The sequence below is a fragment of the Muntiacus reevesi genome, chromosome 1 (genome assembly GCF_963930625.1).
Source record: "Muntiacus reevesi chromosome 1, mMunRee1.1, whole genome shotgun sequence".
In the NCBI taxonomy this organism is placed as follows: Eukaryota; Metazoa; Chordata; class Mammalia; order Artiodactyla; family Cervidae; genus Muntiacus; species Muntiacus reevesi.
The window spans coordinates 72,088,931-72,161,019 of NC_089249.1; the positions used below are offsets into that span (position 1 = coordinate 72,088,931).

The 72,089-nt window shown below is 40.6% G+C and overlaps 1 protein-coding gene across 5 annotated transcripts; it reads left to right on the forward strand.

Moving 5' to 3' along the window:
- Positions 1-10,251: 10,251 nt before the first annotated feature.
- On the forward strand, positions 10,252-50,514 carry CD84 (CD84 molecule). Of its 5 annotated transcripts, XM_065925358.1 has the most exons (8): positions 10,252-10,345; positions 26,857-27,195; positions 42,898-43,149; positions 43,543-43,662; positions 44,480-44,512; positions 46,400-46,497; positions 47,391-47,453; positions 49,096-50,514. In XM_065925358.1, exons 1-8 carry the CDS (start codon positions 10,264-10,266, stop codon positions 49,159-49,161), a joined length of 1,053 nt encoding a protein of 350 aa, XP_065781430.1. In that variant the 5' UTR covers positions 10,252-10,263; the 3' UTR covers positions 49,162-50,514. The 5 variants fall into 5 exon arrangements, with proteins under 5 accessions (XP_065781430.1, XP_065781446.1, XP_065781438.1 ...); XM_065925374.1 differs by lacking the exon at positions 47,391-47,453; XM_065925366.1 differs by lacking the exon at positions 44,480-44,512.
- The last annotated feature ends 21,575 nt before the right edge of the window (positions 50,515-72,089 follow it).

Genomic DNA, 72,089 nt, shown 5'->3' on the forward strand with positions numbered 1-72,089 from the left:
TTCCTGTGTTGGGGAAATTTTCAACTATAATCTCTTCAAACATTTTCTCAGACCCTTTGTTTTTCTCTTCTTCTTCTGGGACCCTTATAATTAGAATGCTGGTGCACTTAATATTGTTCAAGAGGTCTCTGAGACTATCCTTAGCTCTTTTCATTCCTTTTCCTTTAAATTGTTCTTCAGCAGTTATTTCCATCATTCTGTCTTCCAGCTCACTTATCCATTCTTCTGTCTCAGATATTTTGCTATTGATTTTTTCTCAAGTATTTTTAATTTCAGTAATTGTGCTATTTTTCACCATTTGTTTATTCTTTATTTCTTCTAAGTCTTTGTTAAATGTGTTAATTGATTCTTGCATTTTCTCCATTCTATTTTCAAGGTTTTGGATCATTTTTACTATCACTACTCTGAATTATTTTTCTGGTATGTTGTCTATTTCTTCTTTGTTTGTTTAGACTTCTGTATGTGGAGAAGGCAATGGCAGCCCACTCCAGTACTCTCGCCTGGAGAGTCCCATGGGTGGAGGAGCCTGGTAGGCTGCAGTCCATGGGGTCGCGAAGAGTTAGACACAACTGAGCGACTTCACTTTCACTTTTCACTTTCACGCACTGGAGAAGGAACTGGCCACCCACTCCAGTGTTCTTGCCTGGAGAATCCCAGGGGCGGCAGAACCCGGTGGGCTGCCATCTATGGGGTCGCACAGAGTCGGACACGACTGACGCGACTTAGCGGCAGCCGCATGTACTTCTAGGTTGTTCCTTCATTTGCACAATATTTCTCTGTTTTTTTCAACTTTTTAAACTTATTGTGTTTGAGGTCTTCTTTTTCCAAGCTTCAAGGTCAAATTCCTTCTTCCTTTTGGTTTCTGCCCTCAGGGTAAGGTTTGTCCAGTAGTTTGTGTGGGCTTCGTGTAGGGTGTGACTTGCATATGGTGGAAGGAGCTGAGCTTTCCCCCACTCTGATGGGCAGGGCTCTGTGGAGTGGTAATCCTGTCTGCTAACAATTGGGTTTGTTTTGTCTTGTTTGTTGTTTGGATGAGGCGTTCTGCACAGGGTCCTGCCAGCAGTTGTGTGATAGCAGGGTCTTGTGTACAAGTGGATGCCTTTGTGGGAGTTCTCGCTAATTAATACTCCCTGGGGTTAGGAGTTCGCTGGCAGTCTAGGGTCTTGGAGTCAGTACTCCCATTCCAAAGGCTCACAGCCCGATCTCTAGCTGGGGAATGGAGCTTGCACAGGTAATTTGTTATGACTTTAAGAGGATTAAAACAAACACAGAAAAACAACAAAAGATGCACCTCATACAAATAGCAAATACAAAATCAGGCAAACAATAACAAAAAAAAAAAAAAATGGAATACACACACACACACACACACACACACCTATAAACAAAACCAAAACAGTCTCAAAAAAGAGTACAGCAGATTTCCCAGTGAGCAAAGAAAACAACAACAACAACAACAAATATCAACCAGTTAAAAACAAAACTAACTAAAGCACAAACTGGGAAACAAAACCAAAGCAAGGTGCCAATTGTGGAACAAAGCAATGAAAACAAAACAAACATGGTGAGAAAAAGAAATAAAAGAAAAGAAAGAATAGAAATGCAAAGTTAAATAAAGGTAGATAAAGAAGATTTATATATATTAAAAAGAATAACTACGATGGGAAAAGAACAATAGGAAAAGCAAACAAAAGAATAAATGTTGAAAAAAATAATAAAATTTTAAAAATTAAAATAAGGAAACCCCCACAGAACCACAAAAGATCAGTGTAGAGGCAGAAGAATATAAAAGAAATTAAAATTGTGATTTAAAAAAAATTATCACCAGCCCCGAGCACCCTGTATCATGCATCGAAACTGGACTGGGGATTCGTTTCAAATATGATAATTTACATCTCGGGACTGGTGCACTGGGATGACCCAGAGGGATGGGATGGGGGGGAGGTGGGAGAGGGGTTCAGGATGGGGAACACATGTACACCCATGGCAGATTCATGTCAATTTATGGCAAAACCAATACAATATTGTAAAGTAAAAAAAAATTTTTTTAATAAATTTTTTAAAGTTTTTAATTATTAACATTTTAAAGTTTTAATAGTACTAGTTAAATCAACAACTATGGCAACAGAGGGGGAAAAACTGTAAAAAAAAAAAAAAAAAGAAAGGAAAAGAAAAAATACAGAAGCAACTACAGAACAAGTCAAAACATAAGAGTAATAAATGTTTTTCTTGAATTTCTGCTGTCAGCATCCTTCCCCTTGCTGTGAGTCACAGTCCACTTTACCTGCCTAGGGTACCCTTCGATACTGGGTTGGTCTCTGTAGACTCTAGTCTGGTCCTCCTCCTGTGTGATGTTGCCTCCAATGTCCACAGTTGTCAGAACTAGTGCCTTTTCTTTTGTGGGGACTCTCATTGTCCTTTTATATATTCTAGGTAGACAGAGAGTCTGCTTAGTTGATCGTGTGGATTTAATCTGAAGCTTGTACAGTTGGTGGGAAGGTTTTAGGTCCTCTTTCTTAGCCACAGAGCCCCTGGGTTTCAACTGTGGTTTTTTCTCTACCTCTCCATATAAGAGATCCACAGGGGCTTGCTGCTGAGGCTGCTCTGGAAGACTTGGGTCTGCCCCAGCGAGGAACAAGTGTGGAGGTGGCACAGCTGTTTGGATTGCAGGGAACCTGGCAGCATCAGGTACTCAGGGGAGCTGGCAGCTAGGGCAGCAGGAAATATGGTGTTCTTAGGGTTTTTTCTAGCCTCTGACAACTCTGTCCCAGTGGGGTTTGAGCATGGAGGTGGCACAGTTGCTTGGATCACAGGGACCCTGACAATGTCAGCTACACAAGGGTGCTTGCATCTATTGTCACAGAAGATATGGCACTCAGGGCTTGTTCTAGCCTCTGGCAACTCTGCCCCAGTGAAAATTTGCCGGACCAGCTGGGAGATTTCAGCGAGCAACACGCGCGTTCCTTTAGGCTAAGAAATAAAGACACAGAACAGATGGGGTAGAGAGGATCGCTGCAGTCAGCGATGATTCTTTATTTCTCAGGGTTACATTTATACTAAACCAAGAAGAGAATCTTAAGAAGAGAAAATATTTTTCCATAAACATCACTTTGAGATAACAATCACCAGAACTCTCTGATAACGTCAAGGGATAAGAAGGGCATCCTGTTTATCTTAAGGGTGGTCGTGAAAGGCTTATCCACCTGCGTCATGTGTGCATTCAAGGCTAACTAGTGTTCTGTTTAACTTTGGATAGTAAATTCCAGGAAAGGGGTGGCGGGACAGAGAGCTATGTCCTTGAAGGGACCCTTGATAATCAATCAATCAAGGCAGCTCCCAGAGTCAGCTCTTTCAAGCCGCTCCCCACAAAAATTGAGTGTGAATGTGGCACAGCTGTTTGGATCATGGGGAACCAAGTGTGCTGGGACACCAACTGCCTCAGTCACAAGAGATATGGCCCTATCAGAGTCTTTCTAGCCTCTGGAAGCTGGTGATCAGCAAGCCTCTTTGGCTGGTCCTTCTCTGTTGCTTGGCACGTCAGACGCTTAAAAGGCCAATCTCTCTGGGGTCTTTCTCTATTGTTGGTCTTTCTCTGTTGTTCAGCTGTCATTGCTGGTGTGTGGGGAGAGAGAGAGCAATGGTGATGGCTGCACACCCTACGTGTGACTCAGCAGTATCACCTTGCCTCCATGGTTGCCTGGTTTTCGTCCACAGGCATTTCCCACCGTGATCCCCTCCCTCATGTCCCCTCTGGCTGTATCCCTGCTGTCAAAAGCATGGGACTACACTCCAGTCCCTATGCTTCAGCTCCCAGCTGTTGTGCTTTCTAGGGGACTCGCATCACTGTCTGGGGTATGTATGGCTGCAGTAAGGATTGTCTGCGTGATTTTCATTCCATTTAGACTGTCACGGATCAGCTGCTTCACTCTCAGGCTCAAATGTTTCTCCTCTGTCCCAAACAATTGCCTTGATGTGGAGATTAGATCCCCGCTTCAGTTCCCCCACCCACCAAGGCAAGGTCCAATCCCACTTACTCTCCTCTTTCCCCCCCTACTTCCTTCGTCCTACTGAATTTTGCATGGTTCTATGTATTCTTTTCCAGTGGTCAGCTACTCCTGCCTGCTCTCAGTTGGTGTTCTGCAAGATCTTCTGTGTCTGAAGGTGAATTCCTGATGTATCCATGGAGCGAGATGTACTCCACATCCACCTACTCCTCTGCCATCTTGAGAACTAACATCTTAACAACGTTGAATATTCCAACACATCTATAGGCATTCCTTCCCATTTATTTCTAGTTTCCAGTGCCTTTGTCAGATTTATCCTCACACTTTCATTAGATCTATCTGTAAATATTTCATGCTTTTGATCCCCTCTTTACTTCAGTTTGAAGAGTTTTTATTATTTGGCATTCACTGACCCTTTCTTCGACAGTGTCTATTCTGATATTTATTAAGTCCATCAAATTAACTTTTGTTTCACATATTGTATTTTTACATTTTAGAATTTCCACTTGGTTCTTTGAGTTTTCATTTCTCTCTAGAACCAGCACATCTTTTCAAATTTTCAACAACTTTTCCTATAAATTCTTAAAAATATTTGCAACTGTTGTTTTAGTCTTTATCTATCTCCAAAAGCTGCTCATCTATAGTTTGTTTCTATTAACTGAGCTTTCTCTTGATTATGTATCATGTTTTCTTGTTTCTTAACAATTCTCATAATTTTGATTGTATTCTAATAGTTGTATAAAAATAATATATTTTTAAATATAATGCTTTCTGTTTTGGTTTACTTTGTTTTCATGGAAATGCAATCCCTTCCCTCTGGCATTTTGAGTGAGAATTTGATTATTAATATTTTCCTTAGAATTAAATTGAGCTGGGATTTTGAGTGAGAATTTTATTATTAACATTTTCCTTAGAATTAAATTGAGCTGGGATAGAGTCATAGCTTTAGTTAGATTGAGTTTGCTTGCAATCAGCTTAATCCCCAACATCCTTCCCCGTCCCTGCCTCTTAGATAGTATCAATATTTTAAGTGGAAAGGGGTTGGGCTGTAGTTTTATTATTTTTGGTTCACTTTTATATTAAAATTCCAACTATATATGTCATACAATCTGCCTTTGTTTTTCAGATCCTTGTCAATGCCACTTTCCCAGAAAAATTCTGGAGGGCATGGGAATTGTTGCACACACACACAAAAATGTTTTAGCATTGAAGGCTTTTCCAGATTCCAGCCTATCCTGCCAACCCACAGTGTCACCTAATTTTATCTAATTTGTCCTTCTCAAAGTTTCTGTCTATAGCAGTCTCTCTCTTCTAGTGGTCTGTACCCCAGACCAGATTCCTGTCCCAGATCTCAAGTTATTTGGCATTCTGCTCAATTACAAAGGGCACATCAAGGGAAGTCTCAAAAGCTAGAATCTTTCCTTTCCCAAAGGAATCAGTCTTTTTTATTTTACTCCAGTGTTTTAGGGCATAATAAAAAGTAAAGTTTAAGCATGTTGAAATTAGTTTCAAGGCAGTAGAAATTGTCACATGGCAGAAAGAGTAATCAAATAATTGTCACTGTTCCATTATCCAGTGAATTATCCTTCCCTTTTCTTTGTTCCAGGTAATCAAGAGGAGGTACCAGAATAAAAGCAATACATAGGTATGTGACTACCTTTTGAAGAAAAAGCAGAAAAAAAAAAATGGGGTTGATAGTTGAGTTGCCATATAGTGTAGTGACTAATAAATACCATTTCTAAAATTCTTTGTCTGTATTTTAATAAGAAGATAAAAATATGCTCTTAAGATGAATATTTGTTAGAGTATTTAAGAAGCCTGAAAGAAGAAAAAGTGCACTTGAACTGAAATCAGAAAAGGCAGGTCTCTTACTGATTCTTCACTCTTGGAATCTCATCAACTATCAGATGAAACTTGATGACTGCCAGCCATTCAATATTTTCCCCACTCTAGGCTGTTTAATTGCCCAAAACCACCACATACAGATTAGTCCGAAATGTACTTATTGTTCCTGCTGGAAGTGTTTTAAAAATCAACAAAAGTTAGTATCTTCTTTTTTCAATTTATTTATTTTTAATTGAAGGATAATTACTCTACAGTATTGTGTTGGTTTCTGACAAACATCACTATGAATCAGTCATAGGTATAATATGTCCCCTCCTTCTTGAAACTCCCACCCACCTCCCTCCCGGCCCACCCCTCTAAGTTGCTACAGAGCCCTGGTTTGAGTTCCTTGAGTCATGTAGCAAATTCCCATTAGCTATCTGTTTTATATATGGTAATGTATGTTTCCCTGTTATTCTTGCCATATCTCCCATCCTCTCCTTCCTCCTCACCACCACCTCCATGTCCATAAGGCTGTTCTCTATGTCTGTGCATCCATTGCTGTCCTGCAAATAATTCCATCAGTATCATCTTTCTAGATTCCATATATATATATACATATATGTGTGTGTGTGTGTGTATATATATATATATATATATATATATATATATATATGAAGGAAATGGCAACCCACTCCAATATTCTTGCCTGGAGAAGTCCATGGACCAAGGAGTCTGGCAGGCTGTAGTCCATGGAGTCACAAAGAGTCAGACATGACTGAATGACTATCACTACACTATATATATATATATATATATATATATATATATATATATATATATACATTAGTATACAAGATTTTTTTTCTCTTTCTGACTTACTTCACTCTGTATATAGGCTTTAGGTTCACCCACCTCATTAGAACTGACTTAACTGTTTCTTATTTATGGCTGAGTAGTATTCCATTGTATATATGTACCACAGCTTCTTTATCCATTCATCTGTTGATGGACATCTGGGTTGCTTCCATGGCCTAGCTCTTGTCAATAGTGCTGCAATGAACACTGGTGTACATGTGTCTTTTTCAGTTTTGGTTTCCTCAGGACTTATGCCTAGTAGTGAGATTGTTGGGTCTTATGGTGGTTTGTTTCTAGGTTTTAAAAGAATCTCCATACTATCTTCCAAAGTGGCCATATCAATTTACATTCCTACCAAAAGTGCAAGAAGGTTTCCTTTTCTACACACCCTCTCCAGCTTTTACTGTTTGTAGATTTTTTTTTTATGATGGCCATTCTGACTGGTGTGAAGTGGTATCTCATTATAGTTTTGATTTGCATTTCTCTAATTAAGGCGCCAATTAAAGAAATTGAAGACAACAAACAGATGGAGAGATATTCCATATTCCTTGGTTGGAAGACTCAATATTGTGAAAATGACTATACCATCAAATGCAATCTACAGATTCAATGCAATCCCTAACAAATTACCAATGACATTTTCCACAGAACTAGAATAAAAAATTTCACAATTCATGTGGAAACACAAAAGACCCCGAATATCCAAAGCAGTCTTGAGAAAGAAGAATGGAGCTGGAGGAATCAACTTTCCTGACTTCAGACTATATTACAAAGCTACAATCATCAAGAAAGTACAGTACTGGCACAAAAACAGAATTATAGACCAATGGAACAAGATAGATAGTCCAAAGGTAAACCCATACACCTATGGGTACCTTATTTTTGACAAAGGGACCAAGAATATACAACAGGACAAAGACAGTCACTTCAATAAGTGGTGCTGGGAAAACTGGACAGCTTCGTGTAAAAGAGTGAAATTAGAACATTTCCTAATGTCACATACAAAGATAAACTCAAAGTGGATTATATATATCTAAATGTAAGGTCAGAAACTATAAAACTCTTAGAGGAAACCATAGGGAGAACACTCGATGACATTAATCACAGCAAGATCCTCTATGACCCACCTCCTAGAGTAATGGAAATAAAAACAAGAACAAGTGGGACCTAATTAAACTTAAAAGCTTTTGCACAGCAAAGGAGACTATAAACAATGTGGAGAGACAACGCTCAGAATGGGTGAAAATAATGGCAAATGAAACAGCTGACAAAGGGTTAATTTTCAATATATAAAAGCAACAGTTCATACAAGCCAATACCAGAAAAACAAACAACCCAATCAAAAGTGGGGAAAAGGCCTAAACAGACTTTTCTGCAAAGGCATACAGATAGCTAACAAACACCTGAAAAGATCCTCAACAAAAGCTAGTACCTTCTTAAAAGAAAAAAAAAAAAAATACATTGCTTGTTTGACAGCTTAAGGCTGAATTACAGAGAAAAGACACTGGTCCAAGCATACGAGCAGATAAGTCCTTGAGTAAAACACCAACACAGGCTTCCCTGGTGGCAGTAAAGAATCCGCCTGCAATGCAGGAGCTGTAGGAGACGCGAGTTGGATCCCTGGGTCAGGAAGATTCTTTGTAGGAGGGCATGACAACCCATTCCAGTATTCTTGCCTGGAGAATCCCATGGACAAAGGTGCCTGTCAGGCTACAGTCCATAGGGTCACAAAGAGTCAAACATGACTGAAGCTTCTTAGCATGCATGTGCAAGATACCAATACAAAAGTTCTAAAGACATACACATGAGACCAAGCAAGAGTTTTAAATGCAAGAGAAGGAACATTCCTTCAGGGAATAAAGAAGAAATAAAGAGGATACAAAGTAAGGTTTTCAGCAGCTCTTGGCAACTTCATAGTCTTTCTCCCTTCTCTGTACAACTAACACAAGATAGATGTGTGGTTGTGCAAATGTACTAATAACATATTTCAGGTAGATATGTTTGTTAAAACTGTGAAAATAATATGGTTTAATTTTATGAAAGGATATAATTTGGAAAAATTTATTTTAATCATTCTTTGGTTCCAGCTTCCCAATTCACTATATCTCAAAAAGGCACTCAACTGTTCAACACTGAATAAGTATATATGGGAAATGATGAGGATTGCTCAGAGAATGACTCCAAATGCTCAGAATCCCTGGAAATGAGCTAGCTGGTTGAGGAGTCCTTTCAGTGGGAAAGGCTACATACAATCTTACTTCTCCAGGTCTCAGGGCCTATTTTCTCAGTTTTCCCAGCACTCCACTGGGCTTCCCAGGTGGTGCTAATGGTAAAGAATCTGTCTGCCAATGCAGGAGACACAAAAGAGACTCGGGTTCAATTTCTGAGTCGGAAAGATTCCCTGGAGTAAGAAATGACAACCCACTCCAATATTCTTGCCTGGAAAATGCCATGGGCAGAGGAGCCTGATGGCCTTAGTCCATGGGGCGCAAAGTGTTGGACACAAGTGAGCAACTGGACCAGCACCACCACCCAGTGCTCCCCAAAATAGCTGGGTCCAAGTTCAAACTGCTTGGTATCTGGTCCTAAATTTTACTCCCATTACCACTCTCCATCACCCAGACAAGGCCCTTGTTATACTTCTAACAGGAACTGGGGAGGCTTCTATAAGAGAACGGTCCTGAGTCATGTCTAGTTCAATCATAATTATACAAATTATATTATATATTATATACACTAGGTATATGTATATGCATACATAGTAATATAATACACTACAATTTATAACAATTTTGTAATTATATATAACCATATTGTATCTGATAATACACATTATCAGATAATATCTGATATCTGATAATATCTATATATTATATATAGTTGTATATATAATTAAACATATATTAAACTTACATATATATAACTATATATTATTATCAGATAATACCTCCATATCTGATCATATGCATTATATTATTATTACATATATGATTATAATTATCATATAGTATGAATAATTATGCAGTTATATACACTTGTATAATAAATTATACATGATTATTATTGCATATGCTAATATTAATAATCATGCAATATTAGTTGCTCTCACTTATTAAACTCTTACAGAGTCAGCACATTCTTCCCATTGCCTGATCCCTATCACCTTTCTCCTAATAATGCTAACTTACTCTTCAGATTTGGCTCAGCTTGGTCATCAGTTCCTTCAGGAAGCCTCCCTGACAGTGTCCTAGCCTGGGTTAGATGTTCCCACTGCCCTCCTAGTTCCCCTTATTTTCTCTTTTGAAATACATATCACACTACACTGCCTGTTGATGTTGATCTCAATAACAAGAATATGAGCTCCATGAAGGGAGCGAAATCAAATTGCTTTGTTGCTCTTTATACTGCCTGTGCCAGTATAGTGTCTGGCACATAGCAGGCATTCAATAAATATTTGTTGCTAGGCACTCTATACAACAGGAAAAAAAACTAGTATGTCCTTCGTCAGTTAACTTCCTTTTCTTCAATGTGGCTATAAAAAGGCAAACTGAAGTGAAACTGATTCTCCACTGAAAGAATGCCATGCTGTGTGGAGAAGTTTATAGTGAAAAAGATGGCTCGTCACCACCTATGGATCTTGCTCTTTTGCCTACAAACCTGTGAGTTCTGACCCTTGCTGATACCCTCCTAATTTTCTATTAAATTTTGGAAATTGCCTTAAGGAGGCTATTGAAATGTCCTTTTGACCTGCTTTAATAGAAACACCCTGGGTCTCAAAAGGGATCCTCCTGACTGGGAAGAGACTTAAAATCCAAACCTAAGTGTTTTTCAACTTTAGAGTTTATATATCTGAATTTTATCTGTACTCAGCCTGTAAACATCTGAGAAAAACTCTTCTGCTCAGAAGCGTCAGCTCGTGGTAGATCTGCCCAGAAAACCAACAAAGGAATAGGTAGTCCAAAACTTTGAAAAACTTAGAAGAAATTTTTGGGGCATTAGAATGTGTTATATAAACTTTAACAAAGACATGTCTTAATTATTTCATTGCTCCAGCAGATTAGAGTGACGCATGACTATAATTATCATTATAAAAACTTCATCTCTTTAAGTTCCCTTTATTTTCAAAGCACATTAAAAGCTATTACTCTGCTTCTGTCTTCCAAAAACTCTAAAATTAATGGAGAAGAGAGTATTATCCCTGTTTTATAAATAAATTAGTTCTCAAAAAAGAAATGGAGACGTTAAACTAAAAATCCTGTTTTTGTTACTTAAGGCTTAACAGTAAAGTATAATGGTCAAATGAATATTGCTTGTTGTTAATACAAAGGAAACTATATAACATTAACATAGCTTTGGGAGTGTTTTGTCATTGCATATATTATCTCACTGATTCCGAACAATTGCCTTGTTTATGTAAAAACTGTCATTTCTAAAAATACTTATAGTGTCTCTTATCAGTTTTGGAAATGCACTAGCAAATTCCTGGCATGAGTTAGAACACAGAGAATCTAGTGGGTTAGGATTTCTGGAAAAGGTAGAATTGGTGCACTTTGGTATCTCCGATTCCCTTGACCACTTAAGGCTATGACTCCTTCAATGTGAGCTTCCTTGAGATTGTATCCACTGGGCAGGTCAAATTTTTAGAGCCTGTCCTAGTCACCCTGACAGACAAGTAGAAAATGCAAGTAGATGGGGGAAAATATTGGATAGAACCTAAGTGGAAATCTAGGGATGTCCCCAGTCTTTCAAAGAAGGGCTGACCAGGGAGGCATTTGATACAACTTAACAAAGCATTCACAATTTTTATGTACACACTCTTATGTGATACATACTAAGATCATTGAAATAAGAAAGATAAATGTTCTTAATTTCATTATGCAAAAAAAAAAAAAAAAAGTAGAATCTAAGACTTGAGTTAAAGAATTCACTTAAAATTTCACAGCCTGAAATTGGTAGAGCTGAAAATGAACATTTGTTCTGTTAATCCCAGGGCTCTAGTTCTTTCTGCTCCATACTTTTTTGACCTTTCACTCATTCAGTTTTCAAGTCCCGGATGCTCTTCAAAGGACTACTGTACACTACATGAAAAGCAGCTCTAAGATACACTTGCCTCATCTGCTACTGCTGCTGCTGCTAAGTCGCTTCAGTTGTGTCCGACTCTGTGCGACCCCATAGACGGCAGCCCATGAGGCTCCTCCGTCCCTGGGATTCTCCAGGCAAGAACACTGGAGTGGGTTGCCATTTCCTTCTCCAATGCATGAAAGTGAAAACTGAAAGTGAAGTCACTCAGTCGTGTCCGACTCTTCGCGACCCCATAGACTGCAGCCCACCAGGCTTCTCCGTCCATGGGATTTTCCAGGCAAGAGTACTGGAGTGGGGTGCCACTGCCTTCTCTGGCCTCATCTACTGAAATGGAAATCAAAGTTATTGAACAAGCTAGCAATGAATCATCCATCCATCAGCTTTAGAACTTTGGGAAAGTTATATAAAATCCACCTGTTGTCAGAAAAGAGAATATTTCCCTCTTCCTCCTCTTGAGTTCTGTGACTGGACTAATAATAAAACTGACATAACAACCAAATTCTGTAAAGCAATTATCCTTCAATTAAAAAATAAATAAATTTAAAAAAACTGACACAATAGATTGCAGGAGAAAAGAATAATTTTTTTTAATTTTTTAACTTTTTATTTTATATTGGAGTGTAGCTGATTAGGGACTTCCCTGGAGGCTGAGGGGTAAAAGAATCCACCTGACAATGCAGGCATCACCAGAGACACTGTTTCGATCCCTGAATAGGAAGATCCCCTGGAGTAAGAAATGACAACCCTTTCTTGCCTGGAAAATTCTGTGGACAGAGGAGCCTGGCAGGCTGCAGTCCATGGGGTCTCTAAGAATCAGACGTGACTGAGCATGCGTGTGTATGCGCGCGCGCGCACACACACACACACACACACACACACACACACACACAGCCAATTAACAATGTTGCGATAGTTTCAGGTGAACAGCAAAGGGACCCAGCCATATGCATACATGTGTCCATTCTCCCCCAAACTCCCTTCCCATCCAGGCTGTCACATAACATCCCTGTGCTATACAGTAGGTCTTCGCTGGTTATCCATTTTAAATACAGCAGTGTGTACATGTCCATCCCAAACTCCCTAACTATCCTGTCCCCCCATCCTTCCCTCCTGGCAACCATAACTTCATTCTCTAAGTTTGTGAAACTGAGAAACACATTTTAATTTGTGCACACAGAGGTCTCTAGAAATGGAAACTAAGAAGTGACCAAAACAAACAGCTTTTACTTTTTAGACAAATAAACAATAAGTTTGTGAAGAATCAACAGGACAAAGAAATTCAGGCTTTTGGTGCTCAGTTAGTGAAGAATGTAAACAGACTTGGGGCTTGAAGTGGTAGATTAAAATAACAAGGTTTGTTTGTATAAGCTTCTTGCCCCCAAATTCCCTGTCTTTATTGATAAGGATGTCCTTATACCTCAAGATGCTGTGAGGTTTATTTTCTGCTTTCAGGGGGACAGAGAAGAATCAGAGTTTTCCTCTTTCACTGACTTCTTCTCAATCAACTTTTATTCAAAATAATCAATATGGAGAGTCTCCTGGTGACCAAATAGTTATGATTCTGGGCTTTCACTGCCGTGGCCTGGGTTCAATCCCTGGTCTGAGAACTGAGATTCCCACAAATGGTGCAGCCAAAAAAAGAAAAAATCATATGTCACTGTGACATATTTGGGGGCAATCCATCCTGGGCTGGGTTGGGTTCAGCCAACCCAACACTGTTATTTAGACTTCAAAATGGGAGAACTGTTAGTACAATAAGATTGTTTTAAGAATCAAAATGATAACCCATGTACAACAGTTGGCACAGTATCTGAATATAGTAAGTGCTTACCAAATACTAGCTAACGTTGTCATTTCTCACAACTGCTTTTCATATGGTATTAGGAAAGGGTCAGGGCATTCTTACACAGAGATCCTGGCCAAGATTTATCTGTTTAGGGTGATCCAAGGAACATGAGCAGGTGAAAAGATGGTAGGAATTTGAACTTAGGTGTGGGCTTTTGAAGTTCCTGAAGAGAAAACCAGGGATGAAATATTCCCTTTGTCAATGGCCCATTAATGAGAGGTGGGAGTTTGTTTTTATAGCAGTAAAACCAGAAATACTTTCATGTACCATTTGGCTTTGTTGAACAGATATGTTTGCCTCTTAAAGATTATTCTACCAAAATTTCTTGAGTGCAAAAATGTACCCCAAATCCCTCTTGCTGCTATTCCTGACAAAGATAGTCCCTGATATTTAGCACTGAGCTTAGACGGCAACTCTGACTGTACTTACTTCCCTGAAATGAATTCTGAGCAATTTAAGCAGCTGAGATGCAATGGGAAAAGGGAATTAGAAATTCCGTTCTTCCCTGGAAAGCACTGAAATAAGAGGAGTCTGAGTGTGCAAGCTCATGACCATTCCATGTTGGAAAAATTTTCTTGAAGAGCCAAGACTCACAGTCTTATGTTTGTGATCTCAGCTTCTTCATCATGACCTGTGAATACTGTTACTCTAGCTGTGCTTCCAAGTATTCTACTAGCTGCCAGTCGTTTGGGGGAAAAAACAAGAGCCCACTGCTTTTGCTCCATACTCACTTTCTTCTATGTATTCTCTCTCATACTCCTTTAATTCTTCCTTTTCTCCATACATTTCTTGCTTCTCTTTCTTCAACCCCTCCCCTTGCTGCCTTCTCCTCTCTCATCAATGATAGTAATAATTAACCACTTATGGAGCAGTCACTACATATCTGTCATTACTCTAAGTAGTCTGCATATGTTATTTTGTCTAATCCTCATAACACCCTTTGACATGGGTATATTAATATTACAGAAGAAAATAGAGATCATTTAGCCATAAAGTGGAGGAAATAGGATTTGAACTCCTGTCTATAGACTTAACCACTGAGTCAGTGCTGCCTTCACCACTTTGATGCTGAAATAGAATAGTATATTATCCCTGAGACTGATGGTTATAACACTTTGGGATTTATCATGAGTGGTGATTATTCAGCAGAGACTGGGCCTATCTCTACCCACCTACAGAGGAGGATGGAGGTTGGTGGGCAGGCCTTTGCCAATAACAGAAGTCTAGGTGGGCCAGCAAGGTAGAATATCCAAAGAAATGACCATATCAAGACAAGGTTCAAGTACCATTCACATGAGCATGGTTATAGAATGATTGGAATTTGCTTTTTCAAAACAAAGATCCAGTATCAACAAGATCTCAGTGTTCTGTTGAATGTAGAGCACAGTCATGAGGCATTCCAGCAGCTGACACAAAAAATAGGGGGGGGGGAAGAATGAAAAAATAAATAAATCCAGGAAAGGTGAGTGGACCCCTCTAGATATCTGTTTATGGATAAATAGGCCCCAGCCATCATCCTAGGATGTTGGAGACAAGATTTCATGCCTGAAGAGGAGTCCTGGCAAGTATCAATTTGCCATTAGTCCAAAGTCCTATTAGAGAGGGGCCTTCAGCTTCCCTCATAGCTCAGTTGGTAAAGAATCCACCTGCAATGCAGGAGACCTCAGTTCGATTCCTGGGTCAGGAAGATCCACTGGAGAAGAGATAGGCTACCCATCCCACTCCAGTATTCTTGGGCTTCCCTTGTGGCTCAGCTTGTAAAGAATCCATCTGCAATGCAGAAGACCTGGGTTTGATCCTTGGGTTGAGAAGATCCCCTGGAGAAGGGAAAGGCTACCCACTCCAGTATTCTGGCCTGGAGAATTCCATGGAGTATATAGTCCATGGAGTTGCAAAGAGTTGGACACAACTGAGCGACTTTCACTTTCAAGATAAAGACAGAGCCTCTCAGAAAGAGATTTGAGCGAACTACTGCCATAGATCTTCCAGAATGGCTTAAAAACAAAAGCCCAGTTACAGAAATGGAAGAATATATCATATCTGGGGAAAACTAGGTATCAGGACATTAACTTTAAAATCCAGTCTCCAGGAGACACTTGAGGCTGCATCCTTGTAACAGCATGAAACTCCAGTAGAGGGGATAGTGACCCCCCCTCATCAATCCAATATGCCAGAACAGCCCTGGAGATCAGTGTGACCCCAGAGCAGCCAGAGTGCTTCCACAACAGGGGCTCAAAGGTCAATGCTAGGTCACTTGGGCTACTCAAGTAATTCCCAAATCAGACTGTTGTTCTCTTTAACTTAAGAGAAGGATGAATCTGTAGGTTTGGGGGTAACTAGATTCAACCATGTGGAAGCGAGAGAAGAAAGAGTTCTGAGCAGACAACTGGGTGATTGATGCTAGTGGATGTACATACCCACTACATGTTTCCTTCATTATACTCAATTTTTTATTACATGCTTAGAGTGCTCTTTTATTGTTCAGTCACTGAGTTGTGTCTGACTCTGCGATCCCATGGACTGCTGCTCACCAGGCTTCCTGTCCTTCACTGTCTCCCAGAATTTGCTCAGAGTCATATCCATAAAGTGCTGAGTAATGATAAAATGATGAGTGACAGGATCTCATCTTTGAGAATCTATGTGTGTGTGTGTGTGTGTGTGTGTGTGTGTGTGTGTGTGTTTCTTTTGCAGAAGAGGATTCATGTCAACCCAAATCTTGATAAAGATTATATAAAGTAAAGGAAAAAAAATCCAGCAGAAAATAGTATGCTATTGTATGGGGGTGGTAGGTTCCTTGTTTTAAAACCATCATAACCAAGGAATTTCCATTCTCATGGAGAATGACACAAAACTTCTGTCTGCTAACCCTTTGCTTCCTCCTTGTCCTTCTTTCCCTTCACTCAGAGTAACCAGTTACAACCATCTCTCTTCTGGGTGCTGCTACCTCTGGTAACTCTTCCAGACCTGCAGTACTCAGGGAAGCAGTGGATGGGAGGAGACAAGGGAAATTTAGCTATGGCTGAAGAAATATCAAGAAATGCTGATTTATGACACCACCCTTATGGCAGAAATTGAAAAGGAACTAAAAAGCCTCTTGATGAAAGTGAAAGAGGACAGTGAAAAAGTTGACTTAAAGCTTAACATTCAGAAAACTAAGATCATGGCATCTGGTCCCATCACCTCATGGGAAATAGATGGGGAGACAGTGGAAACAGTGTCAGATTTTATTTTGGGGAGCTCCAAAATCACTGCAGATGGTGACTACAGCCATGAAATTAAAAGATGCTTACTCTTTGAAAGGAAAGTTATGACCAACCTAGATAGCATATTAAAAAGCAGAGACATTTTTTGCCAACAAAGGTCCATCTAGTCAAGACTATGGTTTTTCCAGTGGTCATGTATGGATGTGAGGATTGGACTATAAAGAAAGCTGAGTGCTGAAGAATTAATGCTTTTGAACTGTAGTGTTGGAGAAGACTCTTGAGAGTCCCTTGGGCTGCAAGGAGATCCAACCAGTCCATCCTGAAGGAGATCAGTCCTGGGTGTTCATTGGAAGGACTGATGTTGAAGCTGAAACTCCAGTACTTTGACCACCTCATGCAAAGAGTTGACTCACTGGAAAAGACGCTGATGCTGGGAGGGATTGGGGGCAGGAGGAGAAGGGGACGACAGAGGATGAGATGGCTGGATGGCATCACCAACTCAATGGGCATGAGTTTGAGTAAACTCCAGGAGTTGGTGATGGACAGGGAGGCCTGGCGTGCTGCAATTCGTGGGGTCGCAAAGAGTCGAACACGACTGAGCGACTGAACTGAATTGAACTGAACTGAAAGAAGTGAGGGTGTTCGAGTAGCTATTAAGCTACAATGCACACTTCCTTATTTCCATTCCCATGCAAACCTTCATGCTGGCCTTTTGTAACATCTCCATAATCCTCCAGGTCTCCTTTTTTCCATAAGAGTTGTCTGGGAGTATTATTTTAATCTCTGTAACAATGTTTTCTTATTTTATGTAACAAGCACTTATGGTGCCTAGTATATGCCAAGTACTTTTCTAATAGGTTTACAAATATTTACTCATTCAATATAACACTTCGATGAAGTGCTCCTGTTAGTCTATTTAGAAGCTGATAAAACCGAGGCACAGAGAGGTTAACAGAGAGATTAACTTTCCCAAGGTATCATGGTTAGAACCTGGCAGGAGCAGGATTCAAGCTCAGGCAGTCTAGGTTTTCATGATCAAATCATGGTGCCTGACACAGGGGCAGAAAGAGAGTGCCCCTCAGGGCAACTCCCCCTGTGGGGTTTCTAGTTTCTTCTCTATTGCTGTATATACCTGAGAGCAGTGTCATGTCAACTAATTTTCATACTTCCTCAAAAGTAGTAGAGAAATTTTATTTCGTTTACCAATAGAATCCTGTGATTTAGCAGGTAATTGGCTTAGTCAAGGTCATTTAGCTAATTGGCAATAGAACCTTGGCTCAAACTTGTTTCTTGACCTTTTACTCACTATGCTATGAATCCCTAGCCTGTGGACATATGCAAATTTTTGTTAACAATATGAGAATATTGGAGTGCAAAGAATTTACTGTTAGCCAACTGCTCTTTCTTATTAATCAGTTTACCCTCTGAACCTTCCCTACCAAGATTCAGAGACCTATAGAGTTATTTCTTGCCCTCACTGTTTCTCTTACTCAAAGTTTTCTATCTTGCTTTTTATTGCTAGAAAAAGGGAAAGTGGGTCAGTTACCAAAAATGTATTTATTCTTTTAACAAATATTTAATAATCATCCACTAATTGGAAGGACTTATGCTGAAGCTGAAACTCCAGTACTTTGGCCACCTCATGCAAAGAGTTGACTCATTGGAAAAGACCCTGATGCTGGGAGGGATTGGAGGCAGGAGGAGAAGGGGACGACAGAGGATGAGATGGTTGGATGGCATCACCAACTCGATGGGCATGAGTTTGAGTAAACTCCGGGAGTTTGTGATGGACAAGGAGGCCTGGCGTGCTGCGATTCATGGGGTCGCAAAGAGTTGGACAAGACTGAGTGACTGAACTGAATGGAATTGAATTGTAAGGGAAATGCTAGTGACCAAAACAGAAAAAGACTACATGGCAATTATATTCTCATGGGGGTTCAAGGTGGGGAAGACAATAAGTAAATATGCACATGCAATGCTTTAGTAGTCATAACTGCTGTGAAGAAAAATAAATAAGGCAAGGCAACAGGGAGTGATGGGAAAGAGACAGCTACTTAAACATGGTGAAGCTCTCTCTGAAGATATGACACTGGAACAGAGGTTCACAGTGAAGGAGTGCTGGACAGGGTCTTGTAAAACAGGAGGACATTTAGATCTTTAATCCACTTTGAGTTTATTTTTATGTGTGGTGTTAGAAAGTGGTCTAGTTTCATTCTTTTACAAGTGGTTGACCAGTTTTCCCAGCACCACTTGTTAAAGAGATTGTCTTTTTTCCATTGTGTATCTTTGCCTCCTTTGTCGAAGATAAGGTGTCCATAGCTTCGTGGATTTATCTCTGGGCTTTCTATTCTGTTCCATTGATCTATATTTCTGTCTTTGTGCCAGTACCATACTGTCTAGATGACTGTGGCTTTTTAGTAGAGCCTGAAGTCAGGCAGGTGCACTGGGAAGACCCAGAGGAATCGGGTGGAGAGGGAGATGGGAGGGGGGATCGGGATGGGGAGTACATGTAACTCCATGGCTGATTCATGTCAATGTATGACAAAACCCACTACAATATTGTAAAGTAATTAGCCTCCAACTAATAAAAATAAATTAAAAATAAAAAAATTAAAAGGAACTAGAAAAAAATTTTAAAAATTTTTTTAAAAGGACAGCAAATATTTAATTAAAAAAAAAAAAAGGTTCTAAGGTGTTCTTGCCCAATTTGAAGAATGAGAAAGTCAGTGTGGTTGGAGTGGGCAGGGGAAAGAAGGATATGAGATCAGGTGGGAGGAGAGGGGTCAGAACAGATAGGATCTAGGAGACTAGGGAGTCCCTTGAAACCCCAAATGTACACTGTCTTTGTTTTCAATAGACTGTAAGGAGAACTATGAAGTTTAGGTCTAAATGCCCTCTCTGTTGCCATCAATACTTATTTTGTAATCTCTTTGGGCTTCGCCCAACTTCTCAGTAAATTTATTTCTCAGTAAGTTTCCCTTACTCAGGTCTGAAGAATTTCCTTCTAGCCAGTTAACCTCCTCCTACCCCATCAATATTTCTAACCCAGATGAAGTTTCCGATTCTTTATTATTTCCAAACACATATCTTATTATCATATTCTCTATTTCCTTCTTTCAATCAGTGATTTGGGGCAGCTACTTTATCAAGAAATGTACGTTTGTAAAGTTCACCCATTCACATGGGTTCATCCAGGGACAAAGGAGTTATCTAAAACACAAAAGATATATAAGGCTGAGAAAGATGTTCAGTTTCCCTTCCAGGAGGGGAAATCCAGCTCCAGTGAATAGCCTGTCCATGGTGTTCTCTGTTCAAGCTGGTGTCATCCTGACCCTTTGGTTACCTCTTCACCATAGTTACCTAGAGATCTTGGGGAATCTATTTTTCCATTCAAGCCCACATCACGGAGTTCAAGCCTTTTCTTGCCTTTGCTTCTCCTCTAGAAGTATTGCCTTTCTCCCACCCTATCCTGCTGTGGTCTGGCTATGGGAATCAGGAAATCACACTCATTCAGTTTAGTCATTCAGTCGTGTCTGACTCTTTGCAACCCCGTGGACTGCAGCACACCAGGCTTCCCTGTCCATCACCAACTCCAGCAGCTTGTTCAGACTCATGTCCATCGAGTCAGTGATGCCATCCAACCATCTTATCTTCTGTTGTCCCCTTCTCCTCCTGCCTTCAATCTTTCCCAGCATCAGAGTCTTTTCCAATGAATCAGTTTGCACCAGGTGGCCAAAGTATTGGAGTTTCAGCTTCAGCATCAGTCCTTCCAATGAATATTCAGGATTGATTTCCTTTAGGACTGACTGGTTGGATTCCCTTGCAGTCCAAGGGACTCTCAAGAGTCTTCTCCAACACCACAGTTCAAAAGCATCAATTCTTTGGTGCTCAGCTTTCTTTATAGTCCAGCTCTCACATCACGTACATAGTTTTGACTTATACGGACCTTAGTTGGCAAAGTAATGTCTCTATTTTTTAATATGCTGTCTAGGTTGGTCATAGCTTTTCTTCCAAGGAGCAAGCATCTTTTAATTTTATGGCTGCAGTCACCATCTGCAGTGATTTGGGAGCCCAAGAAAATATAGTATCTCACTGTTTCCATTGTTTCCCCATCTATTTGCCATGAAGTGATGGGACCAGAGGCAATGATCTTAGTTTTATGAATATTGAGTTTTAAGCCAAATTTTTCACTCTCCTTTTTCACTTTAATCAAAAAGCTCTTTAGTTCTTCACTTTCTCCACACTCATTAGGAGATATTATAAATGTGGATCATCTCTTTTTCATTGGGCCCCAAGCCTGCTCACCAGTCCCTTCATCCCCTCAGTCAACCTGTCAACTCCCTGGGGATGTTCCCTAGAGCAGCATTTCCTCAAAAATTTTACATTCATCAAAATGATAATAGCAACTACCATTTTTATGTGCCAGGAATTTGTGCTGTATTCTTTCTCCATAATTGCATTTAATAATTACCTATATTTTAAAGGTAAGGAACCTAAGAATCAGAGAATTTCAATTATTTTCCCCAAATAACATATCTAGGTTCAAATATACCTAGATTCAAGACCTGTGCCCCTAACTTTATACTTCTTAAGTAGTCTCATTCCTGCCTCCTCTTGCTTCCTACATTACTGAAGATATGAAGGTCATGAAGCATGACTAGCTACCATTTTATCTTCTCTACTCCAAAATGTCCACTACATATTAAGCAATATCTATGTGTCCTCCCAACAATTTCATGACGTACACCTTAATGGCAACCCACTCCAGTGTTCTTGCCTGGAGAATCCCAGGGACGGCGGAGCCTGGTGGGCTGCCCTCTATGGGGTCGCAGAGTCGGACACGACTGAAGTGACTTAGTAGCAGCAGCAGCAGCTAAGGGCCTCCGTAACTGTCAGGAATTGAACACAGGCCCATCTGACTCAAACCATGTGCTTCTTCCATCTTGCCAAGCAAATTTTCTTCTATCCTTACTCCCAACAAGACCTCAAAATATCAGTATCCTTTCACTCATCCTTTCCTTTTTTCCTTCCACTTCAGGTGAAGGCATGACCCTCCTCTGACTGAAAACATATATCTTTCTCTGCACACCATTTCCCTTCCATTTTTTGTTCCACACAAGCCTTAGTGGCCTGTGTATACTTCACTGTGCTTGGTGCTTGGGATTTTAAGACAAGATTTCTGAATTCAGGTGACTCAGTGTCCAGAAACAGACAGGTGGGTTCATGACTACCACCCAGCGTGGCAAGTATTATGAGACAGAAACAAAGAACTCCATGCGTAGGAACATCTATTCTAGAGTAGGCATGATCAGGGAAGTCTCTACCTTCTTTTTCTCCTTACCACACTTCCCCCATCAATACCTTCTATTTTAAAGCAAAATCAAATAAATTAGTTTTGTTTGGCCCTCTAGCTAGCTCTTTGTTCTATTTTACAACCTTTCTTTCACTGTGAAGCTTCTCCACTTCTTTACCACTTTTTCTATCCTCAATCCTCTACATTCTGGCTTCCATTTGAATCATCCTAACTTGAACTACATTCTCAAAGGCCATAAATAACCTCCTAATGGACAAATCTAGGGGTCATGTTCAGTCTTTAACTCACTTGAAGACTCTGGATCACTAGACGTCAGGGACAGTTACCTTCTTAAGATTCTTTCTCCTCCTGGGTTTCATGATTCTGTCTGCTATTGGTGCCTCTCTTGCCACTGTATCACTTGATTTATTCAGTTTCTTTTGATAGTGCCTCTTCTATAACTGTAAGCACTTATCACAAGGTTCAGTCTTGGACTTCAGCCTACTCTTCCTGAGTGAGCCTTTCCTTCAAGCAGTTCCTCTCCATAGATGATCCCTAAACCACTTGGATTTCAGTTTGATGGCAAGTGACAGAGACTCAAAAATAAGAATTCCTTAAAGAAGAAAGAAATTTATTTCTTGTTAGTGTAAAATGGCTGGAGTTGGCAGTTCAGTTGGTAGAATAGTTCACAAGGTCATCAAGGATCCACACTTTTTGAGTCTTCCTGCTCATGACTCTCAGTACTTGGCTTCCTCTTCTTGATCCAAAATGTCCAAGATCCACTGTCATAGCATTCCAGCCTATAAGAAGCAAGGAAGAGATGAAGAAAGGAAGCACCCTCTTCTTTTCTTTTTTTTTAACTTATTTTAATTGGAGGCTAATTACTTTACAATATTGTATTGGTTTTGCCATACATTGACATGAATCTACCACGGGTGTACATATGTTCCCTATCCTGAGCCCCCAAGTGCCCTCTTCTTAATGATATAAAAGTCAATACAATGCTTGTACTTTCGTCCCATGGACCTGGACTTCATCACGTGACCAAACTGAGATTGCAGGAGGCTGGGCGATGTAATCTTTATTCTGGGTGACCATACACCTTGCTAAAAATTAGGGATTGTAATTACTGTCTCTACCATTCATTTGAATTTATCATTTACCAGTTCATATTGCAAAGGTGAGTTATGAGTGTGTGTGTGTGTGTGTGTGTGTGTGTGTGTGTCTTATTTCCTGAACCATATATGAAATTTTAAAAAAGACAGAGAACTTGTCTTGGTCATAAACTTGCATAGGGCTTTTCGTAGTAAGTCCTTAAGACATTTTTGTGCCACAAACTTTCTCTGAAATTGGGTTTTCTTAAGGTTGCCTCCAACATTAATATAGTGTTTGAGTCCCCTCAGCACCTAGAAAAATAAACATTAGCATTGCTTGATATGGAGATTCTTAAAACACCAAAGTCTTTAAGAGAAGAATAAAGGCCACCGAGTGCAATGGTACTGAAAACTGTCCCTCTGTGCTTTACCTGAATTAGCCCTTAATAATGGTTCTTCATACACTCTTCAGTATGGTCTTGGTGTTACCAAGGTCAGCATAGAGATGGACTAGGGAAGTCCTAAAGGGCATATCCTCATTGTTAAGATGAGGATGAGAATGAGAATCAGAAATAACTAGCATTTGTTTTGCCTTGATGGTCAACGAAGAATTTCCACTCACATATGATTTTTCTGATCACTGATTAGGTAGGCAAACTTTACAGTTACTATTTCCATTCTGTAGATGAAGAAACTGAGACTGAGAAAAGCCTTGTGACTTTGTAAGGTTGACCAGCTCACATGTAGAAGTAGCAGCTAGGGCTACTCATAGCACCTGTGACTTCATCCTCCCTTCTTTCCTTCACGTGCTGCTGTTTTGTGGCTGCCTCAGACCTCCATTGGGTGTTCAAGGTCATATTATGCTTGTGCAAGCCCTACACTTTTTCTCAGAAAGCCCAGGAGTCTCACCAACAGCACCACAGAACAAAATAGTAAAAGGACTTCCTCTAGCTTAGCTATCTGCCACCCTCATTGCCTTACCCTTTGATACCCCAGCACCACTTCCTGAGTGACTCGTGAGAGGAGACAAGATATACTTCAAAAAGCAACACCACCCGCCAACCATCCTGTGACTCCACAACTGCCCTCCTACAAAGATCTCAGCCTTAGCAAACTGCCCACCATTTCCTGGGGTTTGATGAGAAAACACACCAGAATTCTGAGTCTATGGAACCCCCACCTTTTCCATCTTCTCACACTGAACCTGAATCTAAAGAGTGAAATGGAAATTAGGCACAAGGACTTGATATCAAAAAAAAAGAAAAAAAAACTTGTGAGATCTGGCACCAGGGCCAGCTGTACGCTTTGCAGAACCCAGTAGAATATGAAAATATAGGGTCCTTTTACAAGTAATATTAAGAAGTTCATGACAACACAACAGCATTAAATCAAGTTCAGGTCCTTCTGAGCTCAAGGCTCTGTACCCTGCCCAGGTCACATGTCCAGTCGGGGACATTCAAGGATTCAGGCTGGGGCACTACTAGATCTCATCAACACAGTGGCAGAGATTATCTGGGGAGAATTAATCTTCAAGGAATGGATCTTGATAAACTCTGACTCCTGCCACCAATGACAAGCTTGGTCTCTCTTTCTGTTCCCCAGTAGTTGGGTTCCTATTGCTTTTACTGTTTAGTACTCATCATATTGTATTACTGTTCACACGTATGCACATGCATCTTGTTCTCTGGGCTCTGAGTTATTCAGAGCTGCCACCATGTCCTATTCATCCCTGAGTGGCACTTGTTTAGTCATGTCCCATTCTTTTGCGATCCGGTGGACTGTAGCCCACCAGGCTTCTCTGTCCATGAGATTTCCCAGGCAAGAATACTGGAGTGGCTTACCATTTCTTTCTCCAGGGCATCTTCCCAATCCAGGCAGATTCTTTAGCACTGAGCCACCTGGGAAGCCCTAGCACCTAATAAATATCTGTAGATAAGGGTCCTTAGTCTCCTTCTTCCCCCCAGGACATTTCCATCTGTACTTAGCCCACCCCAACTAAGTCACCAGTCCTTGCTTGGGATATTCCTTCTAAGGGAGTATCTTGGATGTTCTGAAAGGAAAGAAGTACCTGAAAGCAAGCAGTCCCTGGCTTGTCCAGAAAGTACAGGGCTAGAGTGCAAGGGTAGTCATGGTGAGACAGCACCATCGGTTTAAGAAATCGCTTTGCTTTTCTGACACATCACAATGACTTGTATTCTCAGTGACCTTTACTGTTATCCTCTTTATGCCAAGCCCTGAATAAACTTTAGAGTCATGCTGACCCCACTTACGTGAAAAGTTTTGTTCTGCTCTTTGGGGCTTATATGTAGTCAGTACTCATCAGAATGGCCCTGTTAGTGTTTATGACTGAAGCTCTTCTTAATTGATCATTGCTTGTGCCTATTGGTTATTAAATGTTTTGAATATCATACATGCTGGCTCAAAACACCCTCTCATACCATATAGCTCAGTGAGAATAACAGAGTAATGAAAGAATAGAAGAAAAGGGAGAAAATAACACCTTATAATTATATTGCCATTTGTTTTACAAACTATGTATTAAATCAGTTTATCTTCATAAGGTAATGGAGGAGAAGAGAACGAAATAAACTTTTTTTTTTCTATGTTAGATTTTCATCCTTCAGTTTTATAGTGAATACTACAATCCCAAAACTATTCCTGGATTCCCAGAATGAATGAAGTCCCTTTCCTATTCTCTCTCAAAGCACCATAACACTTATCCTATTTGTAGTTACCTTATCAAACTTGTTCTCTTCATTTAAGTTCCAGGGAACAGAAACTATGTCTATTTTTACTCACCATTGTACCCCAGTCTCCTTACATCATGCTTTAAAGAGTAGAGGCTCAACAAGTATTTGTACTATTATCAAATTAATAAATACTCACTATGAGATCTAGAACGAAGATGACCTTGAATAAATATGTCCATTCATTCACAAAAGTATGAATGAATAAACAAACTTTGCTTACTTCATAAGTTGCTCCAAAAGGGCCTAGGCAACACATAACTGAATTTAATTTATTAAATCATCCCACAAATATTTGCTAAGCACTTTCTATGTGTCAGGTACTCATCTACAGACTAGGGTTATAACAGTGAGCAAAAAGAGCCCTAAAAATCACTAACTTGGGGAATATTTACTCCAGAACCTCTAAAGCACTCTCTGCCTATATCTCCTAGGAATAGAGGCATAAATGTAACTCTTTTTTTGCAAAGACTATGACAGCCATCACAAGCTCTCATCCCCAACTCTTTTACCACTTGGCAATATGACCTTGGGATAGAAAATATTTAATATCAAACCTCAGAGGTTTAAATATGGAGATTTTCGGCCTTAATCTCTCAAATTCCATCTAACTTTTAGAATCTAGGTGTCTAGATAAATATGTTTTAATGAAATGGATTGCTTAAAAATTCACTGGGAAAATTAGGTTTTGAATGAGAATCTTTTAGAAAATTTAGCCATCATAGCATGTTAAATATGTTTAAAGTAAAATCCAAAAAAAGAGGAAAAAATATGTCATCAAGAACCTGGATCAGCTGCTCCTCAGGGAGATTCAAGCCTGGAGAGAATAGAGAATTCTAAAAGGAGCAACAGTCAAATGGTTATGGTTTTTTCAAATGTTTATGGTTTTCTATTTATGTTCTCAGGTCTGGAAGCATCTGGAAGCGACACAGACATCATAGTGAATGGGATTCTGGGGGAGTCAGCTACTTTTCCCTTAAATATCCAACCATCACAGAAAGTTGCCAGCATTTCTTGGCATTCCAAAACATCTGTTGCTTTCGTAATACCAGGAAACTTCGGAGCAGAACCCCTAGTTACCATAACCCACCAAAATTACCGTGAACGAATAAGTGTCTCGGCTCAGAACTATAACCTGGAGCTCAGAAATCTGAGGATTGAAGACTCAGGGATCTACAAAGCTGACATAAATGTAGAGACCTCTAAAACGACCACCACCAGGTCCTACAACCTTCAAGTCTATCGTAAGTTGTGGAAAGAGAGAAAGCTTGTTTTTTTGTTTTTACTTTGCAATTTGCTATGTAAAACACCTTTATTTCTGACAGTAGGGTTCCCTAAATCTTTTCATACTTACAAGTAATTACATAAATATATTGGTGCTTATGGAGAGGGTATGACTTTGCTTGCATTTAGCAATGTACTCTTCCTATGTACCTTGTTTTTCTTTTCTATAAAATGCAAATAATCATACTATTTACTTCCCATAGTTATTGTGAGGCTCAAGTAAGATAGAGTATGCAAAGTACTTTTAAAAAACCCTTTTTATTTTGAAAGAATTATAGAGGCATAGAAAGGTGTAAAGAAATGTATAGGTAGTGTCTGTGTACATTTCAACCATCTTTTCCCAATGGTAACAGCTTACATAACTAGAGTACAATGTCAAAGCCAGAAAATTGGCATTGGTTCAACCTATACAGCTTATTTAGATTTCAGCAGTTATATAGGCACTCGTTTATGTGTATGTGTGAAGTTCTGTACAACTTATTTGCATTAATAGCTTCATGTAACCACTACCATAACCAACAAACAAGTGAACCAATGTCACAAGATTCCTTCATCCTTTACAGTCACTCATTACCACCCTCTTTCTCCTCCCAAACTCCTGGAAGACATTAATCCATTCTTCATATCTAGGATTATGCTACTTCACAAATGTTACATGGATAGAATCATGCAGCATGCATGCTTTTGAGATTGGCTTTTTTCATTCATCATAATTTCTTTGGGTCATCCTAATTATTGCAACTATCAATAGGTTATATATTTATTGCTGGATAGTATTTCATGGTATAGATGTGCTACTTTGTTTAAGCATTCACCTACTGAGGGATATTTTAGTTGTTTCTAGTTTGGTGCTAAATCACTTCAGTCATGTGCAACTGTTTGCAGCCCCATGGACTGTAGCCCACCAGACTTCTCTGTCTGTGGGATTCTCCAGGCAAGAATACAGGAATGGGCTGCTATTTTCTTCTCCAGAAAGCTTCCCAACCCAGGGATCAAATCTGCATCTCTTATGTCTCCTGCATTGGCATTACCTGAGAAGCTATTCTAGTTTGGGGGCAATTATAAATAAGTTGCTATGAATATTTGTGTACCAGTTTCTACATTAAATGACTTTCTGTTTCTTTAAGATAAATGCCCAAGAATTAAATCATATGGTAAATCCATTTTTCTTTTTTTAATTTTTTATTGTGATTAAATATACATAACATTTAACATGTTAATTATTTTTAAGTGTAACACTCAGTGGCATTACATACGTTCACATTGTTGTGCAATCAGCAACACTCTTCAGAACTTTGTTTTCCCCTTTTAAATAGATTCTATTTTTTAGAGCAGTTCAAGGTTCATGAAAAAATTAAGTAAAGTACAGGAGTTCCCATATGCATCCTGCCGCCAACAACATACCTAGACTCCTACATTATCTATATCTCCCACTAGAGTGATACATTCATTACAATTAATAATGTATATTGATACATCATTATCAACCAAAGTTCATAGTTTACATTAGGGTTTTCTCTTACTGTTGTACATTCTATGGGTAATGGTAAAAGTATAATGATATTTATCCACTGCTATAGTATCATTCAGAATAGTTTCACTGCCTTGAAAACCCTCCATGTTCTGTTTATTCACCCCTCCACACCACCCCTGGCAACCACTGATCTTTTTACTGTCTCCATTGTTGTTTAGTCACTAAGTCGTATCTGACTTTTTGTGACCACCATGGACTGCAGCATGCCAGGCTCTTCTGTCCTTCACTGTCTCCCAGAGTTTGCTCAGATTCATGTCTATTGAGTTGGTGATGCTATCTAACCAGCTCATCCTCTGCCACCCTCTTCCCCTTTTGCTTCAATCTTTCCCTGCATCAGGGTTTTTTCAAAGAGGAAACTGTCTCCATGGTTTTGCCTTTTTCAGAATATCTAGTTGGAATCACATAGTATGTAACCCTTTCAGGTTGGGTTCTTCCACATTATAAAATACATTTAAGTTCTCTTCATACCTTTTCATGACTTGATAATGCTCTCCAAAACTTTTGAGTCATTTTTAGTGTTAAAAGTATTGCCAAATCATTGTGCATTCCCATCAAAAATCTATGAATGATTTGGTGTCTCTAGCATTTAATGTTGTCAGTATATTTTATTTTGGCCATTCTGATAAGTGTGTAGTAATATTTCATTTTGGTTTTTAATCTTAATTTCACCAGTAGCTAATGCAAAATGCTTTTAAGAGGTAAAATATTAGTACGGTTATTATCACTAAAATTGAAGTCACTGGCAGGTGTGTGATGTGTTATGCAGTACTATTCAAGATATGGTCTGTATGTGGCAGCATCTTATTGGAAATGCAAGCTCTCAGGCCCCAATCCTTACCTTTGGTGGTGAAGCCCAGGAATCTGCATTTTAACATTCTCTCTGGACTATTCCTATGTGTGCTACAGTTAGAAATGTTCATCTAGAACTGCCCTGTCCCATGTGGCAGTCAGTAGCTACATGTAGCTCTTAAGTATTTGAAACATGATGACTACAAATCGAGATGTGCTGTAAATGTAAAAATACACACTAGATTTTGAAAAGTTGCAGCTATAAGCCGTGAACGACACTGGGATTCTTGGCCTCTGAAGGAGAAAAATTTGATTCAGGGCCAGTGACAAGGCTTGATCGCTCAGAGCTTTTTGTGTAATATGCTTTTATTAAAGTATAAAAGATATAGAGAAAGCTTCTGACACAGATATCAGAAGGGGACAGAAAGAGTGCCCCCTTGCTGGATTTTAGCAAGGAGTTTTATACCTATTGCTGCTGCTGCTAAGTCGCTTCAGTCGTGTCCAACTCTGTGCGACCCCACAGACAGCAGCCCACCAGGCTGCCCCGTCCCTGGGATTCTCCAGGCAAGAAACTGGAGTGGGTTGCCATTTCCTTCTCCAATGCGTGAAAGTGAAATGTGAAAATGAAGTCGCTATTAGCAAGCTGCTAATTAGAGAAAGGAAATGCCTCAAAACTGAGAAAGTTGCACCAGGCACTTCACCCACAGCATGCATTTTAAGTTAGCATTGGCACAAGGTGAGTTATCCTAGGCCATAATAAAACAATTGACATGAATCTTGAGGAAAGGCAGATTTCCAAGCAAATACATAGTTTCATTAACATAGCTTAAGAGAACATCTCCATAAGAAAAACGCATTGACTAGCTCAAGGTTTGAGAAAAGTTCGGGCAACCAGGTGTCGTCATGGCAACACAGAATTTTAAAAGACACCTCCTTTTAATTTTGTACAGAGGAGGAAAAACAAATCTGACACTTACAGTTTGTTTCTTCCTGCCGCTGAAAAGAGTGAAAAAAAAAGCGTCTGACACTTGCAGTCTATTTCCTCCACTTGGGGACCCCTAACCTTCCTGCCTGTTACCCTCTCAATTTCAAAGTCTTATCATCAAAAAAGAAACCCATAAAATATCTCATTAATTATTTCTATATTGGTTCCATGTTGGATATATTGAGTTAAATAAAATATATTATTACATCACCTGTTTATTTTCATCATTAGAAAACCTTAAATGACATAAGTGAGTAACATTTTTTCAGCACTAATTTCTAGCATAGAGAATATTTGAACCATGTCTCAAGGATTTTACCATCTCCATCTGCCCCACAGTAGAAAAACACAGAAATGTAGCTAATACAATTCAGGCATATAGTTAGTCCACTAAAATTCAAGCTCCATAAAGGCAGAGACTTGTATATAATGTGTATCAATATAGACCCAGCTCCTATCTTGCTGGGCATACAGTAGGTACGCAGCAGAAGTACCTGTTGAATGAAAGAATGAATTAAGCATAGTAGTTCTGGGTCCTAATACAATATCTGGTGATTGCAAGTGCTCAATTATTATAGCATAATTGAAAGAACCATACCCAAATTGGACACTTCAGAAAATATCTGACTCATTCAAGACCTTTGCTTGTGAAAATAAAGAGGGCATTCAATTTTATGATATTTGTTTTCATCCCTTTATATGATTAGTTTTACCCACTCAGTCCAGATGTTTTACCATCTGTAGTTAAGGCAGACTGCTATAAAATCTTAGAGACTTCCCATGCAACAAAATCCGTGCTTTTGGAGTAGTGAGCTTAGAAGACAGAGAGAAAAACTGACATTTCCTGGACACTACTTGTCCGACATTCTACCAATTTTTAAAAATACATAAAGATTATACACATTTAGGCAACATATGCACAAAATATAATACAGTGAAATACAACTCTCCCTTCTCAGGGGCAGTCACTGTTGCCAGGTTATTTTGCCTCTTCAATAGAAAATTAAAGTACATATAAGCATAAATAGAGTGATGGTAGATAGACAAATCGATGGATAATAGAGTGATCTATCTGTGTAATAACTCATTTAATCCTCTCAACCACCCTAGCTAGAGAAATTTGTTGTCACCACGTTATAATTGAGGGAGCTGAAACTCAGTGCCACTGGATACCTTCTCCACAATTTCATAGCTAGAGAACAGTGGAGCCTGGGTTCTGAAGCTGGTCTCCAATGGCCTCCCCACTCCTTGACTTGGAAAGATGAAGGCCTGTCAGCCACAACTCTGATCTTCACTGCCCATCAGATTTGTGTAGGATCTGTTGGGGGAGTGTGTAATTTCCTCAGTTCTGTCTCACTGCAGCAAAGGTTTGAAATGACAGACCATGTTCAACACAGAAGCAGGCTAGAAAGACCAGAGAACTAAATGCAACCTGTGATTCTGAACTGGATTCTTTTGCTATAAAAGCCATTATTGGGGCAATTGACAAAACTTGAATAATAAAATGATTAGATAGAAGTAATATATTTGATTTAATTTTCTGATTTTGATCATCATATTGTGGCTATGCATGGAATGTCTTTGTAGGGAACAGACTCTAAAGTATTCAGGTGTAATGGGGCATTAGGTCAAAAACTTACAATTAAATCATTCAGGGAGAAAAAGTTTTAGTTTACTTTTTTAAAAATATAGTTCCAACCTTTCTGTAAATTTTTAATCATTTCAAAATAAAATTTGACAATTTTTATATATATAAAAAAAAAGAAATGGCAGACCAGTGTTACAACTCAGTTACAGCTCAGTTTTATTTGGCAGTCAAAGGATAGTACACCCTCAAGGTGTGAAGGTGGGCTAACCCAAAAGGAGAGAGGCTCAATCTTGGCTCTTCTTTTTAAATGTTTGTCTCCTCCCCCTGAGCCTGCTCTGTGTAGGCTAGCCAGGAATGCTGTTTGTTTCATCTGAGGTTCTCACTCCAGTCCTCAGATTTTCTCTTGTTCCATTTTTGTGGGCTTTTCCCTTTCTTTGTCTTTTAGCCACCATCATTTTGGACTCCTTTTCCCTATTCTAACTACCTAACATTCCCCCCCTCAAGAGGTGGGAGGCCCAATTCTTTGTGAATAGGGGCGTTGAGGTCTCTCTGGCTACTTCCTGCTGAGCTGGGACAGCAAGGGGCATTGAGACTCCACCTCTTGCTTATCACAATCCTCAGAGTACTTATAGCAGTGTCCATCTAAGGGTGAGTGATATTTCCCATGGTCAGGTGTAGTTTTATACATTCTTGTTGAACTGGCACTGCATATTGTAGCTTGTTGACCTGGGCAGAGATAAAATGGGTTAGACAATTGATACACGGAGCAATCATAAGCAGCATCAAATGGTGATAACAGGGATTAGTAGGGGCATTAGCCAATTCCAAATCCTCCCTCACCAGGAGAAGGATCCCCAAGGAGAGATTGTAGCCACCCCGAGAACTCTCCAGCTTGTTCCTTGAGATCCCATAGGATCTGAATGCTTTTCTTGAGCACTGTGAGACTTTCTTTAACTTGACTGGTGGTATTTACCCAGAAACAACACATTTCATTCAAGTTGGCTCAGGTCCCTCCTTGTTCAAGGATCAGGAGATCTATCTCCTGTCTACTTTGGAGTATAACCCCTGCCAAGTTGTGTTGGCTCTTAAGAGGTGTCCTGAGAAATCTTATCCCCAGGAACTTAATTTTGGGGTGTTCATTAGAATGGCACTCATTTGTAGTTCTGAATAGGTATCTGAGATCTTCCAGGGGCTCACAGGTGTATTGAGTGTCCTCTTCCGTTTTCTTTCATGGCTTGACTCATGAGTAGTGAATCCAGGAGTTGTGTCCTGGTACCTTGACTGCTATGGGGGTAGAAAGTATTACAGGGTAGGGGCCCTTCCATGTGAGCTGGAGTTGAGCCTTTGGGGACCCATCTTTCCAGACTTTAATTAGGACTTGAATCCCTGAAGTTTATAGTGGTGGCTCTTTAGAATCTTTTGGGTCCTGGATGACACCCCACAAGCATATATCTTGTTGGAATTGCCCAATGACCATGGAGGGTCTGAGCCTCTGGATCTAGGAAGAGGCCATTGACATAAACAAAAGTTCTCACATATAGCATCTCATAAGGACTAAGACCAACCTGTTCCTTAGGGGCAATAGAGGTGTGGAGGAGAGCTATTGGTAAAGCCTCCTTCCATCCCAGGGAGATCTCCTGGGTTGTTATCTTTGTTATCACTGGTGTCAAGAATTGGTTGGCTATTTCTACTTTTCCTGAAGACTGAGGCCTCCAGGCACAATGGAGATAATAAGTAATGCCCAATGCTTTAGAGACCCCTTGGGTGACCTTAGAAGTAAATGATGTCCCATTGTTACTTTGTGATGGCATGGGCAGGCCAAATCTCAGAACAATTTCATGGAGCAGTTTTTTAACCATCTCCTTGGCCTTCTCAGTCCAGGTGGGAAAACCTCCAATCCATCCTGTGAATGTATCTATCATGGCTAGTAGGGTATTTATACCCTTGAGAAACTGGCATCTGGGTGAAGTCCATCTGCCAGTCCTCTCCTGGGTAGGTCCCACACCGTTGGACAGGCTGGGCCAGCTGGAGTCTTCGAGCTCCTTGGGGGTTGTTTAATTGGCAAATGGGACAAGAGGAGGCCACTTGCCTTACAGTTATTTGGAGGTCTGTTCCTCTGAAGGGCCTTTCTAGTAATCTTTGGAGGGCCTTCTCCCCTAAAAGAGTGGTGGCATGTAAGGAGTTAACCAACTTTCGTTGGAGGTTCCCAGGCAGAAAAAGGAGTCCCTTCTTTTGGAACCACCCCATATGATCTTCCTGAAAGTCCTCGCTCTTAGCTTTAAGAGTCTCACCTTCAGTATATGAAGGAGTTTCTGGCAATTTAACCTAGAAATTAGTCTGTGGAACTAAGGTGGCAATCCCTATTAGGTCATGGTTCTGTAATGCTGCTCTCTTAGCTGCCTGATCAGCTGCTTGGTTCCCTCGTGCCACTTCCGTGCTCCCTTTCTGGTGTCCTTTACAGTGGGAGACTGAAACTTCAGTGGGCAGATGGACTGCCTCCAAAAGTTTAAGAATTTGATCACCAAATTTGATTGGGGACCCTCAGGTGGTCAAGTGGCCTCTTTCTTTCCAAATAGCAGCACGCGCATGTAGCACCAGAAAGGCATACTTGGAGTCAGTGTAAATGGCTATTCTTTTTCCTTTTCCAGTTCTAAAATCTTGAATCAGGGCTATGAGCTCAGCTAATTGGGCTGAAGTACCTGTTGGAAAAGGTTTAGCCTCTATGGTCTCAAAATTGGAAACTACTTCATATCTGGCTCTTCTTTTTCCATCAATGACAAAGCCGCTTCCATCAGTATACCAGATTTCCTCAGGATTGGTTAGAAGATCTTCTAACAATCCCTCTCAGGGTTTTGTCTAGTAATCCAAAGTTTCCAGGCAAGAGTGAAAGGGGAGAGAGCCCTTGGGGGTAGGCAGGAGGGTAGCTTGATTAAGAACCTCATAAGGGGATATAGTCAGGCCTGGATTTTCCATCAGCACTACTTAATATCTGAGGATCCTTTGATCAGACATCCATAAATGGCCTCTCCCATTCAGGGGTTGTTTCACTAAGTGGCTGGTAAAAGTAGTTAGTTTGCCCCCAAAACAGAATTTTGAAAAATCTTCTATCAGGACTGCTATAGCAGCAAGATTTCAAAGGCAGGGAGGCCAGCCTTGGGCAGTTGGGTCAAGCCTCTTGGATAAGTAAGCTACAGGCTGGGGCTCAGGTCCCAACCTTTGAGTTAACACTCCCAAGGCTAGTCCTTCGTTTTCATGGACATATAGGTGGAATGCTTTTTCTGGGTCTGGCAATCTCAAGGGTGTTCTTGAGTTAAGGCTTGTTTTAGTGTATCCTCTGCCTCCTTTTGAGGATTTCCCCACATTAATGGACTTAAATCATCCTGTCCCTTCAAACTTTCATATAAGGACTGGGCAATTAGACCATAATTAGGTATCCAGATTCAACAATACCCAGTTAGCCCCAGGAAAGCTCAAGTTGGTTTTGAGTCATGGGGGAGGGCAACTGGAGGATTCCTTGTCCCCGATCAGAGGACAGCCTCCTGGACTCCTGTGTAATCTGAACTCCCAGGTAGGTGACCTTTGTCTTGACCATCTGTGCCTTAGCATAGGAGACTTTATATCCCCTCTCTGCCAAAAGTTTAGAATCTGAATTGCATGTTGTTGGGTATTTTTCTCATCTGGAGAGCAGATAGTAGGTCATCTACATATTGTAATATTTTCCCAAAGATCCCAGAATTAGATCTAGGAGATCCCCAGCTCAGAGCCTACCCAAACAGGTGAGGGTTATCTCTGAACCCTTGAGGTAATACTGTCCAAGTCATCTGTTGGTGTTTTTCTCCTGGAGCCTCCCACTCGAAGGTAAAAAGATATTGGGATTCTTTAACCAGTGGTATGCAAAATAATGCATCCTTAAGATCCAGGACTGTAAACCACTTGGCACTCGGTGGGATTTCTCCCAAGATAACATAGGGATCGGGTACTGTGGGATGGAAATTCATTTATGATCCACAGATCTTGAACCATTCATCAGTTCCCATCCTTTTTCTTTACAGGGAGGATTGGGGTGTTACATGGTGAATTGGTGAGGACCAATAGCCCACAGGCAAGGAATTTTATTAGAGACAGTAGTCCTTCCCAAGCTTCTCTTCTGAGGAGGTATTGTTTCCAGTTTGGAAGCCAAGTGGGATCTTGGAGGACAATGATGACTAGTTCAGCTTGGTGGGTTTGCACAAGAGTCCCCTGGTCCCAAACTTGGGGGTTAATTTTGTCCTCCCATAGTTTTTGGTCCTCCCTATTGGAGAGGGTATACTGGGTTCCTCAGTAGTAACCAGAAGCTGTAGAAAAGCTTCCCGTCACAAGGGTGGCCCTGTTTAGTGAGTTTATCTCTTCCCAATAAGGGAGTAGGATACTCAGGGACCACCAGAAACTGGTGGGAAAATATTTGCCCATCCCAGCAACAAAGAAGTGCTCAGGTGAATCTTTTTGTAATTGTTTTTCCTGTAGCACCCAAAATGGTACAGGTTTGGGAGGAGAAGCCTCCGGAATAGGAGGTCAGGACAGAGTAGTTAGCCCTGTGTCAACCAAGAAATTCTCAGACCTACCTGCCACATCCAGTTGCACCCTTGGCTCCAGCACTGTGATGATTTTCTGTGACAGGTGGGCTGGCTGGAGTGGGCCACTTCAGTCCTATTGAACCTTCATGAGGGAAGGCTTGGCACTTTACCTTGAGGCTCTTGGGTCCCCAGGGCAGAGTACCACTCAGTGTCCTGATAGATGGCATTTGTAGCAAGCCATTTAGGAGACTTGTCATGGTTTGGACACTCTTTGGCCCAATGTCCCACCTGTCTACAGATTAGGCCTTTGCCTTGTGCCTTGTCCTTCAAGGACTCAGGGTTTGCCATAGGGCTTCCCTGGAGGAAGGCCAGCATCTGGGCATGGCTTGTCTCTTTTCTTTTCTCCCTTTCCTCAGCCTTGGCATCCCTCTCTCTGTTATAAAAGTACTGGTGGCTGTCTGGACCACCCCATCTAAAGAAGCAGAAGGGTCCTGCTACTGTAGCAGTTGTAACTTTATCCTAATATCTGATGCACATTGGGACAGAAATTTGTCCTTTAAAATCACCTGTTTCTTGTAAGAGTCTAAGTCCAGATTGGTAAACTTTTGGAGGGCCTCTTTTAGCCTTTCCAGAAAGGCAGTGGGGTTCTCATTGGACTCCTGAGTTATTGCTGAGACCCAGGCATAGCTGATTACTTTTTGCTGGGCTGTTTTAGTCTTGCCTTTACACAGATCAGAAAATGATCCCTTTCCCAGATGTGCTCAGGGTCATTATAATTTCAGTTAGAATCTGAGGAGGGGACTACAGTTTCTCCCACTGGATATTTATTACTTGATTTGTTGAAGCCCTGTAGCATACCCTCAGGCTTCCTTTATGACCCTAGCATACTCAGGGTCAGATAAAATTTGACTCAATATGACCATGATGTCCTTCCATGTCAAGTCAAAGGCCAAGGTAACGTGTTGGAATGTATCTATATATTTGCCTGGGCCATCTGGATAGCTTCCCAGGTCTTGTTTTGTCTTAGTTCTAAGTGGGAGAAGAACTTATGGACCCAGGTTGGTCCAAATTCTCCTCCAGTTTCAACTAAGGGACATACTTGAGTTGGCTTTTGTGGAGGCGGTGCTCCCAGATATGGGGGCACATTTGGATACAAGGAAAGAGCACCAGGCAACTTGGGAGCCGTGGGAGGTGAGCTTTCATGGGAGACTTCTTTCTCTTGGTTGTCTGATGCCTAACACCATTTGCCTCTCAGTTTTAGGGCATACAACAATCCCATACTTAAGACAGAGTTCCTTCATATCTCTTAGATGGAAGAAAATTTGGACATAGGGGATCTCTGTCTATTTCCCTTGCCTTTTGTAGAATGAGTCTAACTGCAGGATGGTATTGTAGTTTAAACTCCCATCCTCAAGCCAGTGTTCCTTATTCCCCAGAGGATACTGTGGCCACCCAGTGGCACAAACAAATTCTAAGCAACTCTTTCTTAGAGAATCAAACAACTTTCAGTTATCAAGGACGCATCTCAAGGGCACCTGTCAGGAAGTTGATTGGTTATTTCCCATCTGAAAGACAGTGATGACAGGGAGGAAAAGAAAAAAGGAAAAGAAACTAATAGACCTTCTTCTATTTTTATGGGTAGACTTCCTTAGGGGTGAGTCTTTCTGAAGATTAGCCTACCCAGTACTGTTGCAACCTGAGAGCCAAGGGTCAAGGTGCTCAAACCCTAGGGAGTTTGAGGCTTGACAATCTCCTAGAGATCAAATCCCCAGACAGGTTGAGGCATGACAACCTCCCGAAGACCAGATCCCTAGGCAGGTCAAAGCAGGTCAGCCTCCTGGGACCCCAGGTTGGAGTTGGGCATCCCCAAGGTCTCCAGCGTGACTAGTGCTGGGTAGGATTAAAGGGCTGTAATGTTAACTCATTGCTGGTTTTTCCACCATGGATGGGAATAGATAACATGATGTAAAACATCCCAAGCCTGTGCCCTGAGACTGGGAACCTGGTGAAACAGCCTTAAGCCTTATCCTCTCATTGCTCTAAGGGAATGTAAGTCACTTATTTCTTCCCCTAGTCTTCCATAAGAGTAGTTTAGGGTGTCCCCAATGGCAAACATTTCATTGTCATAGGCCCACTTTAGGTAATGACAGAAGTAATGGCAAAGGAGAGGGTTATCTGGTCCTGTTAGGGGCATTAAGAGTATTTCAATAATAAGCTGGGTGGAGCAATATTGCCTACAAGGGGGCAGGGTCCTGGTTGCAGGAGTTAGTAAGTGACTTAGGAACAAATTGATCAGAGGCAACAGACCACAAAAGTGGAGTGGAGGCTTGATCCGGGGTTCTGTTTGTAACTTTAGGAGAAGGGTGGTAAGGGTTTGGGCCCAAACGGCTTGCAGGGTTCACTCCCAAAGTGGCAAACATTGTCCCTGGAAGCCCAATTGCTCTTGAAGTGATGCCACCAACATGATGGACCTCTAGCAGACATTGTGGACCTGTCACCACCCTAGCAGGTTCACTGAGAGCCGCTGTTGATACACATGTTGTAGGAAACACGGAAGATGAATGTCTGAATATCTAGACGAACTGGATATTATATAGTACTTCCCTCCCAAGGGCCAGCTATTTTCTGGTTGTCCCTCCAGAAGATTGTAGAGGCAACATTGTGGGCCTGTAAGGGGCTCAGGAAAAGAGCATGAAACAGGAGGGAAGGGGCCAGGGCACAACTTTTGAAAAATGACATAGCCCAAGGGCATAGGCATAACATAAATTGATTAAAATCAAATGGGTCCAAGATGGCAGACAAATCAAATTCAACTAGACCTCGATCCTCAATCTGCAAGCTAAATGACACACCCAGAGGCGCCAAGACAGTTCCAAGGCACTATCAAAAGGCCAAAGAGTGGGTGATTCCCCAATTGTTGGAATGATCTTCCCACCCATTAGCATATGACATCACCCAGCTCACAAAAACTAACCACACATTTCATGGCCGACACATTTACCCTCTGTGATGGCACACTTTCTGTGGCCTGTGCTTCTCTCTGAATCCAAACAAATCTACCTCTTACCTATGACTGTGTCTCTCACTGGTTTTTTTTTTTTTTTGCAATGAGACATCAAGAACCTGAGCTTCATTAGGTCCTGCCTTGTGGGTTTGAGTCCCAATCTTAGGTAAACAGTTTCAAACACAACTTTTTGAGATGGAAAGATGATGATCTACCCAATATTTTGTAAACAGTGTCACAGATGGAGACAGGAACTGAAGAATGGGAGAAAAAGCAGTGGGAAAAGTGTGCCGAGGAACCCCCTTCATAGCCTGTCAGAAAAACTGCTAAATGCCTGACCTGTACCCATAGTTTTCATTGGCCTGATCCTTGGCACAAAGAAGATTAAGGACAGAATAACCCTCACCCACTTGGGCAACAGCTACTAAGGCATAGCAGATAGTGGAGCCTTCAGGACACCCTGGAAAGTAGCCCATGCCAGAGTCCCTCAACTGCACCCACTACTGCTCACCTGTTCACAGGGGGTTCAAGGAAACAACAAACTAGAGATTGTAAAGGAATTAAGATTTGTTAGTCATATGTCCTTCCAGCCACTGGGGCGAGGACCTCTTACCTTAACTGGAGGTCTTCTGGAACCTGAGACTGAGCCGTGTGAACTTTCTGCTGAGTTTGTTTTTGCTGTCCCTGTTTTCAGCATGCTAGGCTTCTTGTTGCTTCCATTGGGCTGGGTTTCCTTGACATTCAGCTTCCACCACGTGAGTTTTGCCAAGTTGGGCTTCTGCTGTGCTTGATCTCTGCCTCATTGGGGCTGACCTGAGGTTGTTTCAGCCAGGCTACATCCAAGTTATGGCACCAGATATGTCATCAGGGGAGTGTGTAATTTCCTTGATTCTGTCTCACTGCAGCAAAGATTTGAAATGGTGGACAAGGGTTACAGCTCGGTTACAGCTCAGTTTTATTTGGCAAACAAAAGATAGTACACCCTCGAGGTGTGAGGACAGGCTGACCCAAAAGGAGAGAGGCTCAATCTTGGCTCCTCTTTTTATATGTTTTGTCTCCTCCCCCTGAGCCTGCCCTATGTAAACTGGGCTAGCCCAGAAGGCTGTTTTTTTCACCTGAGGTTCTCAGTCTGGTCCTCAGGTTTTCTTTTGTTCCATTTTTGTGGGCTTTTTCCTTTCTTTGTCTTTTAGCCACCACCATTTTGGACTTCTTTTTCCTATTCTAACTACCTAACAGTAACATCTCTTTGCCTGTTGAGAAAAATGAGATGGAATCCTATTTTCACCATTATCCACCACCTTAACATTCACACACACACACAAAAAAAAATTCTTTCTAAAAACAAGTGAACAACAAGCCGAGACTTAAAACACTGTTGTTAATCAAGTTTCTGAGGAAACACACAGTTTGGTTCTCTTTTCACTATGCATATCTGTATCTACCACTGTTACAAGGTAGTAACAAGGTCTTTACTCCAAACTTATTTAGAAGCTCTTTTGCCAAGTCATCACTAATTCTGATCTGGAATGTTCCCCTCTAAGAGACTCTTCCTGGACGAGAGCATGGCAACCCACTCCAGTATTCTTGCCTGGAGAGTCCCATGGACAGAGAAACTGCTGGGCTACAGTCCACAGGGTCACAAAGAGTGCAAGCATGCACAAGAGACTTAGAGCCAGGGTTTCTGATTAGGTTGGAATCAAAGCCTTTACAGCTCTTACTTCCCATTTCGTACATCCTCACAGGTACAAACAAATGGTTTCTATCTCTACACTGCCAAATTTATTGCTTTTACAGACTCCACGTTAATTAGAAAGTTATGTGCCAGTTCCTTCCTCTATTCCCTCCCTCACATGGCAATAGTGGAGGGGCAAACCACATCACAGCAGATTTGCCAAGAATGAACTAAACTTATAAACTCTGAATATGGTCCTTTTCTTATCTCCTGGCAAAGGAGCTTTCCTGTACTTCTTCCAGTTCCAGATCTAGTTATTGCATCAACTTATGTATAATTGGTTTTTTTTTAATCCTTTACACCTAAAACTTTTATCATTTACCTTTTAATTGCTTTAGTAAAAACATTTTTTGAAATGAATTTTTAAAGAAGTTTGAACTTTTCATCATGGGCACTTTAAAACAAAATAAATGAAAAAAGAAAACACATATTCACCAGAAAACACAGCTGAACAAAAATGTCTAAAGATTGTTTTATACAGTGGGGTGCTGATAAATTTTCAACTAGTTCTTAATGATGTGTGTGTCTGTATACACACACTATAAGCTGGATTGACATAAAGGAGATGTGGCACACAATTGTACAAGTGATAACGTACAATAGTCTTTATTGTAAATTCCATATAGCCAGTTGTTCTCACAGAATGCTTTTACTGGTTTTCACTGAGCATTTATATCCCTAGCCAACATATGGTTGCAACTGATGAATGAACCAACGTGAAAATGGATAAACACAATCAACATAAATATTGGTTGATATTTTAAGTTTACTAATAAGAAAAAGGTGATTCAGCAAAGACACATGTATTGGAACTTCATTTGTTCATCAATGATATGAGCAACTTCTTTGCTGAACTGGATAATGGTTCTCAAATTCTGGAGGAATATTTCTGACCTTTTGTGTGCTATTCACAATGTAAAGTCTTCAATTTTGTTTGTTTTTTTGTTTAATCTGCTTTAAAACTCTTTCCTCCATTGCTTTCTTAAGTCTGGAGTGACAATCAGGAAAGTAATAAATCAAGCCCTAGTTTGTAGCATTTGCCAATTCCTTTGATGTAAAAACTCCCACCATGGCTGATTTTAAGTCATGCAGAGTTGGGAAGACTTTTTACATCAATACAATGGATAAATATGATATATATAAATAACTCCTAGAGCATAGATAAGAGTAAATTGGGACTTCCTTATTGGTCTAATGGTTAAGATTCCACACTTTTACCACAAGGGGCATGGGTTTGATCCCTGGCTGGGAAACTAAGATCCCTTATGTCACTGCCAAAAAAACAAATAAAAAAGTAAATTGTCCAAAAAAATTAGAAAGTGATGAGTTTTGAGGATTTATTAGCTTTGTTATTAATAAAATGTATTTCAGTGTAAGTTTTTAACAAACCTTATGAAAATGTCTGAATAGTTGACTCCCTCAGGCTGATATAGGTCATCTCCAGCTTACCACTGGCTCACGTGTTATCTCCTCACAGGTCGCCTTGGGAAGCCAAAAATTACTCAGAATTTCATGACATCTGTGAACAGCACCTGTAACGTCACACTGACGTGCTCTGTGGATAAAGAAGAAAAGAACGTGACATACAGTTGGAGTCCACGAGGGGACGAGGGCAATGTCCTTCAAATCTTCCGGACCCCTGACAACCAAGAGGAGACTTACACGTGTACGGCATGGAACCCCGTCAGCAACAATTCTGACTCCATCTCTGCCCAGCAGCTCTGTGCAGGTAACCAAGCATCTCTGTCCATCTCTCCTGGAGTCTCAAAATTCACTCTGACCTGCTGCAAGGCCTGAATCTGGCCCCAGTTCTCCAGAGGAAGGTGCCTTCGTTATGCCATGGCTGGACCCAAGGTGCTTCTCCTCCCAGTAAGCCCCAGAAAAGAGTCCAAAGCCTTTTGGGAGATGCCAGGCATTTCAGGGTATTCTGAGGCAGTTCCCACTCAGCTGCCTGATTCAGTTTCTGATCTTGACCTTTAATAGCGGGAAGTACGGTTTTCTTTGTAGATTTGGCACTCCCCTGGAAGGCAGTATGGATAGTGCTCTTGAATGTGGACAAGCTTGCCTAACCTCTCTAGCCCATATCCTGAGAGTTAAGTCTCATTGCATCTTCTGTTTTCAGACATCACAATGAGCCCCCATACCCGCCACACTGGATTGATGAGTGGGCTGGCTGCGCTTTCTCTGCTTATAATCATTCTGCCCTCAGTGGTTTTGTTCCTTTTGTGCAAGAGAAGAGAAGGTAGGATTTTCTCACAAGGTAAAATGTAGAAATGTACCTTCGTTTTTCCTGGGACTGAAGTCAGTTATCCAAGGTGGGGTGGAAATGTCCTTTGTTCCAGGGAATTAGTCTTTCTAGAATCCTCAGTGCCCCATCTTACCATCTCCTAGAAAGACGGCCCCGATTACTGTATTACATTACCCTGAATGATCTTCCAAACATGTTTCTGGGATAAGCAGGATGCCATGGGTCCAGAACTTGAGTCCAAGTTTAAGTGAGTAAGTAACTGTTAATCGCTTAGCCGTGTCTGACTCTTTGCGATTCCATGGACTGTAGCCTGCCAGGCTCCTCTGTCCATGAAATTCTCCAGGCAAGAATATTTCCTTCTCCAGGTCTCCTGTAGGGGAAATTAGAATTGGACACCTCAAGTCAAAAAGAGCCCCTGGGTTCAAGTTTAGCACTGCCATTAACAAACTGTGCTCCATGGGGCACATGTATTTACCTCTCTGCCTCAGTGTTCTCACACATGAAATAAGATTTGGACTAAGTCTCCAAGGTCACTTCCAAGTCCACCAAAACTGTGACTTCTGAAATGTCATTGAGGGACAAGTACTAGTTATCACTAGATCCCTTTGGGTCCCTCTGGATCATTCTGTAATTATAACCATTCTAAACTCAGAAAACCTGATCTTGGGCCCTTGGGGGGGGTTCACCCTCCTCTTCCTCTGTGTCCACTCAAAATCTACCTTTCCCACCCATCATAATAGCAACCCTGGATGTAGAGAGGCTCTCCCTTTGATTCCATGTTGCTGACTCTCTTGTGGGTCTGATTCCTCAGGTTCCTTCTTGAAGAAGTTCAGTAAGAACCCTGGTAAGTTCTCAACCACTAGTTTCCCTGGATGGCAATTGCAAGAGATGAGTTCACAGTAGAGTGATGAAGCCTAAGCTTGTACTTTGCAGACAGTCTGGGGTGAAGGTCCCAGCTTGACCATTTATCTGCTACCAATTATTTTGTCACTGTCTTGGTTTTCCCAGTTGTAAAATACACATAAAACCAGGATGTGCAGCATATACTTACTAAACAGATTTAATGAATTACACATATAAAATACTTGGCCCAGTGCCTGGTACATTGTGAGTACTCAGTGTTAGATACTATCCTTTCAGTTGATACACCTGGGCTTGGCACAGAAGGAGGCATTCTGGGGAAAGAGAGCTTGTAATGTGAACTGTAACTCAAATAGTCTCTTGATGGGGAGAAGTCACACAACCTCCTCAGGCCATAGGTGATCTTCAGGGCTCCTCAAAGAGGCATTTGTCCTCAATCCCTCACAGCCTTGTTGCAGGGAAGAAGGCCTATTTTTTCATCTGCAAATGAAATAAGCGAGAGCACTGAATCTGGTTCACTCACCAAGTCTGAGGCAGGGACTGGGACAGAACTAAACTCTGAAACACTAGATCCCTGTAATAAAAGCACTCAGCCCAGACCTGTTGTCTGCAGATATGTTGGTGCTTTGGAATGGGAAGGCCCTGAATTCTGGCTATCTGTTTTCAACTTGACCCTCAAATGTTCTGCATTAGGAGCAAAGAAAAGCAGTACAATGAGAGAAATGCCTCTATTAGTCCATGAATTCTTAAAACGTTAGTCGCTCAGTTGTGTCCAACTTTTTTCAATCCTGTGGCCTACAGCCAGCAGGTTCTTCTGCCCATGGAATTCTTCAAGCTAGAATACTGGAGTGGGCAGCCATTCCCTTCTCCAGGGGATCTTCCCAAACCAGAGACTGAACCCTGGTCTCCCCTTGTAGCTCAGCTGGTAAAGAATCCACCTGAAATACAGGAGATTCCAGTTGTATTCCGGGGTTGGGAAAATTCCCCTGGAGAAGGGATATGCTACCCACTCCAGTATTCTTGGACTTCCCTGGTGGCTAAGATGGTAAAGAATCTGCTTGCAATGTGGGAGACTTGGGTTCGATCCCTGGGTTGGGAAGATCCCCTGGACAAGGGCATGGCAACCCACTCCAGTATTCTTGCCTGGAGAATTCCAAGGACACAGGAGCCTGGCAGGCTACAGTTCGTGGGGGTCACAAAGAGGCAGACATGACTAAGCCCAGCACAGTTCCCACATTGCAGGCAGATTCTTTATCATCTGAGTCACTAGGTGAACCCTGAATTCTTAAAAGTAGGAATTCTTGAATTCCTCACACAGAGCTTGGCAGGTAGAGAGTTTAACAAATGTTTGACTCTGAATCAATCAGTCAAGTAACAAATGTGTGTGGAGTACCTCCTACATGTCTAACATTGAGGTGGTAAAAGAAAGATATGTACCAGAAGAAACCAACACAGTGTGTAACTAGAGAGAATCAATCTAGTTGAGAAACTAAGACCCTCACTTGAAAAGATTCTAGCCATATAAGGCAGTCAATGCTAAATGCTGGAGACACTAAGAAAGACCCTGGGTGGAAAAGCTAACTTCAGTGCCCACACAGAGATGGGGGAGAATCTCTTTATCTTAATGTGGACTGAAAAGAATTCCCACTGAGCTCTGGGTGAGACCTGAGCCAAGTGTCTCCTGTACCACATGGCATCCCTAAGAAAGAGGCAAGCAAGGATTCAAACATCCATCTCAAGAGGACAGGAGTCATTTAACCTCTTGGGGTTTCATTTCTTCATTTGAAAAAAGAGAACATTAGAGTAAATCATCTCGAAAAATTCATCCACATTTTCATGTACTGTGGTTCTATGCTTGTTTATGACTCAGATGCTTCCTCAAAGAAAACAATATACACATACATCACAGTTTCAAGAAACACCCAGCCAGCAGAGTCCAGGATCTATGATGAGATCCCCCCAAGCAAGGTAAGGTGGTGCTTACCAGTTCCCCACCAGCACCCCCAGGACAGGGAATCATGGGCAGCAGCCACAACCAAGAGGCTGGGGGTGTGGGATCTGACCAAGAAATACCATGTCAGGGAAATGGTCCTTTGAGTCTTTCCATGAGGACAAGAAAGTGGCCAAGTGTCGCCCCCTAGTAGCCTCCTGTACTTGAGACCTCACGCCTGGCTTCAGGTTAGATGTCAGGACTAAGAGTAAATCACTTTCTATAGGGGACTCATACCAGGGGAGCCTCGTATATGAGGTGAGAGCTTTCATGTGGCCACTGACTGGTAAACAAGTTGCTAAGGGGATTTCAAGGGCACAAAACCGAGAGAGCTCCACTTGAACTCGACTTCTTGGTCTGGCTGCAGCAGCAGCTTATTCTCCATGGGCTGATTCACTCTGTCTCACAGCCTGCCCTCCCACCTTCCTTTTACCTGCCTGCCCATCTCTCAACTCCACCTGGAACCAGGCTTCCTCATGGTATCACCTTCCTCTGTGCTTCTACCAGCCAGCTCTCCTGAAGTCTCCAAGGAGAGAAAGGGAAATTGAGGTCTGCCTGGTCAATCCAGCCCTGCACTTGGACCAATAGTTCACCTGGGTTTATAGAGCCCATGGAAAGCTAAAATTCTGACTAAGCAAGACTCAGTCTGAACCACCAGACTGTTCTTCTTGGCTTCTGAGGTTCTTGTCCAATTGCTACCTATACCCACCCCAACTTGACCCTGATCCTCTCCACAGCTGGTGGAACCAAAGGTGAAGCTGGGAGAGGAGACCACTTAGCAAAAGTGGGACCAGGGAGGGCTGATGGGCAGAGGCAGTAGCAAGAGATTTGCCTGGGCTCCCTCACTCAGGGCAAGATGCATGTTTTACAGGTGCTCCCCACCAAGGAGGAGCCAGTGAACACAATTTACTCCCTAAGGCATTACTCTAATAAGGTAAAGTCTTTCTGATTTTTATCACTGTTGTCCTGTCTGTTCCTACTTTTCTTTGGCATCTTATCTAACCAAACAGGAGTAAACTGGTTCCCTTGGGACTCTGTTTCTTAGGATTAATTGCTGAGAGCCTTGGTCTCCTTACACACAAGCACACAGCTCTGCTTCCCAGGTCCAAGGCCATTTACAAGCTGGCTTCCTTGATGGCTTTTCCCAGCCTTTCTATGAAGGAGCACCTAGGTCTCTGAACTGCAGTGTGGAAACTCCAGTCTCTAATAACATCCAGGGCCATTGCTAGCTCACAGTGTATAAACTGGAAATCAGGTCTGCCATGCCCCAGGCAGACACAGGGCGACACCAGATGCACATATGGGCAAGTAGAACACAGGTTGAATCCCAGTTCCCACTGGTCCCTGAGGGGCTGAGGCAGACCTTCACCGTGTGCCACCGGTACAAGCATTTGTAGTGCTCTAGTGGCACTCACATTCGCTGTGCCCCAGCATCCTCCTTTCAAATATGCAAAGAGGGAAGGTAAGTCCTGACCTTTGACAGGACTTTCAGCTTGGGAAACCTGGTTTGGTGTTGTTACTATCTGAAAATCCCTGTTTCCACCACAGTCAGGATAGCTTTGGGGTCTCTGGGTGAATCAAATATTTTGGAAGTGTTTCTATCTAATAGCTGAGCTAATAGGCAGGAAGATAACCATGAAAGATAAGTTTGAACCCAGCTGTCTGGGGGGAAAGGGATGATAATGATAACAAGTGAAGAGTGGGAGGAAATATCGGGATGTCAAAATGGAATGCAAATGAATTCATGAGTAAGAATTAAAAGCTGGTTCTATGAGTCATCTGTAAGCTGGACAAGTAAGAAGATCATAAGGGAACTCAATGCACAGGTCAGTTTGAATGTCAAGATAAACCAAGTGCCCTGGAGAATAGACAGAAGGACTTTGACTTCCTCAAGGACCAAAGATGGAAGGAGAGAGAAGAAAAGGAAGAAAATGAGTGAGGAAAGAGGAGGAGGAGGAAAGGGGAAGGAGAAGCAAGTGAGAAGCAGGGCTCCAGTATGTCTGCACCAGGATTAGAAGGAGAGTGGGAGATACACTGGGACGCAGTAGGTTTGAGGGATTATGGGGACTCCTGGATTGAGACATCTCATAGTAAACTCTCTAGGCAAGTTGGTTGGCAATTACTAGTTTGGTTAGTATGTAATTTAAAACCTAGGACTCCATGAGCCAGTGTAAGAGTTGTCTGCAGTATTCTAAGTAACTACAGCATATGACACCAGTGAAAGTGACTCACCACTACATATAAGCCAAGGTGAAGTTAATGGGGTAAAGAAGAAATGAAGGCTTAACTAGGAACAAGGAAGGCAGGTCACCCAAGCCTGAATGTCGATTCAAGCCTGTAATCAAAATCAATGCAGATACCCACATTCCCATCTGCTGTTTTTTCTAAGTTAAGAGGGCTTCCAAATGGAGTGACTGGAACAGAGGTGAGGGACTCAGCAAAGGGCAAGATCCTGCTACCCCAGATTACCCCAGAACCAGGGAAATCTAAGGTGTCTCTCTAAAGGCTCCCTGTGGGACTGCAATTCCTGAGCAGTGCCTTTAAGCCAGCATTTCCCCCTTCTCCCTTTTGTACAGATGGAGAAAACCGGCACTAAAGACAGCAAACCTCTTGGGACTTCAAGCTATGAAATTGTGATCTAGGCTCCCAGATGGAATTCTCCCCATGGAAACTGAGCTGCAACCACACATACTGGCAGATGATCCAGACCTAGACTTGCTCTGCCCAGATCTTACCCAGAGATTACAGATCACCAGATTTCAACATGTAAGCAAAGGAGACACTCTGTTGCTGGGTGTAACTTGTACTGAAATAGACAAATGGATCATGCCCTTTCTAAGATGGCCCACTTACTAACAAATAACAAGGCAGATCCCTTGGAACAGTGCTTCCCATCCTTCTTCACACTGCAGCACATGGAGAAAATAATTTTTATGATACAATGGAATAAGCAATCAAGATTGTTCATGGTTGGAAGCTGTATATGACTGGAGGGGATGACTCTTCCCAGCAGCCCCATATGGGGAGGATCAATATTTACACACCTGTAACCTGCCATGACACATCACTTAAGAGCCTTTGTTCACACTCAATGTATGGGAGAAGCCCTGGTGCATGGCCTCACCCAGTCCCCCTGCACCTTGGGCAGGTAAGCCTCTCACTCAAGTGCATGGCTTGATGTATAGAGTGTGAACTGCATTTCAGGTTGTCTGTCCCTTTGCCTGGGAACGTTTGTCCAGGGTGTACCTGGCTGGACCAGCCCAACCCTATAGCACTCTGTGGCATGGAAAGATGTCAGAGATGTGGGTCTCAGCTGTGCAGACACACTCTTCCAATGGAGTGTTGGAACATGTTCTTTCTGTAGGGACTAGACTTCTGGGGCATTTTTCTTCTGACTCCACTTCAAAAACCTCATAATATTTTTTTCTGTCTAAGTTTTTCTTCTGTATCCCTGTGTAATGGTTCATTTTGTGTGTCAACTTGATTAAACATTATTCAGGGTGTGAGTGTGAAGGATCAGATAAGCATTTGAACTGATAGACCTTGTAAAGCAGATTAACCCTCCCCTCCATGTGGGTGGGCATCACCAAATCAATTGAAAATCTGAATAGAAAAAAAGGCAGAGTAAGAGAGAACCTATTCTCTCTCACTGCCTGACTGTCTTTGAGTTGAGACATTAGTCTTCTGCCTTGAATTTGGACTGGAACTTCCACCATCAGCTTTCCTGGTTCTCAGGCCTTTCAACTCAGACCTCTTCAGCTTGCTTACAGATCTCAGAATTTCTCAATCGCTGTAATCACATGAGTCAATTCCTTTATAGCTATTTCCTGTAGTTCTGTTTCTCTACAAAACCAACCTCCATACACTCCAAACTGACTCATCATGAAAAAGAAGGCATCTCCAATAAAACCATTCTCCAAGAGGAACTCAGTTCAGTTCAGTCACTCAGTCATGTCTGACTCTTCACGACCCCATGGGCCACAGCACACCAGGCTTCCCTGTCCATCACCAACTTCCAGAGTTTACTCAAACTCATCTCCACTGAGTTGGTGATGTCATTCAACTATCTCATCTTCTGTCATCCCCTTCTCCTCTTGCCTTCAATCTTCCCCAGCATCAGGGTCTTTTCAAATGAGTCAGCTCTTCACATCATGTGGCCAAAGTATTGGAGTTTCAGCTTCAATATCAGTCCTTCCAATGAACACTCAGGACTGATCTTTAGGATGGACTGGTTGGATCTCCTTGCAGTCCAAGGGACTCTCAAGAGTCTTCTCCAACACTACAGTTCAAAAGCATTAATTCTTCAGCACTCAGCTTTCTTTATAGTCCAATCCTCACATCCATACATGACTACTGGAAAAACCATAGCCTTGACTAGACGGACCTTTGTTGGCAAAGTAATATTTCTGCTTTTTAATATGCTGTCTAGGTTGGTCATAACTTTCCTTCCAAGGAGTAAGTGTCTTTTAATTTCATGGCTGCAATCACCATCTGCAGTGATTTTGGAGCCCCCCAAAATAAAGTCAGCCACTGTTTTCCCATCTATTTGCCATGAAGTAATGGGACCAGATGCCATGATCTTAGTTTTCTGAATGTTGAGCTTTAAGCCAACTTTTTCACTCTCCTCTTTCACTTTCATCAAGAGGCTCTTTAGTTCTTCTTCTAACTACTCAGCTATATTTCTGCATTTTAGGGAAACCCAAACATCAAAACAAAACACATTGAAGGAAGCAGTCATTCTCCAGAGGGAACTTGGGAGATGATGATATACATCATGAAACTGTGTCCACCCAAATTACTAAGGTTTAGCCCAGAGAGTGGTGGAGTTCAAGCTATCGTTAGTGACCCTCCCTCTTCCCCTAAGTGGAATTTTCAGGTAAGCATTTGAAAAATTGTTTCCCTCATGTATTAACAAGCATAACCAGCTAAATCCTAAACCACCGTGAACAATCCCAGTCTCAATAGCAGAAATGAACTGCTCTTAGGCAGAAAGACGGTGTTAGTCCCCATTAATGGGTCCATAGACTCATATAGCCCTGACTATCACTATCACTGTGTTGGGAGCTTCAAGATCTCCAATGTATAAGATGAACAAGATGTCTGACTTGGTCTAACTACAGCACAAACACTACAGTTAAATCTTGAACTACATGCTACAGGGAGTGGCATGACCTAACACATCAGAAGAGACCTCATAGAGGAAGTGGAGCTGAAGTTGGACCACAAGGTGTGGATGGGATTTGGCAGAGAATGAAGAAGACAGAGGCATCCAAGTGAGGAAGGCATAGAGAAAAAAAACAACAGGATTCGTGTCATGTGTTTTGGGTACCTCCCCAGATACACCATGCATGATCACAGTCCCTTGCCTGTGTCTGGCATAGTGCTCAGCTGGAATGTATGGCCCCATCCCTTGTTCATTTATACATCCTTCAATACCCAGCTCAAATATCACCTTATCTATGATGCTTTCCCTGGTCAAATTAACTATGGTTCTTTTTGCACTCCTTTCCCCACCCCTATGGTCTTTCTGTCACTAAAACTCATTTCATTCTACCTTACAGTATAGATAATTGTTTGTTTTCTTATGTATTGTTCATTACTTAAAGGCAAGACCCATGACTTTATGATCATGAAGAGGTGATCACAAGACGTATTAGCTTCATTCATCTCTGCATCTACCATCAGCCAACATGGTGCCTTTTACCTTGCTTTTTGAGCTATAAATGCTGTTGAATAGAATTGAAAGTGATCAGCTAGCTTGAAAAAAGGGTATATATTGGAAGTACTGATGGATAGAAGCCAATAAGCATAGTGGAATCAAATTACAGCAGGCACTAAATATCAGCATGAAAATATCAGAGGCTATTCCCAGTACAGGGGCATTTGGAGGGAAAAGATTTTCAGAGGTAGACAGATCTTGTAAGACATCAAGTAAAGCAATGAACCAGGTGTAAGGCAGTCACCCTAGGGAAGGGTATGGAAGAAGAAATAAGAGACATAGTTCTAAAGGATGGAGAAGTTCCAAAGTCATACTGAATAAGATGTTTCTCCTAAAACTTATGTACTTCTTTATGTGAGTTGAGAGATCACTCATGGACATATTCATTCTGTAACTGCTGCCCCTGCCTCTCCCTGGCGTGCTTACTCAGTCATGTTCTTAATATTCTAGTGCCCCAGCAGAAAGTAGGGTTTGGGGGAGAAAGGAAAGAGGAAGGAAGGGGAAAGAAAGGAAGAAAGAAAGATGAAGGGAGGAAGGAAGGAAGAAATGAAAGAACTAGAAGTAAGAGCTCCTTAGGTCTTCCCAGGAGAACAAACCTGGGGTGCAGCCAGTGCACAGAAATTCTTCACGTGACTTTTGGGACTCAGGAACACCGCGTTTGATTCTTTCCTATGAATCTTCTGATTTATGAAGGCATAAGCTACTCACCCCATTCCCAATCAGTTCTCAGATTATCCTTCTGAAATATGAATGTGATCTTATTTTCCCCTTCATATCCTTCCACATAAGCTATATTGTGACCAACAGGTCTATAAAATCAAAGTATTCTTTCAGTGGAACAGAATCTTTTTACTTTTTAATTGATGGGCAATTGCTTTACAATGTTGTTTAGGTTTCTGCCATGCAGCAGCACGAATCAGTCATAATCGTATATATCCCTTCCCTTTTAAGCCTCCCTCCCCTCTACCCATCCCACTCCTCCAGGTCATCATAGAGCTCCAACTGGGATCCCTGTGTTATAGGGCTGCTGCTGCTAAGTCGCTTCAGTTGTGTCCGACTCTGTGCGACCCCATAGACTGCAGCCCACCAGGCTCCCCCGTCCCTGGGATCCTCCAGGCAAGAACACTGGAGTGGGTTGCCATTTCCTTCTCCAATGCATGAAAGTGAAAAGTGAAAGTGAAGTTGCTCAGTCGTGTCCGACTCTTCGCGACCCCATGGACTGCAGCGCACCAGGCTCCTCCGTCCATGGGACTTTCCAGGCAAGAGTACTGGAGTGGGGTGCCATTGCCTTCTCCCGTTATGCGGCTACTTCTCACTAATTATCTCTTTTACGTACGATAGTGTATATATGTCAGTGCTACTTTCTCAATTCGTCCCACACTCACCTTCCCCCACTATGCCCACAAGTCCGTTCTCTGCTGGGTTCATCAGTACCACTGTTCTAGATGCCATATATACGTGTTAATATAAGGTATTTGTATCAGGTACTTGTATCAGACCAAGATGTGCCCGCTTTTTTTAGTGTGCTCTGAAATGGAAATCTCAGGGGCAGAGGCCTCTAGTGGAAAGCAGCGGTAAGACTGCTGCCTCTCAAGTCACCATGGGCTTTTTACCCGGGAGAGAAAGTGAGAAATGCTGCAGATATTTCTGCATGCCTCTCAGAAAAAGAGAGCGAAGCTGATTTTAAATGAGATTTTCTTAAAAAGCTATAGAATATTATTAACTGCACAGCCCACAGGAGAAGAGTTTTACTGGACCACTTCTGGAAAGTGGGCATAGGAAGGAGCCTGGCTGGTCCAAGCTATGTCAACAGAGAACACTTCTCTTGTTCCTCCTGGAAAACAGAAATGACTGGACTATGTTTTCAAGACACATTTCTTTCCTTCTATTTGGCTTTTCCCTGAATTTCCCTTGATTTGTAAAAATTTTCTCTCATGTAACTTCTGACTGTAAAATGAAGTTTAAGGACATAATAGGAAGAAGTATAATGAGTGGTCACAAATGTGGGCTCTGATGCTAGAGTACCTGGGTTTGAATTCTGGTTTCTTATTTTAACCTCTCTGTGCCTCAGTTTGCCCGTCTGTAAAATTGGGATAATACTGGCTCTTACGGTGGAGGATTGATGTGAGGATTAAATGAAGTATTCCATGCCCACACACAGTAAAGCCCTGGATCATTATATTATCTGTTACTATAGGCCTGAAACCATTATAGGATGCTAAAACCAAAGTTATAAAGATCCATGCAACAGAAATGTATCTGAAATTGTGCTAAATTAACTTTGTATATCAAACTTTTAACTCTTAATCCTCCTAGATCAAGATCTGCTCCTATTATTTCATTTACCACACTACATCCTAATTACCTGATAGTATACCTGTCTTCTCAACTAGTGAAAGAACAGGGGCTATGTCTGAATAATAGTGAAGGAAATAAAGAGATACTTGAGGGCAGGGAGCCTATAATATTTAATTGATAGCTTACTTTGTATATCAGCTGCTACACTGGATGATGTAAAGTGGAAATTAATTCTTCTAGTTTACATGAAAGCTAAGGGAATAAAAATCTTAGCAAGGATTGGAACTTAGGACTTCTTGTCACCAAGAGCCCTGCTGGACGCTACCATGAGAGTGAGCAGGGTCCATACTTGGCCTCTACCATGCTGCCTGCTCTGGATTGCCAACGCCTGACAGTTTGCCTCAGGTGTAGCCCACACCTGGCACCTTTGACACATAATAGGTGGTCCACAAATGTTTGCTGAATGAATATGTACATATAATGATATTTTAGAGATACTAAAACTACAGCACCAGGTAAATGTGTTCACATATTAATTCTGTTGTTCTCTGGATAACCACTCAATTTCATTTGGGAAACACCCACTAAAGAAACTTGGATAAAAACCCTGCCTGCATTTGGGGCAGAACTGGTTTCCTAGAAAACAAGAAATTCAGGTGTTAAGCATTTCTGATGAGTTGTTGCAAAATGAGAGATACAGTGTAAATTTGCACTATTTATGCCACAAGAAAAACAGAAACAAGAGGTCAGAATTAGGGAGTTGTGCTACATTATTTCAATACTACACTATTTCTCAAGCTACACAGCTTGAGATTTTAATGATCTGCAGTCCAAGTGTGGGGAGCCCTGGATGGTTGCTCAAATCAGGTTAAAGTGTAAATACATTTTGACAAAGACCATTAGTAAAAGTCTTGAAGTTCTGATTTGAGGAAGCAGAGTAATGACTAGTACACTCTCTAGAGACTTGTAGACTTTGAGAAATTTATTTAGAAGAATGCATAAACAGAATCACTCTCTCTTTGAATGATAATTACTATCATCACACTTGCTGGCCGATTGTCCAGTCAGTTTTGAATAGCCTTGCACAAGGTTCTGGATTTGGATGAATCAACTCTGGGAACTGAAAATGGTCATATCTTTGCAACTGAGAAATTTTTCTTATGAGATCTTATTGTAGACAAATAATTACATAAATTATCTGTCAAGGAATTTTTTCAAATACACATAGTCACAATGATTAATTTATAACCCATATTTCCAACTATTTATGGATTATTTCTGCATGGATATCAGAAATCATCTTAAATTCAGTGTGCCCCAAATTGAACTCACAGATCTTTCCTCAGCCTCCCCAATTTGTTTTCAGTCTGTTTTCCCTGTGCTAGTTAATGACCTACCAAAATCATAATAGCCAACAATTATTGAGTGCTTACTATGTGCTATTCCCACCCTGATGTTTTATATATATTCACTCATTTAAAGCCCATAAGAAATATTAAAATGTATCTACCCCAAAGAAAATGCAGTCATCATCCATTTTGCAAATTAAGAAACTGAGTCACAGAAAGGCTAAGTAATTCAGACAAGCAAATATTAAAGCTTAGGAATCAATTCCTAGCCTTCCAACTCCAAGGGCTGTGTCCTGAATTGCTGTTCTTCACTGCTCCACCCATCAGCAGCTGCCAAAAGCAGAGAACTTTTTTATGTTTGTCTTCTTTCTTTCCTCCTGTCACCTCAACTTCCCTACTGTATCTAATCAGCTGTTGGGTTCTGTCAGTTCCAGCTCCTTTCTACGGCTCCTCTCAACCATGTCCCCTCAATATGTCTTATTCTCAAACACACTCTGTCTCTCCATCCCGGGCTCTCAGCTCATTCCTTTAACATTCATTACCTGGGCTGCTATCACATAAAGAGCAGTCTTTCTATTGTAAAACATGGAACTTATCACTTCATTTTCCTGTGGGACTGCACTCCTTAGCAATCTGACCCATCGAGAGTTTCCAGGCCCCTCCCCTGCCTTTTCTCTAGCTCCAGCCACACAGAAATATCATGGATCCATGAACATATCAAACCCTTTCCCACCCCCATGCCTTTGCCCATGCTGTGTCCTCCACTTGAAGTGCCTTTCTTCTCCCTTCCATCTCTGGCTCTTTCATATTTCAAGGATCAGACCAAGTACCCTCTCTTTGTGTAGCCTTCTAAAACCTCCCATGCATGCATGCTAAGATGCTTCAGTCATGTGCAACTCTTTGCAACCCCATGGACTGTAGCCTGCGAGGCTTCTCTGCCCATGGGATTTTCCAGGCAAGAATATAGAAGTATTGCATTTCCTTCTCCACTAAAACCTCCCACCCAAAGTTAAATATATAGCTTCCTGTTTACACTCCTATAACATTTAGTACATTTATAACATAAGTGCATAAAGGTAACATTTATCATATTCTGAGATAATTATACAGCTGTGGCACTTTCTCAACTATGTCCCCTGCTGGCCAAGAAGTTGTTTTGGCTCAGAAGATTTTCTTCTCTTCCTTGTGTCTGCAGTACCTAATTAACCTTGGATCCTTAAAAAAAAGTTAGATAAGTTAACTAATTAATACAAACGTGAAGATTATGCTCACTAGTGCTGTCCTCATTAGTATAGTGGTGAGTATCCCCACTTGTTATATGGGAGACCAGCGTTCAATTCCCCGGTGGGGAGGCAACACACCCTTTGGGGCTTCCCTGGTGGCTCAGATGGTAAAGAATCCACCTTCAATGAGGGAGACCTGGGTTCGATCCCTGGGTTGGGAAGATCCCCTGCAGGAGGGCATGGCAACCTACCCCAGTATTCTTGCCTGGAGAATCCCCATGTGCAGAGGAGCCTGGCGGGCTACAGTCCATGGGGTCGCAGAGTCAAACACGACTGAGTGACTAAGGGCAGCTCACGTGCTCACTAGCAGTAAATGCTACCTAAACCTATTTCAGAAGCTATACGCCATGATTGTAACCGGGTATCTTATCTTTTCTCCATGTCATCCTTTATTACTTGCATTTGTAAATTTCCATTAATAAAATTATTTACACATTGTAAGTGCCTAAGAAATGAGACCACAGGCTTCATTTCAACAAGTAAACAGAAAAAGTATGTGATGATGCTTCTATCCTTTCATTATCTTTGTTTTTCACAAGAAAAGAAGAGATAAGATAAGTAGCTAAAGCAGCAAATGCTCTATTAACAATATGACAAAGGCTCTGTGCACCTGGGAACTCAGACCCTGAGTAGACATAAAGGCACCTTAGGCTCAGGTGAATTCAGAAAGAGAATGGCAAAAATGAAGTCTTATGTAAGAGACATGACCAGGATCCTGAGACTGGATGCAAAATCTAGAGACAGGCTACCAGAAGCAAGAAACTGGAGTGCAGCAGAGCCACATGGTTAGAGATAGAGCAGGGAGTTCTGCCTTGATCATCCTAGAAACAGAGAAATTGGCACTTAGTCACATGTTTTGGGCCCATCACCCTCCAAGACAAGAGTATGTCTTATTCATCTTTCCACTAACAGCACTCATCACAGAAGCCATTGCCCAGGAGAGCTTAATAAATATTTGTTGAACTGAACTCAGATTGGGACCCATATATCAAGAGTAGAAAAGAAGTCCTGGAAACCACTTTCAGAGTCTGTGTCTAGGGAACTGGAGAGTAGGATTGTCTGGATCACCCACAGTGCCACCTTTTTCGATGAGGTCACTAGGTGTGGCTCCCTCGGAACTATGGGTGAAGGGCCTCAGGATGTTTTGTAAAATTTTGAGGGAGAAGTGACTTGTTAAAAGGTGATACGTGAAATAGCAAATGGAAGCTTCTAGATATGAAACCACATCCTTTAGTCTAACTTATCAAAGAAGCTTCACATCCTCTGCTCTGAGCAACTCTTTGCAAATATACTTAGGCTCCCACAGATAAATCTCTTTATCCTTTTCTTGTTGGACTGAAATTGAACCACTACCCAGAAGAATTTCAGAGTCCCTGTGTAGCAGCTCTATAAACAGATACAGATAATCTTGAGAAGACTTTAAAATTTTTCGTGGTGTTTTTCTAGTACCCTCTGAAGTTCTGGAAGATTTCATTTCATTTAATCTAAACATTAGCCTTAAGCCTCTCCCTCTGTCTGAAATGCTTTATCATCCACTCCTTACCCTCACTGCTTCTAATACACAACTTCGCTTTGTTAATGCCCACTCATTCCTCAGGGCTCAGCTCAAAATGTCCCTTCCTTAGGGAAGTCTTCCTACTCCTCAGACCATGTCTGATGCCTGTTTTTACTCTGATTGTTCTAGATCTCTTTCTATAACAGCAGTTTTCAAATTTTGTCTTTAAATATCTCTCCTTGTGATTGTTTGATTAGTTTCTCTCTTTCCTCACTGGACTGTGAGCTCCATCAGGAGGCAGATCACGTCTGATTTTGCTCATCATTTGTATCCACAATGTTTGATCCTGCACAAGTTACAGAGGAAGTCCTCAATGTATAATATCTTGATTAATTAATGAAGATGCAACAGTTTGTTCAGCCTTTAACTGCGTTACCTTACCTGGAATGTGACAATCCTTTGGCACATGTCTCAGTGACAAAGCTATTTATTCCTAAGTCATATTCCCGTAATAAATTTCCAACCTTCGGATGGATACACAGTAGAAAAATACTGACTTTACTTCCTCTGCAGAAGGCATGGTTAAGGATTAGAAAACACAGAAAAGAGTTAACCTTAACAATATAGACTTAAGGCAACTGTCCTTTGAAAGGTGTACTTACAAGCTTGACTCTTAGCTAGTATCTCGGAACTTGGTTTTAGGGAGATTCTAAAATTTCCTAAGAGCAATTCACTGAACTTAAAATGTTTATGCAAACAGTTTGCTTTGTGCTGAACACCTGCCTTCCTTTTTGGATTCTGAAATTTTGTACATGCTAGGAAGACAGTGACTACTGATAAAAACCCGAGAATCCTAGGCTCAGACAAACTTCCCTAGCAGAAAACATTGTGATGACACATGTGCTGTCATCACGTCACTTGAGGAATTAAGGACATCCCATGTGACTCCACTAGGGGGAAGACTTTTGAAAGCTTGTATTTTGACTTCTCCTGGATATCATTCTATGTACCATCACTGATTTTACTTTGTATCTATTCACTGTAATTTCTCATAGCCATGAGTATAACCATATGCTGAATCCTACACATCCTTATAGTGAACTGTTGAACATGGAAGTGGTCATGAAAATCCCTAAATTACCTCTTTGAATGTTTTTATAATTCATCCAACTTTTCTTCTTTCATCCACTAGTAGCTACAGTAGTCAAGCCACTATCATCTCTTTCCTGGACAACAGCTCTTTACCTCCTGTAGTCACACTTGCCTTGATCCAACACATTCTCTACACCAGGAGTCCCCAACCTCCAGGACCTGATGACTGCTGATTTGAGGTGGAGATGATGTAATAATAATAGAAACAAAGTGTGCAATAAATGTAATGAGCTTGAATTATCCTGAAGCCATCCCACCCTCACCCCGACTCCTGCCAACCCTACCAGTCTATGGAAAAGCTGTCTTCCACAAAACCCATCCTGGGTGTCAAAAGGACTGGTCACCACTGCTCTACACCATAGCCAGAGTGATCTTTCCAAAACACAAATGTGGCAATGCCATCTGGTGGTAGGAAGAACCAATAAATTGCTCTGGTATATACCTTTCCATCCACAGTAGTTCATAAGCTCAAAGTTTATAAGCAGAACTTCCTTAATCAGAGAAAAAGATGGAAAAGATATTGTCATCTAACACCCCAAAAGGCACCGAGCCGAGAAGGTGAACCAGTTCTACCGCCATCAATGAAAGGATAATTTCTATGTAATTTTAACTGTTTTAAAGCAAAGAAAATACTGGAAAGCTTCAAAATTCACTGAGCACTATTAGGATAACTTTGATTCCAAACTACAACAGGATGATTCCCTGAAAAGAAAAATATGAACCAGAAATCAGCAAACTGCATCCTATGGACAAATCGAGCCTATTAAGTACTTTTATATAGCTTATAGGTTAAGAATAGTTTTTACAGCTTTTTGAAATCAGAAGAATTCAAAAGAATAACAATATTTGGTAACATACAAAAATTATATGAAATTCAGTGTTAATAAAATTTTACTAGAACACTCCCAATACTCATTCATTTTTTTATTGACTGTGACCGCTTTCATGCTAGAAGAGCAAAGTTGAGTAGTTGCAATAGAGACCCAATAGCCCCAAGTCTAAAATACTCACTATCTTGACTTTTAAAGAAAAAATTCTGTCATCTGTTAACTCATTATATAGATCAGTCTTACTTGCAAATATAAATATTAAAAATCTTAATTTAAAATAAATTGAACCAAGCAAGGAATTAAAGGGAAAAAAGTAGAATCAAGTAGATGTTCTCTGCAAAATGCAGAAATGGTTTATCTTTAAGAAATCTTTTTGAAATATGGCTGATTTACAATGTTGTGCCAATCTCGGCTGTACAGCAGTGATTCAGTTAGACACATATGTACATTGTGCTTTTATATTCTTTCCCATCATGGCTTATCTCAGGATAGTGATTAGAGTTCCTTGTGCTGTAATCTAGGACCATGTTGTTCATCCATTCTAAATGTAATAATTTGCAGCTATCAACCCCAAACTCCCAGTCCACCCCTCTCCCTCCCCACCTTCCCCTTGGCAACCTTGAGTCTGTTCTCTGTGTCTATGAGTCTGTTTCTGTTTTTGTAGATGGGTTCATTTGTGCTACATTTTAGATTCCTCATGTAAGTGATACCACATGGTATTTATCTTCCTTTTTATGACTTATTTAGCATGATAATCTCTACTTGCATCCATGTTGCTGCAAATGGCATTATTTCATTCTTTTTATGGCTGAGTACGGTTCCACTGTATATATGTACCATGTCTTTATCCATTCATCTCTCAATGGACATGTAGGGTATTTCCACGTTTTGGCTATTGTGAATAGTGCTTGTATTCACATGTGTCTTTTTGAATTATAGTTTTGCCTTGGTATATTTCCAGGAGTGGAAATGCTGAATCATGTGGTAACTCTGTTTTTACCTTTCTGGGGAAACTCCATACTGTTTTCCAATGTGGCTGTACCAACTTACATTCCCCCCAACAGTGTGGGAGGGTTCCCTTTTCTCCACACCCTCTTCAAAATTTGTTATTTGTAGACTTTTAATGATAACCATTCTGACTGGTGTGAGGTGGTACCTTATTATAGTTTTGATTGCATTTCTCTAATAATTAATAATGTTAAGTATAGTTTCATGTGCCTATTGGCCATCTGTGTGTCTTCTTTGGAGAAATGTCTATTAAAGTCTTCTGCCAATTTTTTCGACTGGATTGTTTGGGGTTTTATTGTTGGATTGTATGAGTTGTTTGTATATTTTAGAGATTAAGCCCTTGTCTGTGGCATCATTTGCAAATATTCTCTGCCATTCCATAGACTGTCTTTTCCAATTTTTTATGGTTTGCTGTGCAAAACCTTGTGAGCTTGATTCGGTCCTACTTGTTTATTTTTGGTTTTGTTTCTGTTGCCTTGGGAGACAGACATAAGAAAATGTTGGTGTGATTCATGTCAGGTGGTGCTTTGTCTGTGCTCCCTTCTAGGAGTGTTATGGTGTCCTGTCTATGTTTTAGGCTTTAATCCGTGTTGAGTTTGTTTTTGTGCTTGGGGTGAGGGCGTGTTCTCACTTCACTGACTTACATGCAGCTGCCCAACTTTTCCAGCACCTCTTACTGAAGAATCTGCCTTTCCCCACTTTATATTCTTGCCTCCTTTGTCTAAGATTAATTGACCATACTGTGTGGGTTTATTTCTGGGCTTTCAATTCAGGTCCATTGATTTGTATGCCTGTTTTTATACCAATACCACCTGTTTTGATTACTGTAGCTTTGTAGTATTGTCTGAAGTCTGGGAGAGTTATGTCTCCTACTTGGTTGTTTTGGTTTTCTTTTTTTTTTTATGGTTCCATTATTTTGCAAAAGTTTTACTTCTGTTTTAAGTTTGAAGAATTCATTAACAAAAGAAACCACCTGTTACACACAAATAAACAATTTCAATTTTTATAGAAGATTATTTGACTTAATTTCAATATTAAGTCTGGCTTTGGTATCAGGATGCTGGTGGCTTGATAGAATGTTTTTGGAACTGTTCCCTTCTCTTCACTTTTTGGAAGAGATTGAGAAGAATCTATATAAGTTCTTCTGTGTGTGTTAGATAGAATTTGACTCTGAGGCCCCCCTGGTCCTGAACTTTTGTTTGAAGAAAGTTTTTTTTATTAAAGATTCTGCTTCACATCTACTGATCAGTGTGTTCAAATTATATATTTTTTATTCAATTTTGAAGAGGTGTATGTTTCTATACTGGGAGCAGACTGTGGCTCAAATCATGAACTCCTGATTGCAAAATTCAGACTTAAATTGAAGAAAGTAGGGAAAACCACTAGACCACTCAGGTATGACCTAAATCAAATTCTTTATAGGTTATATAGTGGAAGTGACAAATAGATTCAAGGGATTAGATCTGATAGACAGAGTGCCTGAAGAACTATGGACAGAGGTTCGTGACATGGCATAGGAAGCAGTGATCAAGACCATCCCCAAGAAAAAGAAATGCAAAAGGCAAAATGGTTGTCTGAGGAGGCCTTACAAATAGCTGAGTAAAGAAGAAAAGCTAAAAGCAAAGGAGAAAAGACAAGATATACCCATTTGAATGCAGAGTTCTAAAGAATAGCAAGGAGAGATTATGAAAGCCTTCCCGAGTGATCAATGCAAAGAAATAGAGGAAAACAATAGAACAGGAAAGACCAGACATCTCTTCAAGAAAATTAGAGATACCAAGGGAACATCTCATGCAAAGATAGACACAATAAAGGACGGAAATGATATGGATCTAACAGAAGCAGGAGAAATTAAGAAGTGGTGTCAAGAATACACAGAAGAACTACACACAAAAAGATCTTAATGACCCAGATAACCACGATAGTATGATCACTCAACTAGAGTCAGACATTCTGGGGTATGACGTCAAGTCGGCCTTAGGAAGCATCACTATGAACAAAGCTAGTGGAGGTGATGGAATTCCAGCTGAATTATTTCAAATCCTAAAAGATGATGATGTGAAAGTGCTGCACTCAGTATGCCATCAAATTTGGAAAACTCAGCAGTGGCCACTGGACTGGAAAAGGTCAATTTTCATTCCAATCCCAAAGAAAGGCAATGCCAAAGAATGTTCAAACTATTGCATAATCACACTCATCTCACATGCTAGCAAAGCGATGGTCAAAATTCTCCAGCGTAGACTTCAACAGTACATGAACTGAGAACTTCCAGATGATCTAGCTGGATTTAGAGAAGACAGAGGAACCAGAGATTAAATTGCCAATATCCATTGGGTCATAGAAAAAGCAAGAGAGTTCCAGAAAAATATCTACTTCTTCTTTATTGACTATGCCAAAGCCATTGACTGTGTGGATCACAAAAAACTGGAAAATTCTTCAAGAGATGTGAATACCAGACCACCTGAGAAATCTGTATGCAGGTCAAGAAGCAACAGTTAGAACTGGACATGGAACAACAGACTGGGTTCAAATTGGGAAATAAGTAGATCCAGGCTGTATATTGTCACCCTGATTATTTAACCTATATGCAGAGTACACCACATGAAATGCTGGGCTGGATGAAGCACAAACTTGAATCAAGATTGCCGGGAGAAATATAAATAACCTCAGATATGCAGATGACACCACCTTTATGGCAGAAAGTGAAGAAGAACTAAAAAGCCTCTTGATGAAAGTGAAAGAAGAGAGTGAAAAAGCTGGTTTAAAAGTCAACATTCAAAGAACTAAGAACATGGCATCCGGTCCCATCACTTCAAGGCAAATAGATGGGGGAACAATGGAAACAGTGACAGACTTTGTTTTCTTGGGCTCCGAAATCATTTCAGATAGAGAGCAGTCATGAAATTAAAACACGCTTGCTCCTTGGGAAAAAAGCTATGACCAACCTAGACAGCATATTAAAAAGCAGAGGCATTATTTTGCCAACAAATTTCTGTATAGTCAAGGGTATGATTTTTCCAGTAGTCGTGTATGGATGTGAGAGTTGACTCATAAAGAAAGCTGAGTGCTGAAGAATGGATGCTTTTGAACTGCGATGTTGGAGAAGACTCTTGTAAGTTCCCTGTACTGCAAGGAGATCCACCTAGTGCATCCTAAAGGAAATCAGTACTGAATATTCATTGGAAGGACTGATGCTGAAGCTGAAGCTCTAATATTTTGGCCACCTGATACAAAGACCCGACTCAATGGAAAAGACCCTGGTGCTGGGAAAGATTGAAGGCGGGAGGAGAAGGGGACAACAGAGAATGAGATGGTTGGATGGCATCACCAACTCAGTGGATATGAGTTTGAGTAAACTCTGGGAGTTGGTGATGGACAGGGAAGCCTAGTGTGCTGCAGTCCATGTGGTCACAAAGAGTGGGACACGACTGAGCTACTCTACTGAGCTGATGTTTCTAGAAAGTTGTCCATTTCTTCTAGGTTGCCAAATATTTTTATATATAAATGTTTATAGTATTCTCTTATTTCTGTGGTTATCAGTCAGATTTGGGTTCTTTCTCTTTTCTTCTTGGTGAACCTGGCCAGGAGGTTGTCAGATTTTTTTACCCTTTCAAAGAACCAGTTCTTGGTTTTGTTGATTTTTTCTCTCATTTTTAACATCTATTATATTTCTTTCCCCCCTGATATTTATTATTTCCTTCCTTCTGCTAAGTTTAAGTTTTGCTTGTTCTTCTTTTTTCAATTATTTTTGGTAGTAGGTTAGGTTTCTTACTTGATATTTTTCTTGTTTTTTGTTTGTTTTTGTTTTATTAAAACCCATATCACTATGAACTTCCCTCTAAGAATTTTTTTGCTGCATCTCATAGAATTTTGTAAGTTGTGCTTCCATTGTCATTTGTCTCAAAGTATTTTTAATTACCTTTTTGGATTCCTCATTAACCCATTGCTTTTTTTAGTAAATATTATTTAGTCTTCATATATTCATTTTTTCTTATTTCTTTTCCTGTGATTGATTTCTAGTTTCATGCCTTTGTGGTCAGAGATGCTTAAAATAATTTCTCTACTCTTAATGATTGAGGTTAGTTTTGTGCTCTAAGATGAGGTCAGTCCTGGAGAATGTTTCACGTGAACTTGGAAAAAATGTGTATTCTGGCTTTTTTTTGGATATAGTGTCCTGAAAATATCAATTAAGTCTAAATGTTCTGTTGTATCATTTAGGATCTCTGTTGCCTTGTTGATTCTTGTCTGAAAGATCTATCTTTTGATGTGAGTGGTGTGTTGAAGTCTCCTACTATTATTGTATTCCATCAGTTTCTCCCTTTATGTCTGTTAGCATTTGTGTTTGCTTAGTTGCTAAGTCATGTCCAACTCTTTGTGAACGTATGGACTGTAGCTTGCCAGGCTCCTCTGTCCACAGGATTCTCTGGGCAAGAATATTGGAGTGGGTAGCCATTCCCTTCTTCAGGGTATCTTCCTGACCCAGGGATCGAACCTACATCTCCCTCATTGCTGATAGATTCTTTACCAGCTGAGCCACAAGGGAAGCCCGCTTCTATATTAGATGCATGTATATTGATGAGTGTAAAATCTTCTTTTTGTATTGATCATTTTATAATTATATAGTATCCTTCTTTATTTTTCTTCATAGCTTTTTCTTTAACATCTGTTTTGTCTAGTATTAGTATTGCAATTTCTCCTTTCTTGTCATTTCTGTTCTCATGAAATATCTTTTTCCAGCTCCTCACTTGAAATCCATATGTGTTCCTTGCCCTAAAGTGGGTCTCTTGCAGGCAGGACTTTATAGGCTCTTATTTTTTACCCAATCTGTCACTCCATGTCTTTTGATTGGAGCATTTAGTCCATTGACATTAAAGGTAGCAACCCAATCCAATATCCTTGCCTAGAAAAATCTACAGACAGAGGAACCTGGTGGACTATATATAGTCCATGGTGTCACAAGAGTTGGACACAACTAAGTGACTAACACTTTCACTTTCACTGATACATATATATTTATTGTCATTTCAAACCTTGTTTCTCAGTTGATTCTTTGTTTCATCTTTGTTCCTTTCTTTTTTTCTTCTGCTTTTCTTTTTGTGGCTTGAAATTTTTCCTTTAATTTTATGCTTATCTTCTCTTCAGTTTTTTGTGAATTTATTGTATATTTTTGATTTGTGGTTGCCCTGTTTCTCAAATATGTTAACCCCTTCCTATATGTGCTTGCTTTAGACTAATATAGCACATTCTAAAAAAAAAAGAAAAAGAATCTGCATTTTGTTATTCTTCTTCTCCACCTTTTATAATTTTGATGTTCCCTTTTACATCTTCAAGTTTTTTCTTTTGCCATTCCTTGTGTTTATCATTGCTTTCACAAATAGTTTTTCCTCTTTTTGATCTGTATACTGGTTAATTTAAGTGATTTACTTTTCATTTTCTTCTTTCCTATTCCTTCTTGATTCTTTTCTATTCAGAGATGACCTTTCAATACTTCCCTTAGAAGTATTATTTTGGTTTTTGTTTGTCTTAGAAGTTCTTTATTTCTTCTCCTATTCTAAATGATAATCTTATTATGTAGAGTATTCTAGGTTGCAGATTTCTCTCTTTCAAGACTTTGAATATATTTTGTTAAAGAAATATTTTATTGCAGTGTTTTGTTAATACATATTAAAGGGGAAAAAAGAAATAATCATCATGATAGATTTAAAAAAATGTATTTGAGTAAATTTAATCCTGAATTACCAAACAATCTTGAAAAAGAACAAAGCTGAAGGACTCACACTTTCTGATTTCAAAACTTACTTCAAAGCTACAATAATCAAAATAGTGTGGCAGGGGCATACAATAGACATAGAGACCTGTGGAATAAAACAGATAGACCAGATAAAACCCTCAAATATATGGACAAATGATTTTTAACAAGGCTACCAAGAACATGCAATAGGAGAAGAACAGTCTTTTCAACAAATGGTGCTGGGAAAGTTAGATATCCATATGCAAAAGAGTGAAGGTGAATCCTGCCTTAAACAATATACAATAGTCAACTCAAATGTATCAAAGAGATAAATATCAAAGCTAAGACTATAAAACTCTTAGAAGAAAACAGAGGAAAGCCTTCATAATGTTGGATTTGGCAATGATTTCTTGAATTTGACACCAAAAGCATAGGCAACAAAATTTAAAAAAAATAGATAAATCAATTTTCATTTGAACTAAAAACTTTCGTACATCAAATGATACTACAGCATGGAAAAACATACACTATTTGTAAAATATATAACTGGTGGGAATTTGCTATTTGACTCAAGGAACTAAAACTGGGGCTCTGTAACAACAGAGTTTAGGTGGGGAGGGGCGGGAGGTGGGAGGGAAGTTAGAGAGAGAGGACACATGTATACCTGATTGACTCATGTTGATGTGTGGCCAAGGCCAACACAGTATTGTGAGGCAATTTTCCTTCAATTAAAAATAAAAAAGTAACACGCCAGTCAGGATGGCTGCTATCCAAAAGTCTACAAGCAATAAATGCTGGGGAGGGTGTGAAGAAAAGGGAACCCTCTTACACTGTTGGTGGGAATGCAAACTAGTACAGCCACTATGGAGAACAGGTGGAGATGTCTTAAAAACCTGGAAATAGAACTGCCATATGACCCAGCAATACCACTGCTGGGCATACACACCGAGGAAACCAGATCTGAAAGAGACACGTGCACCCCAATGTTCATCACAGTACTGTTTATAATAGCCAGGACATGGAAACATCCTAGATGCCCATCAGCAGATGAATGGATAAGGAAGCTGTGGTACATATACACAATGGAATATTACTCAGCCATTAAAAAGAATTCATTTGAATCAGTTCTAATGAGATGGATGAAACTGGAGCCCATTATACAGAATGAAATAAGCCAGAAAGATAAAGACCAATACAGTATACTAATGCATATATGTGGAATTTAGAAAGATGGTAATGATAACCCTATATGCAAAACAGAAAAAGAGACACAGATGTACAGAACAGACTTTGGGACTCTATGGGAGAAGGCAAGGGTGGGATGTTCAGAGAGAACAGCATTGAAACAAGTATACTATCAAGGGCGAAACAGACCACCAGCCTAGGTTGGATGCATGAGACAAGTGCTCAGGGCTGGTGCACTGGGAAGACCCAGAGGGATGGGAGGAGGAGGGAGGTTGGAGGGGGGATCGGGATGGGGAACACATGTAAATCCATGGCTGATTCATGTCAATGTATGGCAAAAACCACTACAATATTGTAAAGTAATTAGCCTCCAACTAATAAAAATAAATGGAAAAATAAATAAACAAAATAAAGATACTATTAAGTAACACAATTCCAAAATGGAAGAAAATATTTACAGATCATATATCTTGTAAGTGATTAAGATCTAAAATACATAAAGAGCTCTTAAAAATAAAATAAAATACATAAAGAACTCTTATAACTCAATAACAACAAAAAATTTAAGGCTTGAATAGAAAAAATACTTGAATAGACATTTCTCCAAAGAAAAATTACTAATGGCTAATAAACACATGGAAAGATGTTCAACATTACTAATCATTAAAGAAATGCAAATCAAAATGACAATGAGATATTACTTAGCATCCATTAGGATGGCTATTATCAAAAAAAAAAAAAAAAAGAAAGAAAGAAAGAACAAACTTTGGCAAGGATGTGGAGAAATTGAAACTCTTGCATATCGCTGGTGTAAATGTAGAATGGTGTATAAAACACCATGGGAAACAGTTTAGGAAAAAAGCTAAACATAGAATTATTGTATGAAAGGAAACACTCAAACAGACACTTATGCTCCAATGTTCACTGTAGCATTATTCACAATACAGATTTCCCCTGGCTATGCAAAACTAGAGTGTCTCTATGAAACCTTTTGTAAGCAGAGAGAGCATAAAGCAAAGAAGCAATTGCTTTAGGAAACATCTTATTAACAAAATAAATCAAGATAAATCACAGAAACTCACAGGCACAGTTCAAAGTTACAGCAGCTTGATGCTGATATGCCAAGTAGTTCCAAGGGAAGAAGCTTGGTGGTGTCACTCTCAATGCACAGGGTGTATATTGCGTCTGTAAAAGTTCTTGCAAAACAAATGTTCAACATGTTCAGTACTATTTTTGCCTTTTGCTTTTATTCACAAATGCAAAAATCATCTTTGAATTTCTTTCAGTTAGCAAAAACAGGTACTAATGTAAGTCTTTCATAGAAACAAAGTGGATCCTTCAAAAGCAGGGGATATGAAAAAATGTCCATGAGCAGATGAATAAATGAAAAAATGTAGTGTATATGTTACAGGGAAGAATGGACTCCATGCTGGATCTGTTTGTTTTTTTCCTTTGCTTTGCTTTGTCTCCCGTTGCTTTTGTTCGCTGAAAGGATACTGTCCATACAGAATGACCTGTCTCAGAGAACCCTGCCCCTCTGCTTGAATGTCAAACCAAAATGTCTTTGTTCAGGACCCTGTCCACCAGTGGATGGCTACAGGAAGGAAGAAATTAACACATCTCCTCCAAGGCTAGCCATTACAGGAAATATCTGTAAGATTAATGGCCTTTTAAATTTTACCTCCTCACCTCTCCCACCCTCTGATCTATTAAAAAACCTGGCATCCAGACCCTGATAAAATGGCTATTTTGAGACTTTAGTCTGCCCCTCTCTCATTCAGCTGGCTTTCCAAATAAAGTTGTATTCCTTGCTTCAACATCTTGTCTCTTGATTAATTGACCTGTTGTTTGACAAGTAGAGTGATGGAATATTATTCAGCCATAAAAAAATAGAACAAAATTCTGATACATGCTCCAACATGGATGAATCTTAAAGTCTTAAAATCTTAATCTATGTAAGAAAGAAAATTCATAGAAATGGAAAATAGATTAGAGGTTGGTAGAGGTTGAAGGACAAGGTAAGCAAGGAGTCATTGCTTAATGGTTCCAGAGATTCAGTCTGGAGTAACGAAATATTCTGCACCCAGTTCCAATGTTGATGGAGCAGGGGTTGGGGGGAGGATTCACACCAATATGGAATTCTCCCACACTAATGGTGAGAGGTGAGCAGCCGAGAGGAGATACCCCACGTCCAAGCTCAGAGAAACCCCAGTAAGATGGTAGGCCCTGGGAGAGGGCATCAGAGGGCAGACGGAATGAAACTACAGTCACAGAAAAGTAACAAATCTAAACACATGGACAAGAACCTTGTCTAACTCAATGAAACTATGAGCCATGCAGTGTAGGGCACCCAAGACAGACGGGTCATGGTAGAGAGTTCTGACAAAATGAGGTTCACTGGAGAAAGGAATGGCAAACCACTTCAGTACTTTTGCCTTGAGAACCCCATGAACAGTATGAAGAGGCAAAAAGATAGGACTCTGAAAGATGAACTCCCCAGGTCAGTAGGTGCCCAATATGCTACTGAAGATCAGTGGAGAAAAAACTCCAGAGAGAATGAGGAGACAGAGCCAAAGCAAAAACAACACACTGTTGTGGATGTGACTAGAGATGGAAGCAAAGTCCAATGCTGTAAAGAGCAATATTGCATAGGAACCTGAAATGTTAGGTCCTTGAATCAAGACAAATTGGAAGCGGTCAAACAGGAGATGGCAAGAAATCGACATTTTAGGGATCAGTGAACTATAATGGGCTGGAATGGGTGAATTTAACTCAGATTACCATTATATCTACTACTGTGAGCAAAAATCCCTTAGAGGAAATGGAGTAGCCATCATAGTCAACAAAAGGGTCTGAAATGCAGTACTTGGATGCAATCTCAAAAATGACAGAATGATCTCTGTTCCTTTCCAAGGCAAACCATTCAATATCATGGTAATCCAAGTATATTACCTGCCCAGTAATACTGAAGAAGATGAAGTTGAACAGTTCTAAGAAGACCTACAAGGACTTTTAGAATAAACACACAACAAAGATGTCCTTTTCATTATAGGGGACTGGAATGCAAAAGTAGGAAGTCAAGAAACACCTGAGTAACAGGCAAATTTGGCCTTCAAGTACAGAATGAAGCAGGGCAAAGGCCAGGAGAACACACTGGTCATAGCAAACACCCTCTTCCAACAACACAAGAGAAGACTCTACACATGGACATCACCAGATGGTCAACACCAAAATCAGATTGATTATATTCTTTGTAGCCAAAGATGGAAAAACTCTATATAATCAGCAAAAACAAGATTGGGACTGACTGTGGCTCAGATCATGAACTCCTTATTACCAAATTCAGACTTAAATGGAAGAAAGTGGGAAAACCACTAGACCATTCAGGTGTGACCTAAATCAAATCCCTTACAATCATACAGTGGAAGTGAAAAATAGATTTAAAGGACCAGATCTGATAGACAGAGTGCTTGATGAACTATGGGCGGAGGTTCATGACATTGTACAGGAGACAGGGATC

What these genes read in the sequence shown, in the direction of transcription:
- CD84 (XM_065925358.1), top strand. Translation starts at nt 10,264, where the DNA reads ATGCCATGCTGTGTGGAGAAGTTTATAGTGAAAAAGATGGCTCGTCAC. An exon ending in GCTCTTTTGCCTACAAACCT is followed by an intron (nt 10,346 to 26,856) that starts GTGAGTTCTGAC and finishes TTATGTTCTCAG; the next exon opens with GTCTGGAAGCATCTGGAAGC. An exon ending in TGCCCAGCAGCTCTGTGCAG is followed by an intron (nt 43,150 to 43,542) that starts GTAACCAAGCAT and finishes TTCTGTTTTCAG; the next exon opens with ACATCACAATGAGCCCCCAT.